The sequence below is a fragment of the Scaptodrosophila lebanonensis genome, unplaced genomic scaffold (assembly GCF_003285725.1).
Source record: "Scaptodrosophila lebanonensis strain 11010-0011.00,11010-0021.00 unplaced genomic scaffold, SlebRS2 tig00001412-arrow-pilon, whole genome shotgun sequence".
Classification (NCBI taxonomy): Eukaryota; Metazoa; Arthropoda; class Insecta; order Diptera; family Drosophilidae; genus Scaptodrosophila; species Scaptodrosophila lebanonensis.
In genome coordinates, this window is record NW_022060739.1 from 11,342,612 (window position 1) to 11,414,700 (window position 72,089).

A 72,089-nucleotide genomic window follows, 5' to 3' on the forward strand; every position below is an offset into this window, starting at 1 on the left:
GGGGTCGCGGTCGCGTTGCAGTCGCCGTGTGTTGCATTTTTAAAAACGACTCCAAAGGAGGTAAGCAGTTCTTCGGGTACAGTTTAAAGCCAATGCTTGTCAAACTGTGTGCGGTAAAGAATGAAGGACGACGCAGGCGTTCTCTAATAATGAATTGTAGCAACGACAACTCAAATGAATTTCAGTTCCACGAGCAATTTGTTGTGGCAAGTAAGAAAAGAAGAAACGATGCACTTTTTAACGCCATATCGGAAAACTTCCCTCAAGTTTTTCTTTAAATTTGTAGCTAATTTCCATTGTGGGGGCATAGGTGGAAGACTACCAATATTTGTGTCACTCAGGGTTATTTTCAATATTTTCATTTGCAGCCAACAAATTTCTCCTTTATTGAGTTTATTCGGTTTTTTAGGTCTGTCAGCTAAAGCGATGCTGTAGTTTAGTTCCCTCTTGGTACTAAAAATCTATTTCATGTTCATCGTAGCTTAAGGGTATAATATAAAGCATATCCGAGACATGAAAGGCTGCCTAAATGTCACTTCAAATTGCCACAAAAGTACAATAATTGAAAGGTAATTGGCCGGTTTCTAAAATATACATACTATAATCGTACATATGAGAATATCTTGCAACATAGTGACCAGAGGGAGATATATCAGCATTAGTGGAACGTGATTGCAAAACTTAAAAGCTAAAGAAAAAGCTGATATCGGATATTAATTAATGCGCTTTTTCTCCTAAGCCTTAGCAACGCTTTTCAATATGATTAATGTTTTTTATAATAATTTACCATTTAAAAAGGTTTTTTATTTAACAAGGTCAATGGGGAAATATAAATGTATTGCAAATATTTGAAATTGAACTCTCTAGATATTTGTAGAGCTGGAAACATACAAGTCCACTGTATAAAGCAAAAGTAAATATTTTTTATTGCCGCAGCAACCGAAATAAAACTGCATACAAACGAAGGAGCAGCTAATTGACTTTTAAATTTTATAAAAACACTTCTAAGGTCCTTGATGAGCTTAAGACTTCTAAATTTATAAACATACTTATCTAAAATGGGTCAGCTCATTAATAATGCAGATGGAATATCTATTTGTGGTTTAGAGAAACTGTTGACGCTGTTAGAGAGCTTTTGTTCAACATTTAAAATATCAAAAGCCGATCCGTGATTTTAGAAAAATGATTGAGAGACTTCGGCTTTTTCCAATAAACGGCTCCCATATGAGCCCAGCTCCCACACTAAGATAGGCAATATAATAATCTTATGGCTAATTCTAGATCAAATACCGCTGCACCAAATGGCCAACAGCATTTGTCGAAAAAGAGAACAGACTGTCTGTTTGGTTATCCTTGTCAGAGCCCTGGTGGTCTCTGCGGCGCTGCGGATGTTAATTAATCAAGCAAATAATAATAATGCCGAGCTCCAAAGTATACGGCACAGATACGTAAGTATTTGCCGGCAATAAAAGACGCATCGTGCATCGGCCAGTCGGTCAGTCGGCGGGGATGAAAGGAAACTCGCAGGAGCCGTGGCTGTTTGCCTGTTTGTTAGCAGCTTGTTAGCAGCCTGGGCGGTAGCGCCTTACCAAAATTATGCTTTATGGCTTTTGGCCATTTCCTGAAACCATAAAAGCAAAATATCGTCGAAAATTTGAGCGTTGCGTGACGCAACAGAGCCAACAAAGCCACGCCCACAAGCAGCCAAGCCTGCAGACCGACGGATCCTTTAAAGTTATGCATAAGGCATAATGCAAATGTTTGTAAATCGGAAAAGATGCCAAGCTGGCGTCCATTTCCAGCTCTCGGCTAGACATTAAAATGTGCAGAAATGTAACTGCGCAATTCCAGGGCCAGCGCGTCATTATCCTGCGCGCCCGCAGGCCTCAACAGGCCGACGCCGAGGCCGAGACAGACACGTCAGTCAGCCTCCTCCTGCTGCCAACTCCTTCCAACTCGACCGCACCTAATGGCCACCAACAGCAGCTGAAGGCGCAGCCGTCTCCCAAACAGCTTCATCAAACATAAACAAACACACTGACATGGCCACATGGGACCGATGGACTTTAGGACGGACCCAACAACTGGCCGCCCGCACGTCCGCACCTCTGTACATGTGTGTTGGTGTGTGTGGGTCACCAAAAGAAGGAAAAAACCCACAACGATGACGATGATGCCGATGCCGATGCTGATGACGACGACGACGACGCAGTTGCTTTGCTTTACGATCGCGTATCTCAAGTTTATCGCTTCATTTTCCATGTTTTATGCGCAATTTATGCCGCGCATATGTCCAAATGCCGAGCCACCAGCCAACCAGTCGGACGCTGCAAGGCACAGTGGGCCTCTGAAGTCTGCGAATAAAAATAACAATGCTCGTTGACATTGTCAAATGCGAAATATGATAATAATAGATCAATAACCGAAAATAGCGCTAAGGAGAAACAATTACAACTACTAGTCTATGGCAAAATAGTTCATAAAATGTTAGTAGTAAAGTAAAGAGAGTTTCAAACGTCTCTTGATTTAGAAAAGTTCTGCTTGACTACCAAATACTCTGCAACCATGCTCAGCATTCGCCAAAATCAACCAACCAACTGGAACATGTTAAAAAGGACGCTTCAACTTTATCTTTCCAATTTTACAAAGCGTAAAAGCTGCATTCGATATTCTAATTTATACAATTTATTTGTTTACAAGTACATATAAGGAAACTGTAATAAAGCGATTAAGCTAAGAGTTGCTGAGCTTATGTTTATAGAATGAGAGAACTTTTATAAGTATTAATACTTATCTGCAACCCTAGCTGTTAAACAGTTCCATATCGACTTAATAACAAAATATATATTGGTACATATGTATATGGCCTTTACGGCCTCTTGTTAGCGTTAATTAAGTAAATTAATAAAATAATATTGAATACTCGTGTATAAAAATTAAATAAATATTTCTTATATCTATGCATCCAAAAAAAAAAGTGTCTTTCTCTTACTCTTTCATCGTAAAGGCACGTACTTGTATATACTTGTAGGTTAAAATATACATATTGAACATCAAGGATATTGGTAGACCGTGATTGTGTTTTGTTCCACTGTGCGTCTGTCTGTTCGCGATCGGCGCTCAACTGACGCTCCTCTGGCTGGGACAGCACGCACCGCACTGTCTGCCGGCGTCTGGACTCGAGTGCTAGAAGAGATATTCGCATGCGATTCGAGCAACTTGCCTTGGGAAATAAACTGGGTAGCCGAACAGACGGACAGCGGGCGCGGGGGGGCAGTGGGACGGCCAGATAGTCGGCCAGCCGTTTGGCCAGCCAGCCTGTTGGCTCCGCTGCCGCACCGGCCCCCTTCATTGGGCATATGTAAGTCATTTCGTTGCGTCGATTTCTTGTTCGTTTCATTTTCGTGCATAATAAAGTCGAACTAACTGCGGTAACTACACACACACACACACACACACACACACACACACACACACACACACACACACACACACACAAATATACACACACACACACATACACACTCGGAGAGGCAGTTCGTACAAGTTGTGTGATTGCCCCCCTTGGACATGTGTGGCCATAAGTGGCGACCCACCAGTGCCTTTGCATATCACTTTGTCTACTTTGGTTGTCCAGTTGAGTTCTAAACGATTTATTCTGCTTTGTGGCCAACAACTAAATCAGTTAATACCTCTCCTGTATTTGTTTTATGTAAAAACTTCGATAGCTTTCGATTGCTTACGGAATTAATGAAAATCGAGTCGCTGCGTCATTTTGATTGCAGCTCTTTAATAATTCATAAAGTGGGGCATCTATTTATTTATATTGGGTTGACATTTTTGTGTTATTTACATTTAAAACTAATTCTCATTATACTTGTAGTGCTACAAGCAATACTTCCAGTGCATGGCGCACATATTAATAAAACACATTCGAAGGACTTGATAGCGAACAAAGAGTAATTATTATTATACTATAAATGTATTTCCGAAATTGTTTAGTTCTTAAGCAAATATTCTTGAAAAACATTTGGTGGACTTTGAAGAACTGGCCTATTAATAGATTTGCCTGACATTCAAAACTCTCAGTGCGGGGCTATTGTCAACTTTAGAGTCCCAAGAAGGACACAAGACATTCTAGACATTAATAAAGAAACTAATTTATTTACCAACTATACTCTGTCTAAGCAATTTTAGCAAAACTTTTGGAACACATCATTTTTAGCAACAATTAAATTAACAAACAAATGTAACAAATGGAGGTTGCACTTCATTTACCAAGAATTCGTTATGCAGTTAAGGTTTCGATCTAGTACTAAATATCTGATTTAATTACTTTCCTGTTATATATTATATGAATCCAGAAGCTCTCTTTGCTGCTTCTGCTCAGGCTTAACTTACATAACTATCTTGCTGCTTCTCTTAGCATTTCTGCCAGTATTTCGAACTAAAAACTGCATTTTTATGATTGTAATGACTGTAATTCCTCAATTCCTCAGCGCTTAGACAACTTAAACAAATGCAATGAATGTTGCCCTTCTCATATGTAATGTCAACAAAGTAGCTGTGGCAAGGTTCCAAACAACTAAGCTGAGTTCAGAAATGAAAAATAATTCATCTTCCCCACTTTCCCAACCTGTCTCACTGCAACTCCGAGTAAGAAGTTATACACATTTATATGGGCTTATTGAACGGACATACAAACATAAGTATACTCGTTGTTTGAGACCTTTCTCTATCGGCAATTAGCTCACCGCTTTGTAGGCAATTAACTCGCGATTAATGGGTAGGCACTCAGAGAGAGAGAGAGAGAGAGACGGCAACTCATAAGGAATCATCATCAAGAACCTGCGCTCGTAAACTTCTACTATACAACCAATTTGTTTGCCCTCCATTTCCACTTTCTTCCAATGCCAGTTTATTTGTGTGCGAGTATTTTGGTTAATTTTTTATTTTTATGTTTTGTCAGGGTTTATAATTAATCACCCAACTTCTATTTATGAGCAGCAACATGTGCTTAAGTCTGTGCGTGTGTGTGTGTGTGTGTGTGTAGCGCCATTAGCGCCGGCTTCTTTACCCAGCCTTGTCTTGTGATTCCCCTCATTTCCATTTCCATTTCGATTCCCATTCCTATTCTCCTTCTACTTCGCATTTGTATTCTCGTTCCCGCAACGCCTGCGCGCATGCGCGCTTTGATGTCTTTATTTACTAATTTCCCGCTTATCATTTTATTTCATTTTCTGTTTTTGTAAATTGAAACATTTTCACTAATTGCCTGAAAATTTGTTGCAACAGCTGGCCCTCGCCTCGGGCTCAAGTTCGGCTTCGGTTTCGGGCTCGGGGTCGGGGTCGGTGTCAGAGTCGGGGTCAGAGCCTCAGGTTTGAACGCACCTTGCGCCAGCAATCGCCGCACTTCGGTGCACTCTGACCCCCGCCAAGCGCAATTAGAATGCTCAGCAATCGTTAACATCCGGCTGCCTACCACAAAATATTTATGTTTTGTTTCTCTCCTCCGCTTCTTTCTAATTGAACATTGTGATCGGACACATACATACATACATACATATGTATGTATGTACATTCGTATGTGGGCGCTGTGACGTTTTTCCTGGAAAACCAACTACACTTGACCATCGCGGCGGAGTTGCAGTTGCGACTTTTCAACAGCCATTAACTGAACGTCGATTATCGTCTCCGTTCTCGCACTCTGGGCTAGGAAGTCAGCAATTGAAATATACTCGTGAATACTTGGTATTAATGTACTTTGATTTGGAAACTTTTGCATGGCATCCAATAATATTTGCATACGTTGTCTATAAAGTTGAGGACTGTAAGCAAGGAAAGCTCTTGAAAATCTGTGCAGAAGACTTGTCAGTAGATTAATGAAAATATTGCACAACATCAAAGAATGAATCAATTACGGCAAATACTTCTGAAAGAACAGAAATTGGAAAACTAATACATCAATCAACTAATACATTGGATAATTAATGATTTCTGAACTAAGAATATGATCATTTTCCGCTTATGATGCACCATTAATTGATATTTTCTGTATATTTAATGTTATTCATATATTTGATCATCTATTGGAATTATGAAGAGCAGCAACAGTAATTGGAAATAGTTAAAAAAAAACTTGGGGCTGCTTCAAGAAGGGAGTATTGGAGTACGATTACACTATGGATACTGCGTTAGTTATGTTTCTGTAGCTGTTTTGTTTCGATCATTATTTATATTCTGCTGACCAGTGTGCCTTTCGCCATGTTCGACCTTTGCGTAGCACCGTGTTGGCGCATCCTGCTGTTGCTTTGGTTTTGGTTTTTGCTTGTTTGCTATTCCTTTTGCTTTTTGTGGCCAAAACCATTTTACAATACTTGAAAAAGTTTGCAGTCGAGTTGTAAGTGCAGCTTACAAGCCCCAAGAATTTTAAGTGAGTTTAAAAACAAACACAAGCACACACACACCAGCATATGGGTGTGTGTGTGTGGAGACGAAGACATGGCGCAAGCGCCGCGTCTGCCAGTCTGCATCGTCGTCGTCGTCTTTGTTGCTGATTTTAGCCATGTGTTGTTGTTGCTGTTGAGTCGCTCAAATTGAAAATGCATTTTTCATGATGTTGCTGCTTCTGGTGGTTGCAGCCAAGTTGGCGTTGCTGCCGAAGGATGCTGAAAAAAATGAATAAAAAAATAATGATCCAAGTTAGACAAACGGACGCCGTGCCGCACGATTTGCTTGTAACAGCCAACCAGACTAACAGACATTCAGACAGACAGACATTCAGCCAGTCAGGGCAGACAAATGTGAAGCCAAACGAGCCAACGAATTAAATGTTGCAGTAAAGAAAATCCAAAACCAAACACAAATTAAAGATGTGCAATTAATTCAGGTGCAGGCTCTGAAGAATTTCCATTTGACCAGCAACAACAGCAGCTACTCTAGTAACAACAACAGCAACAACAACTGAATTCCTTTGTCTGCAGCACTCTCAACATCCGCTCAACAACAACGCTGACAAGCCATTTTGTACTTACAAGTCATTATCACCAAGCGCTGCGATCGCTGCTCACTGATAAGAAAGCAAACGCAATCACTGCCACACACACACACTCATACACACAGACAGGTAGACAGACAGACAGAGAGACAGGCCGCGACTATCAGCGAGATGCCATCAACAACATCAAAGGTAGCAGCATAAAAACGGCCACAAACGGCCCAAACGATAACGAGCAACAGAAACAGAAACTGAAACAGTAACAGCAGCAGCAGCAGCAGCAGTAACAGGAGCAGTAGCAGTAACAGCAGCAGGAGCAGGAGCAGTGGCTTTGTTGTTGCGAAGCTGTGGCGAACAAACAAAGAATGATAATGATGTCATTTGGCATTTATTTACGAGCGCATAGTCATTGCTAAACGAGCTCTAATTTACATTTATGAAGCTGTTCTACGCACGCACGCAGTCCCCCCTCCTGCCGTCTCTCAACCCGCTCGTGCCTGCAGCGTGTGTGTCCCTTTATCCTTTGGCTGACTGCTGACTGCTCGCTGCTCGCTGCTCTTGTTGCTGCCATTGATGGTTGTTTCTCCGCTTGTTGTGCTGTTGTGTTGTGTTGTGGTTGCTGATGATCGCTGTGCATTGTTGATAAGATCGATTTAATGTCTATGTATCTGTGTGTGTGCGTGTGTGCGACATTAACAACAACAAAGAGCGACTAAGTGATTCAAAGTACAAGTGCATAAATTACAGATAACGATACGTGTTTGTTTGGCATGCGAGCTGGAAAACAGTATTGAAGGGGATGGGAGAAGATGGACCTGAGAGAGAGGGAGAGAGAGAGAGACAGAAAGACATGGACAGCAAAAATATGAATTGAGCAGCTCTTGTCGGCCATAAAAAGGCTTTGGCTTTGGCCAATGCTGCTTTTTGTAATATGCAGAGCCTTTTCTATTTCCGAATACGATCAATCGATTTGCATGAACATTCAAGAAATATCTGCACCCTTAAAATCTCTTGATCCTTCATGCTTTGCAATCCAACTTCGAACGAATTTCAAAGAACCTTTGCGCTATTGTTGTGCGAGCGCATCAAATTCCAAGTATTGCGAAAGTTCCAGGTCTGCAGAGTAACAAAAAGCGATGTAGACGAAGACGCCGGCATCAAAGAAGTGGTCCTCACGCATGCGCCCTATTAAGAAGCGATCCTTCTCCCGACTGCCCCTTTTGTGTGCCTGTGTGTGTGTGTGTGTGTGTGTGTGTGTGTGTCTTTCCGGCCACCAGCGTCGGGTGGTCAGCAAATGAAGTCATAAAATTTTCAGCGTGCCAAAGCATTGCAATGAATGCTTTCGTACCACGGTAGGCCCAAACCTGCCATTGATGATGGAGATGATGATGGGCCCTCTGCTGCTCACTCCACAATCACACAAACAAAAACGTGGCCAATGGCTGAGGCTGCGACGGCGGCTCCTTGAGATACAATGATACAATATTATTATGCTGGCAAGCACTGTGGTCAGATTGAAATCAAACATGAGTGCGGGTTTGTGTGTGTGCGCCAACGAGAACAATCCAGCATTGTTTTGGCCAACCAAAGTCCGAGGTCCCAGTCGCTTGGGCCACCCAAAAAGTTATGATTAAGTTATGTGGCTGGGCCGCGGTCTGGGCTGAGCATGACTCAAAGCAGTTAGCGCAAATAGCCAAAACATGACTAAGCGCTAACCGAAAAAAAAAACAACAGCAATACCAAAACACCAAAGCCAACAACAAGAAGAACTGCAGCAACATCAGAAAGTACAGCTTATAAATTTTATATCAAGCCATGCCCAAACCAAACCTTGGACTCAAAACTTTCTCACGGCTTTGCCACCTGACGCCCGGTTCGGGACTGCTGGCTGGTTGGCTGTCTGGCTGGCTGGCCGTCCAACTGTCTCTCTCACCTCAGCTCAGTTCAGCTCGGACTGGCAGGCGCATAATTTTCAATGAAGACATCTGTCAGCAAAAATGTTCAGGCGTTTTGTTTATGGCATTTAAGCAAAGCTGATTTTTATTACCGCAAAAAACAGCAACACAGCCAACAAAAGCCACACGCGTCGGCTCCACATCCCAGGCTTCAGCCTCGAGTCCAAAGCCTGTGGCCTGAAAACGACGACAACAACGATGGCCACATCATTGACACATCGTACGCAAATTAAAAGCGTCGCACACCTGCACACACACACACACACACACACACACACAAACACACACTCACATTCACACTGAAAAGTACAGTGTTAAGCATTAAGAGAAACGCTATTAAATGAATTCTCAGTCAGTTCGAAAAGTATAACCTGGAAATTATCGGACTAGCCATCAAACTCTATTATGGGAGCTGCAATCTTGTTAGATGGCTGCTTTCCAATTCTACCGCTAATTGAAGAAGTCGATTCGGTCATACAACTTTAAACCGATCTAAGGCTTTGCAATTAAAAGTTATTCATTTGTTTTGAACAACTTATGAAAATGAATGGATACACATTAGCGGAATTCAAATAATTTCTATAAACTGTCCGTAATGGAATCAAAAGTAATTTTAAAATCATGGGGATACACTTGCTTAGTATTCGTTTTTATTCCTTATAGGTGTACACTATTATAAATAAATGTTGTGCTATTATTATTTTGACACTTGCTTTTTAATTAGTTTGTCAACAAGACCAAAAACTAACCCCAAAAGTATGCAATTATTTTTTCATTCGTATTCCAATCCCACTAAAGGAGTGTGTAATTTTTTCAAAATAAGCAGAATAATCGAAAATAGAAGTCTCATTTAGTGAAATGAAAAGCATAAAATTACAAAAAAGGAAACAAGATATTATTACAATCACCATGTTGGATGCGAAAGGCTTAGGCGATTCTCTTTGTGAATTATAAAATAGAAGCAAGAAATCAATAAATCAATCGACATCATTGTACAGAACTCGATGAAAAGTAGACAAAGCTATGATTTCCTTTGTATAGAATATAAGCTCTTAGTAGCTTCAAGTTTTCAAAGTTGATAAAGAAGTTTTGTACACATGTTTCCACTTCACTTACAAGTATAATACGGAATCCAGAATATTTCGGAATTATTGTACCTTTAACTAACAATTGATCGAATAAGAGTCCCTTAGCTAAGCTGCAAGCTTCCAGTTTATTATTTCACGATGGAAATGTCTGAGCATGATAAGAATTCCAAGCATCACAGCAAGAGGAATTTATCGCTCATCTGCTTTAGGGCGTGTCTACTGTATACATATGTATGCTCAAGTGTCATAAGAAACTGGACGAGTCGCCCGCCTGGCAGCCAACCAGCCAGCCAGACAGCCAGTGCCGAGGTCAAAAGGACGCGTCCCATTCGACACAATCTGTGGCATGAAAGCAGTTAAATAAAACACCGAAAGAGCCCCAAACCGGCGACCGCCTTGGTGGCTAAATGTGAGGCTATCTCTACATTAGTGTGTGTATGTGTGTGTGTGTTTATGTGCATGTGTATGTGTGTGGTTAATCAGGCTCATTAGGTGGCCGCAGCTCATTTATATACAAAATTACGAACATGGCTCGCAAATTTTTGTGGTCTAAAATGTGATTAAGTTATTTTGCGGCTTTCGGACACACACACACACACACACACATGCACACACATGCACATTCTTATAAACATATATAGACGCTGGGCAGCAGTTTCGCATCGAGTTCCGAACGCTCCATTAACCGTAATTAAGGTATTCTTTGCCTGCGCTTTCCTTTTTTAATTTTTTGTTGTTTTACTTTTTGTTCACTGCTCATCGCTGCCACCCGGCCGGCTCCCCCTCCCCTGCCATCATCCTTGGGAGCCCGGTCTGTGTGTGTTCGTGTGCGGGGCCTCACTTGGTGTGGCGTTGTTCCTTTATTGGCTTATAGCTTGTTGTTGAAAACCTGAGACACCAGCGGAACAGCAAGACACAACGGCACACACATCTTCATCTACGGCGCGCTCTGTGTGGCAGGGCTGGAGGATAGTGGATAGTGGTTTAAGGTACGAGCAGGTCGTCAGTTCTGCCTGTTGTTGCTGCAGCGGCTGCGACTGACTACAGTGGAAGAAATTTCAGAAACAGTTGGCCGAGCAGCAATCAGTTTTAATTGTTGGAGGAAGAAGCTTGAGCTGCTAAATAGAATAGTTAGAAATTAGCATTAAGTTGTTAATAACTGTGAAGTTATAGAGAATGCAGATACCTTGTTAATTTAATTTAAATTTAAATTGAATTAAAATTTAATTGTTATTATTGCCACTCTTTCCTCGATTTTTGTCTCACTTGAGAAGTGTTCAGAAAAAAGCCTACTAAGCTAAGCTACTCACAATTTGCTTTCAGTGCATTCTGACCAACATTTTGACCTCTTTGGTTATTATTTATGAAGCTATTAGTGAAGTGTGTGAACATATTTGCTTTTATAAAGCTACACATACTCGTATAGAGCTATGAATGTGTGTGAGTGCTGCAAAAGGACCGCACAACGCTACAAATTGCCTAAAGCCGTGTGGTAGGATTTCTCTTTTTCTGCCTTTTTGTCTCATGTTTTCTTTTTTGGTTTACCGAAACTGATTTAAGTTTTGCTTCGCTTTTCAATCCGTTGCTCAGTCCAGCTCAACGGCTGGCTTAGCCGCCCAGCCAGGCCGGGCCGGGCCGACTTGATGAGTTAATAGGAATCGAGTTACATTCCAAGAGGCCGAGATGGACGGGCGCCACAGGAAGCGGGGGGACGAGACAACGCCTGTTCCCTGTATTCCTTTGCCCTTTCAGGCCGCACATGGCGCGCTACATTTTTTATTGGCGCTGCCTGTTGCCTGCTGCTATTGACTGGGCGCAGTGGTGAGCATGAGGATGAGGATGAAGATGGGGACGACATCTTGGACATCGTGGAGATCGTTTGATGCATGTCTGTTGCATTTTCGGGCTCGGCTTCGCGTGCGTGATTGCCTGCTTTGGCTTGGCTGGTTTTGGTTGTTCTGGTTGTTGTGGCTGGTTTGGGAAGTATTGACAGATTTAATTAACTCATCCAAAGCTGTAAGCAGTAAGCGCGTATCCTTTTGGCCAGTTGTTGTGCTCCACTCCACTCGACTCGACTCGACTCGGCTCGGCTTGTTGTTGTTGTTGTATCAGACATCCGGTGTCGTATGTTATAGAAGAACATATCTTTTTCGTTTGATAATTTCCGTTTTTCAGCTTGAATGCGCCACGGCCTCTGTTAACATTTTGTTTGTTGTTTTTTCGATGATGTTAATGCCTTTTTTTAGCTGCCTGTTTGGAACTATCAGAACTCATCTAAAACAAAAATCAAATGAACTGTGCAAAATGCCGCCAAAAAGGAAAAAAGGCAAGCCTTTTGCCTTTGTCTCATTGCAAGCCAGAAGACAAAGACAAAAGACAGCGGCGCGTTTTGATCGAAAGTTGATTGAGCTCCAGGCCTCGCGTCTCGTCTTCAACTTCAGCTTCAGCTTCAGTTGCGACACACAGTCTGGGAGCGAAGCCGGCGAGGACAACACGGCTAATCTGCACTTGGCCTGCATGTCTTGTTAGCAACGCTCTCAGCTCGGAGCTTTCATCATCAGCTCGATCAGCTCGATCGGCTTTTGTCTTATACCCTTGAGCAGGATTCTGGATTCGGGGCCCCAGAAGAAGACAATTAGTGCGAAGCGTTTCCCTTTTCTTCGCTCCTCTCTGCGTAATTTGAATAAAGCGACATTTATTTGACAAGCCGTCAAGCGTCTGTCGGCAACAACAAATGAATTCGTCCGAATTCTTCATTCACTCATTATGTTTGAAGTGCAGTCATGTGGGAAGATATTTCGGGGCATATGAAAATGTTGTGCGCTGCTCATGGCTCATAGCTCATGGCTCATGGAATTTTCCAAGCCAAGCTCATGTGGCTGGCGTGGAAAATTGTTGCCAAAGAGACGGCAGCAATGCAGCCAAAGTCACTGCAAAGGCAATACTTGTATGTAAAATCTGAAATGTAAAATGTAAAAAGCAAAAACAAATTACATTGCGCAAGTAAACAAAATTAATTAAATGACATGAATTTGACGTGACAATGTTTTTTTATTGCTCAACTTTAAGCAGACAGCCAAAGCCGAGCTCTCGTCTCAGCCGCAGCCTCAGTCTCAGTCTCAGCATCAGCTTCAGCCTCAGCTCCAGCCGCTGCCTCTGTCTGTCTCTGTCGCATCGTTAGCAGAGCGTCGTGTGCTTGCGCCTAGACTTCGACGGCAGCTCCAGGCAGCCAGTAAGTACAGGCGTACCTCCCTAAAGCGAACCACTGCGCACTGGATTGGTAAGTGAAGTTTCAGTCAATTCCCTCAACATTCTGAGCAACTCAAATGGGAGACTTGTACATATCTGAGAAGAGATTATTTATAGTTTTAATAAATTTTTATATAATTTCCCAACTATTCATTTGTGAAAGTGAAAGTTTTACTCAGAAACTGAAGAATTTAGGAAGTTAGGGAAAGCTGCATTAGCTTGGAGAGCAGCTAGCAGTGGTTGAGCTCAGAATTATCAGAATTATTCAAGAGTAAACCAGAAAGGTAATTTTACATGCAAATAAAAAAAACGCACAAGAAATCTATATATTTGTAAATAATTCTAATATATAATACACAAACTTTTAGTTTCCGTATAAGACAACTTTAATATACAAATTAAATACCTTGAAGTAGAGCTCTTTAGATTCCAAGAGTTGGCAACAGAGTTGGCTTTCTGTTGTTTCGACTTTCGACTGTGGAGCTGCATGGCACTATTGGCACGATAGTGAGGCTGAGTTGGTTGCTTGCCCCAGACATGTTGCAGACAATTGCTTGTGCAACTGTGGTGTGTGTGTTTGTGTGTTGCTTTGTTTGTTTGTTGTTTCTTATTTGAATTTAAATTGTTGGAAATGTTGTACAAATTGTGGCAAGCGTTTTGTTTGCCTTGCTTTCGGCTGCAATTAAAATGCATGTTCAAGTTTTCGCTCTTCGTTCATTACTCCCCCAACCTGCCCGCCAGCCATCAGCCATCAGCCATCAGCCACCAGCCTACCAGCCTGCCTGCCCGCTACCCAAGACTGCCTGCCTGCCTGCGAGACTGTCTGTCTGTCCCTCTGCTGCTTGACTCGTCGTCTGTCGTCGTCGTGTGTCGCTGCAAGTGTCTGCAAATACTTGAAAGCCGTTTCGAGTTGCGTGTTTTTATTTCGCTAAATTAATATTTCTTGTTCATTAGTTTTATTTGCTTAAACTGTGCGCTAATATTTCCTGCTTAGTAATTAAGTTTTGTCGCCGCCGCTTCGCACTTGCAATTCCAATTGCGGTTTCAGTTGCCGTTGCGTGGCTTTGACAACGCTGCGTATGAGTAATGCGCACTGGGGGCTGCAGGGCTGGTCTGATCGAATCGAGTATTAGCAACGCAAATTTACTGCAGCCCTGCAGCTGTCTCTGATTGGCGCAATGTCAACACTTGTGCGCTGCAATTGAATGAGGAACGTCCCCACCAAATGCCTGCAAGCATACGAGCACGCAGAGCCAAACTGTCGCCAGTCTCTGAGCAGGAAAACAAAATACAGTTGTAGACTTTAAGCCGCTTTACTTGGAAATATCAAAAATGTTGTGGCAACTTATGAACATTTCCTAAATGTTTTCTATATGCAAAGGTCAACCACAATATATTTCTGAAATGGGATAAATTCCTTCTCTAACCCATACTTTGAAATATTTATCTGAAGAAAACGTTTTCAAATCAGTTCCGCAGCCGTTTCTTCTAGCCCTCCAAAATGAACATGGCATTGAAGTGAGATTACATTTTCATAAGTAATCGATGAATTTGCAAACTTTCTCTGCATTGCAATGATTCATTGCCATTGCATGGAGGCAACATGCAGTTCTACTCGTGTGCTGCCCAAGAAACAGAGAATGACGCACAACTAGCCTATAAATAAGCCTCAGACTTGGCAAATAAAGTGCAGCAAAAAGTGTTAACCGCAACCGCAATACGAAAATAGTCATTCGCTTTTCGTAATACAAGAAAATAGTAACAAATGCAACAACAACAACAAAAACATTCTGTGGCGACAAGCGAGGCGGTAGCTGCCGACTTATATCGGTGGTGGCCAACACTTACCAGATGAGGCTGCCTCTGATCATTGCCAGTAAACGCGTTTGTGGCTTTAATTTGCCATTAAGATATTATTTACTGTAGTCGACTGACTAACTGACTAACTGACTGACTAAGTGACAAACTAAGTGACTGACTGATACATGCATAAATATTGTTTTTGCGGGCGCGTTTGCATTTTTCTTTGTAAGCAACTCTGGGCACCATATTTTGTGCGTCTCTCTGTGTGTGTGTGCGTGTGTGTGTGTGTGTGTATTTTTAGCGCTTAAATATTGTTTATGACATTTCAGCCGTTATGTAGATGCCGGCGATTACGTTTTAATTACGTTGACAACATGATTTGCATGCGTAATTGCCAACAAATAGTGGAGCGAGCGACAGAGCGCGTGGGTGGCGAGTGTGAAGTTTGTCGCCTAAGTCTTTTGTTTTGTTGCCTCACGCGCCTGCTTGTCTGTCCGACTGTCCAACTGTCCAGCTATCCAACTGTCTGACCGTCCGACTGTCCGCCTGTCCGTTTGTTTTTTCTTGTCGCCAAGCTTGTTTTGCCCGCTAATCTCTTTAACCACAATATAGTCGATAACTGTCACGCTTAGTGACCCATTTATGGAACAAAAAGAACAAATTAAACGCGATTTTGCGCATTTTTGAATAAAAATTAAATAAATTCATTGAGAGTTATAGAAACAATAAGCAGTCCGTAATTTATCGCTAATTTCGGAACGCACACGTATGCTTTACGCTGTCAAAAACTTGACTTGAACTTGTTTTAATCGCTTATTAGCATTTCCAGCACACAAATCACAAATGCTCGAAATGCTTGGGTCAACACATTGTTCTATTAAAACAATATTTATGGCTAGGAAGCTAAAGAAGCAAAAAGGCTAGGCCTGCTTAAAAGTCGACAACCACTTAGATGTTGTTCCATAAAATCAAATTGATTTTCTTGTACGAGCACTCTGGGCTGCGTTTGCGGCAACCAGATACTATATGGAAGTTATTCCTTAACAGAAGGAAACAAAAATAATAAGCTGACCTTCATTTCCAATTGCATCGAAATGGAAAGTAGCTCTGTATCTTCAGATTTCTGTTGAAAATATTTGTATAAGCAATACTATAAAGCAAACTTTTCACTTCAGTTGCAGGAATACAAACACAAATCTTTTTTCTCATCACAACACCTCCTCTTCTGATGGCACATACTGGAGCGAGTACTTCTTATACTTCTTATAACTCGCAATAAAAGAATAGGTAGTTAAGAGGTGCACAGTCTCTAGTCCCATAAAATTGTTAAAATACCAATTTCATTATTTTTTGATTTAATTGTGAGTTTTGTAATTCGTTTTCTGTATTTGCTGAAAGAAGTTCATTAAGAAATGTGTGGTAATTGGGTTTAAAAATGCTCACCAATTCATTTAAATCCCCAACCACACTCGTCTTCAGATGACTGCAAAGTCAATAAACATTTTTTTGCTACACAAGTCAACATTTGTGAATAAGCTATCGAGATTAGAGAAGATGCAGCTCCAATTAAAACAATTCAACTACACACGTTTGCACCTAAATACAGTCAATGGAATTGACTATTCAGAGCATTTTCAGCAAACAGAAGTGAGAGTACTCTCGACTTATGCCAACTGGCTCTCACAGTGAAGACTGCCCCCATTCTGTAGATTAGAGTACGGCTGTTGCTAGCATACTTGTAAATATATTCAAATATTATGTACCGAAAACCCATAAAGATCAGCATATTGAGACGGCTTTCGCATATAAATATGTATTAGCAGTCACACGATGTGCGTGAAGCAGCAACAGCAACAACAACAACAACAACGATGATAACCAATGACAACAACAACAACAACAACAACAGCAAATCAGCTTAAACAAACAACCAACCAGACAATTTGGCTCCACAAGTTTTGCGCGTCGCAGCGACTCGCGCGCTTGCCAGCCTTAATGTTATTATTAACATTATTGTTGTTGTTGTTGTTGTTGTTGTTGTCATTTGTTGTTGTTGCTGATGCTGGTAGTGGTGCTGTGGTTGCTCGTCCAGAGCTCGCACCACATCATTTGTCACACCCTGAGCAGCGCCCAAAATGAATACAAACAACAATAAACCAAAGCTGGCGAAATTTTTAAGCGATGACAGCAGCAGCGACATCAGTGCCTTCCCCTCTCCCCTCTCCCCCCACGCCACTCCCCACTCTCCACTCCCCAACTCAGAGAGCTCCAGTAGCTCACGCGCACGCTTAAGCCGCTTAAACGCTGCTGAAACTCAGTCTCGGACTCAGACTCAGACTCAAAGTCAAAGCCTTGGCAGAGGCAGTTGCAGAGCCAGAGGTGGCGGCGCACACGCCTTTTGTTTATTTATTTAAAAATTTAAAAATAAGAAAAAATGTGGCGTTGTCATAAAACAGCATTTATATGTATATATACATAGTATATAAATAAAAAATATAAGAATAAACACTGAGCGGCAGCAACAATTTCAACACTAAGCCTTATTTATGAACAATCAAAATAAATATTAAACAGCTCCCAGACGCAGTCTGTTTATCGTAAGATTTTATTTGATAATTTATGCACTCATTTTTTATTATTTGTATGTTTTTTATTGCTTTCGCCGAACTCGACGATTCCGTCTCATTTTCAAAGCGCTTGCTGTTTTGACATTTGGCTTCAGACAATCAATTTCATCTTAGGCTAGACCCTGCAATTGTAATCGACACCAGTCGCCACATAGCCATACATACTCGTGCATTGTATATAAATAAACAAAGCGAGCTGCGTTTATTTTTGGCGACAATTAGTCTGCAATTACTGAACTTGAACCCTCCCTCGGTGTGGCAGTGGCAATGGAACCCGCACCCGCTCCCGCACCCTTAGCCGCTCTTTTACGCAACACGGCGGCGTTTCATCAAAGCCCGCCGGCCCTGAGAATATCACTGAGGCTAGGCCTTATGCCTCATGCCGCTGGCACTGTAAACAGTGACTGCCAATGTCCGTTTTTTGTTCCAAGCCGACTCTAATCTAAACATACTCGCCCGAGTACAATAGTTGCGTATGCACGCAATATGATTTTTTTTATTTTTATTTGTTTTTGCAGCCCCTCCAGATAGGTCTAAGCAGATAGTGGAGTGGGGGGCGCAGTGATTTATAGACTTTGTGCAAATTTGTTGTATCTATATTTAGATTTGTGGGTCAAATAGTTCGCTTCAACTTGATTAGAAAGCTTTTGAAACATCTGTGTAAAAGAACTTCATGATCTCGTAGCTTCTATTTCCGACTTTATAGTCAAGCTAGTAATGTGGATTGCTTCTCAATCTATCTATATAGTTTGCGCTGAATAGCATTCCTTTCTTTCACATTTGTAAGCGACATTTATTCATTTCTTGGAACAGGATCAAAAATGAATTGGGACTCTTGTTAGTTTTGTTTCTGATAATTATGGCCAGGAATGCTGTGTAATTGTAGGCCCGTTTTTGCCATTAGAATTGATGGGCATCGGGTTTTTATCAAAACGCTGCAACAGGCACCCTATTCAGCATTTGTGATCACCACTTAATCGCTTATGGCAGGAAGTGCTCTTTAAATCAAATGCCCGTTCATAAAAACGAATCGAAAAACAATTTCATTCATGCAGGCGAGACTATTAGAAAACTATTTGAAATATTTCCACGACAACGAGTCGACTAGAGTCGAGTCGAAACGAAAACAAAAACAAAAAGTCGTGAGCTACAAATTTGGAGAGCCGATCTACGACCACCAACCACGTGAGTGGCAACAACAATTACACACTTGCCACAATGCCACTTCTGGTGGCAGACTCGCGGCAGAATACTCGCAACTTGTTAGATTTATTGTTGTGGCTCGATTCTCGGCCAACATAATTGCCGTTTAGTTTCGTTGTTGTTGCAATTGTAAATTGTCAAATGGCAATAAACAAAAACAACAAAGACGAAAAATCACGCGAAAAAATGTTGTCGGCAAATGCCAGAAATATTTTTGTATGCAATTTTATTAAAATGCTGAGCGCATCGCGTTGCCTGCTGCCATTTAGAGCCTGCCTTCTAATTGCTTTGTAATTTGTTGGCCATTTAATTTGCGGCTGCATTGCTGTCACTGTTGCTGTTGTTGTTGCTGCTACCGCTGTTGTTGTTGTTGTTGCTGTCGACTTATTGCCAATGCAGCAGCTTGCGCCTTCTGATTTGATGTGACATATTACTAAAACGTGCGAGCAATAAAACGAGGGCCAGCACAAATCGAATAGTCGCAGTCCCAATAAGCAAACATCTGTATAAGCCATAATCTACATGCGAGGGTAGTGCGAAATGTTCGCGGGCCGATCAAACAAATGACGTTACAAACTTTCTTTCTTTACAAGTATAGTCTCAGAGCAGTCAGTAAGTAACGGGCGAGCGTTTTTATTCTATCTATTTTTTGCAAAGTCAGTAGCAGCGTTGTGGGGTTTGTTCTAACGTTTCATTAATGTTTAATAAATAAATTAAATACATTTTCCTTCATATAGATCAAATACTAGATTGTTATTAATTCGTCCTTTTTACAGCAAAAGTTTTAGCCCATCAATGGTATTGCAAATATCTGTGGCTTTGCAGCTGTGATCAGTTTTATAAATGCGATCCTAGTCTGCAAAATAGAAGTTTATTTCAGTCAACATTAATGTTGCCTGGCCTTATGATGATTATAAATTAATATTCTCAGGTGGGAGCTCAATTCATTCGTCTTCTGTCCTTCCCCTTATCTATTTCGCTACTATAACTCCATAAAACGGTGGCAGTAAGTGGCAAATGGAATTTGTATTAATTCAAATTCAAATATGATATTTTCTTGTAGGTTTTTTTTAGAATTTATAACTTTGTTTGTCAGGCTATCAGTATCAGTAATTTAGTAAGTTAAATAAAAAACTAGCTACGTTTTAAATTAGATTTTAGTTTAGTTTCTCTTAAGCACATATTTTTCATTGTTTGGACTACTTTCTTGTCTAGAGCGTTGAAGCGTCGAAAAAACTAAATAGAATTCTGTTTAAATATTTCGAAAAACTGTCCTCAGCTTCCACAGAAGCAATGCGGCTGCAGAGTCCTGTTAAGGTGGCTGAAGCAGCAATTTCAATTCATTCTTCATTGTCCTTATAGCACAGGCATTATGGCTCTTTGACCGACCCTCGGCTTAGCATATTTTTCTACAATATATTCTACGTATTTACTTCACAATCGCTCCAACACATTGATTTAGTACAACTTTTGTGGGTGTGCGATGTGAGAGCACTTGGCCATAAATTTTTATGCGTTTTTTATGCAAAACTCATTGCTGCTGCTGCTGTTTCTGCTGTTGTTGTTGTTGATGTTGTTGTTATTGTTGGTAGAGTTGTAAGTGGCATTGCTTAGGGCGTCCAAAACGACAAAAACGACGGCCGGGTTGGCAAGTCGAGACAAATTCTGACGCGTTTAGTTTCTTGTCAATCATTCACTGTAAGTTGGTGGACTGTGGGCGTTTGGTGCATTTCCTTATGCGCATTTTATGTGGCTAATTGATTTGTTTTATAACGCATACGCCCCGTGGTGACGCATACAGACAGGCATCCAGCGGCATACAGGGGCATGCTCGTCGACCGCATTTCATCAGCAACGGGTCTGCGCTAATTTCTTAATAAGCTGGCAATAAGCAAACGAGCTACAGACGCTTTAGAACAATCAAGGCACATAAAAATCATTGCGGCAACAAAATTAAATCATGGCATAAAAATAAAATGCCTTATCGCACAAATCAGATCTACAATAATTTGGTTTGTTTTTTTGCTGCTCAGCTAAGTCCGATCTGGTTGCCATTGTCTGTGTCGCTGTGTCGCTGTGTCGTTGTCATCATCATCGTCGTTTTTTATAATCAGATAAAGCAAAGTCAATAACAGAACTTTAACAACTTCTTCAAAAGCAAGTGTAGAGTGTTGAGAACAAGAACAAGAATGAGAATAAGAACGAGCCACAGTCACAGTCACAGTCGCAGACACAGAGACAGAGACAGACACGGACACAAAAGCGAAGCTCATAAAGTTTAACTTGATTGACTTTTGGAGCATGTTTGCCTTGTGCGGCGCGGTGCGCTGATCTGAGATCCAAAATCCGAGATTTGAAAACCAAAAGTCTAGAGCCGTTCTGCTTGTTCTGCTCGTTCCGCCGCTGCCGTTGCCATTGCCGCTGCACAAATACAATGGAAACCTATGCCGAAAGCGAGCTTATCGAATTTTTACTATCAGCGATTATCGGGTTCTGTGTGTGAGAATGTGTGTGAAGGAAAAGTGCGTCATTTGTTGGTTGGTGGCTGGCTGGCTAGGCTGGCTAGGCGAGCACGCTTTCTTTCTGCCCGGCTACGACTAATTAATTAATATTTTATGATGCCGATTGCGATGCCACAGTAGAAGGCGAAGAAGAAGAAGAATGAACAAAAAAGCAAATAGTAAGCAGCAAAGCTGCGGGGTGTGCTGAAGAATTTTTAATTTATTTAGATGTAGGATTTATTTGCGAGCGAGGAATTTCGGGTGATGATATCATATGAAAATAACGCAACCACAACAACAACAATAACAACAACAGCAACAAGAACAACAATGGCAGCAAGCATAAAAGCAGCGCTGAGAGATAATGTTGATGGGGTCGCTTGTCGGGGTCGGAGCTCGGGGTCGGTTCGAAGTTGGGCGCGCGTCACAGCAGGTGTTTTGCCTTTGCTCTCTCCCTCCCTCTCCCTCTCTCTCTCCCTCTCTCTCTTACACACAAATGGTTGTGTGTGAGTTTGTGTGTGACTTTTGTGTAGCAAACGGCACAGCAAGCCATAAAATGCCTTTTGCTTAATAAATAAAAAAATAATTTTTATGAAACGTGTTTAAAAACAACAAAGATTGATTGGCACGATAAGATACCTATACTCGTACACTCACACTCACTCACACACACACACACACAAACACTCGCAGCTTATCAAAGAAATGCGTCAGTATGTGCGTGCCATTTTAAGTTTGTTGCTTCAGTCTTCTGTTTTGCTGCGCTACAACTAACATGCCTGCCTGCCTGCCTGCCTGCCTGGCTGTCTAGCCGCACTGTTAAGGCGCTGTTAGGCGACTGTTGTTAACAGCGCAGTCGCAGTGGCACTCGACTGGCGCATGGCTGTCTAGGCGGCCCGCACGTATTTGCGCAGCGCCAACAGAAAATAAAAAACAAAAAAACTATGGAAAAAACTAAGCAATAAATAAAAAATAAATATAAACAAATGCTGATTAAATAAACATTTTTAAATTGCATTGTGGAGATTGTAAACAACCGCAGCGAAGCAATTTGTTTACTACTGTTGTTCTTCTTCCTCTTCTTGTTTTCGTTATTGTTGTTGCTAACGTCAACAATGTAAATGGCTGCACTGACAAAAATGAAAATATTTAAATTGATTTATTTTTAGAAATCAAACAGCGATAAGGCTTATAATTCTAATTCTAATTCTATTGATATACAAAAATAAAGTGTTGAATGAAATGGGAGAAATATGAATATATTTAAATTGATTTATATTAGTAATCGTATAACGATTAGGTTTGTCATTGAATTCTATTGATAAACAAAGATAAAACTAAAGCTTTAAATTAGAACTGAAAATTATTGATAAAAATGATTGAACTATTGGGCTTTTAAAGTAGGTAGTAGAACAGCAATGGAAGACTAAATCCAATTAAATACTCAAAAGCAATAGCTTAATAGTTATACGAAACTAAAAGCATATATCAATTCCGATTTAACAATATTTGATAAATTCGGGAGATGGGAATATGAATATGGAATAGTATATTATAGTATAGTATATTTATTAAAAGCCATACCTAAATAATAATTTTCTAATTGCAATCTGGACTCCTATAGGAGGCGATGCATTTAATCAACGTAATACAAAAGTAGGCTGCTCTTACGAACATTATTGCTCCTTTTGATATTATAGCACTACAACAAATTGTGCTTTTCTCAATCAATAATCTATTAATGGTCTTTAGTTTTTTCGGTGTATTGCGCTTCGATTGGCAAAGTGCGCTCGCCGCTTGCACTGCGCATCATTTGCATTATCGACTGCATACCACCCACTGATTGCCACTGTCCACTGGATGACGTACATGCGCACACACACACTCACACACACACACTTGGATAATGATCAATTACACCATAATTGCTGTCACACCCGTTGGGTGTTGCTCGCCACTTGCTTGTCAATGGCAACGATTTCTTGTGTGCTACCCTTTGTGGCGACTATTTATTTATACAGCTAATGGATTTATTTGGTAAACAGCTGTCGTATGTTAGATATTTGTCAAAATCATACAGGTTCCGAATATTGTTGTTGTTGTTGTTGCTTTTTTATGTTTGTTTTTGGACAGCAGAAATCCGTGAGCGGCTCCAAAAGCAGTTGCGGCCACACGTCTTGCCATTTCGGTATATTTATGTATTTCTATACAATAGTTTCGCCGCCAGACACATTGTCACCAACATTGCCGAATTGTGTGTGGCCCTCTATTGCTTTCGTAGTTTGTGGTTTTCTGAAGCTGAAGCCTATAGTTTTTTACAGACAATCGAAATTTGTAAGTATGTCAGGAATTTAATGAAAAGAAAAATGTAGTTTAGTTTTTAAACCTTAACTAGAAATTTCTGCTCTATGAATACAAATAAACTTTTTGAAACACAACTTGCTTTAAAAATAAAGAACCCTTTCTTTATATAACTCTCCATTTTTTTATTCTCTTGAATCAGAACGGTTCACAGTGCGTATGCGCAATGCATTAAGGAATACTTAAGGCAGTTCGTAGGACACCGCTTTTGCGGCTTAATTAAAAACTTAACGCATGTGCGCGGGTGCCAGTTTGAGTTTTAAAAAAATTAAGTGCAAATTGGCAATAAGGAATGTAATTTATGTAAACAAAATGTAACTCAGCTTATGGCAATACCGGTTAATAAGCTGATCGGACCATAAATGCACACGCATATGGATCTATATATTTCTTTTTATCCAGAATGAAGGGGCTAATCATGGCCGGGCTTTAATTTTGTATTAACTCATAAATTTGAAGTTCGTTAAAAATGTCGAAATGCAGTAATAAATGCGGCTGCCACATTAAGCCGCAGCAAGCTCGGCGATCCATCCACAACGACAACGACAACGACTTCGACATCAACAGCAACAACGACAACGACAAAACAATGAACAATCGATTAAACACAACAAAAAGCAACAAAGACAAAGACAAAAATGCCGACAAAATGCCTGCAAAATGCAATGGCAATTCCAATGCCAATGGCAGACAGCAGTGAGATACAAAGATAATGCACACACACACACACACACACACACACACACACTGCCATCAGCCATCAGACATCGCGACGATGCGCAGAGACGAAGCTATAGCTATAGCCATATCCCGGCCATATCCGAAACCCTTCTGAGTGGAAGAACAAAGCAGCAGTGCTTGGGCGAAAATGAAAATTTATTAAAAATATTTCGTCGCATCCCGCCCGACCTGGGCGACTTGGTGAGCAATGATATGCAAATAAAGTGACACAAGTGTGGAGTGGCAGGCAGAGAGCCAGAGTGAGAGGGCGTGAGAGGAAGGGAGGGAGGGAGGAGGGAAAGGCGTGCTGCAATTTGTATCAGCGAGTCCATTAACATAAATTAAGGAGTTGTCGTTGCAAGCTGCGCGCTCTCTGTACGACGTCCTGGTCAGCCTCACCAACATGGATACGGGTGTGCTGGCATTGGAGTGGGGCGTGGGAATTGGGGAGACGTGAGACGCGTGAGGGGAAGGGCACACAGCTAGTGGCAGAGGGGAAACAATTTTGTGCGGAATTTATTAAGAGTGCTAACAAAACAATTTATGCCTTTTTAATGGCTTATTAGCCATTATTAGTCGTGCTTATCGCGCGAACAGACCCAACACTAGCTCCAGCACACACAAACAAACACACACACACAGCAACACACACACACAAACACACCCTTTGTACGTGTCGCACTCAAATTTCAGCAGCAGCCGCAGCCGCAGCCGCAGCCACAGCCGTGTGTTAAGTCCACGGTGGTCGTTGTGTTGTTGTTACTGCCGTTCTGCTTACTCGTTCTTGTTCTTCTTGTTGTTGTTGCAGCAGTTGACAAAAATGAAAAATTATCGTAATAAATTAAATTTGCTATCGCAAGACATTAATTCTCAGCGAGAATGAAGAAAAATAACAAACAAACAACAAGCAAAAAACCAAAAACAAACGAAAGGAATTTTGTGCAGCTTTTTATTGTTGTTGTTGTTTTTATTGTTGCTGCTGCCGCTGCGCTGAGAGCTCTTCTTAGGCATTATTATTATTCCTATACTGAGTGTAGGGTTCCATTTCAGATAAAGTTGAAAGTGAAGTTAAGCTGAGACTTAGTGGCTGCGGCTGCTGCTGTCGTTGTTGTTCTTTTTGTTGTTGTGGTTGGCAGGTGCTTCTGGCATACAAAAGACTTGAGCAACAAACTTGCCGTTTGCGACAATTTCGTTTTAAATGTCATTTCTTGACAGGGAATAGCGATTGAGGTCGATGATTTAATTGTTGTTAAATATATATTGAATATATTTATATATTATTTGCTTTGCATTCCCTTTTTAATATTATCTAGAAATTGAAGTGGAAACATTCATATTATTAATTTTTTAAGAGTATATATAGTACCTTTTAAAGAAATCAATTTCATTTTTATGGGGAAGTACTTAGCATTATTTAATGCAATTCGTAGTCTGATGCGAAAAGCAAGGCTTGTCTGTTTATCACATTAATACGTGTAAATGTTTATTTTCAAACGTGTATTTTATTTGAAAACTGTCCTTCTATGGATAATTATGAAACCTTAGCATAAATTTACATGAATCAATCACTTTTATATCTCAACTAAGGATGAATGACGACAGATAGCCACTTAGTGCCACACACAACAGTTAAATCAGTTATTAATTAACATTTTTATATTGCGATCTTTATGAGCACTGCATTTAAAATGAATAAAACATAGCTGATGTTTTTCTGTAGTTATAATTTTGAATAATGTTTCACGTATTCCCAATCTTTTCAAAGACCAACAGCTTTTATACACAATTGTCTTTCAATATCTAGAGATTGAATTCAAATACATTGTACTAATAAGTAATTGCTACTTAAATGTGTATTATACGCGGTAAATTAATTTCCTTTAATACAAGTATTTATATATGTGTTTAATATGATAGTAATGTGACATTAATCCACAACTTAATATGCCATTCAAAGGTATTTAAGTCTCTTTATGGATATAAAAGTTAAATTAGTTTTTAGGACTAGCACAGCCCAACATTGAGTTGCACAAGAGATTCATTTATGTAATACGGTTAAGGCTAAAAAAAAAGTCTCTTTGCAAGAAGTCTGAAGTCCCCCCTTCTCAACAACACAGATATTTCATGGTTTAGTCAGAGAACCCAAAACTAAGTATTTCATGGCCTGCTGAGGAGACTCACGCGTCTATTTCTAGCACGGAATTTATGCGCCTCCCAAAGAATCGTTACATTTGTAAAACAATCTTCGACTTCAGCGTCAGCTACTCGCATAATTATATTCAAATTAGGAGTATCTAAGCGACCTACCGCCGTAGTCCGAGTCTGTGTCCAAGTCTGAGCCTGTTCCACCCTCTTGCGGATGGAGCTGGCTAATTAGTGAATGATTTACTATGCAGGCATTTGCTTCAAACACACACACACACACACACACACACACACACATACACAGATACGCACAGACTGAGTTACAGTAAGCAACAAAAAAAGAGAGGAGAAAAGAATAAAGCCAGCGAAATTCCACTTCACTCCAAACAAACCACGGGAGACATACTGGCCACCATGCAAACATTAAACAAGAAACAAAAAGCCAAAGCCCAACCAAAGGCAACAACAATAGCAACAACAACAGCATGCCCACAACAATTTTCAAGCATAAAACATTTTTGTTCTTCTGTTTTTTACTTTTTAATTTCATTTTCTGTGTGATAAGGAAGACTCGGACTCGTTCAGGGTCTCGGACCCATTCTCGGTCAGTCGACTGCCAGAGTCGGCTCTGGCTCTGGCTCTGACTCTGGCTGTGGCCAACGGCAGCAACTTCGTCATCATCATCATCATCATCAGCGACTGCTGCGTGTGTGGTGTGTGCTGTGTGCTGTGTGTGATGTGCTCCTGCGGCCTCAGAAACCGTTTGGCCTTTCTAGCCACACACTCGTCTGTGTGTCCGTGTGGCTCTGTGCCCGCCTTTTTGGTCAGAAACAAACAGAAATAACAAAACGAACACACAAATTATTAATTATAGTCACGAAAGGAAATAAAGATTTCATTTCAACAGAAAGCAAAACGCACACACGCAATCCGGAATGGGGCATCGAGCATCGAGCATCGGCGCATCGGCTGGCACTCGTTTATTTCTCACAGTGTACACACAGTGCGCCGCTTAAAAGGATTATAAAAAAGTTGTCGAAACAAGCCATTGCCACAAAGGCAACAACACGACACAACATTATTAAGAAATTAAGTAATTTCTTTTTTATTTATGCTCCACGAGTTTTACTTTAGATTATCTTAAGGCTGGTCTGCGGCCAGCAGCCAGCAGCCATCGGCCAGCGGCCAGCGGTTCGACCCAGACCCGGTCTTCCGAGTCCCCCCGAGTCCCCCCGAGTCCCCCCGGCCGGCCAGTGGACGCATAAAAGGGTAACTGCAGCTGTGTCCGTCCCTCTCTGCGTGTGTGCGTGTGTGTCTGTGAAATTTATTAACGATTTTTATATGATTTTTTATACGAGAATTGCTCGACCATTGCTCGACCGCTGCTGATTGACAGAGCGAGACAGCCTGATAGTGTGGAGTGGGGAGAGAGGGAGGGAGGGAGGGAGATGGAGATGCAGATGGTTGAGGTGTGCGCATAGACACTTAGGGTGTTGTCAGCTTTGTTTTCGTACGCAAAACAGCGTTTCGCTTTTATAAAGCCACTCCCCCCCCGCCTCCGCCTCCGCCACCGCCATCGCCACCGCTTAACCCCTCTCTGTAGGCAATGCCATACAATATTTGATGAAATAATTTCCAGAGTCTTGAAAGACTTGCCGCCTAAGTGGAGCTAATTTGTTTGCTGCTAAAATATTTGAGACGCTAATAAGCCGCATAAATTTGGTGGCGTGTAGCGTTTGGCTGATTAGCAATTTGCGGTCAGGATGCGCACGGACCACACACACACACACACCACAAACACACTCATTAATTCGCTCGCCCATGCTTTCGGGGGTGTCGAAAAGTCCGAAAAGGGAAGTCGTTAATTTGTTTGCGTAAATCATTTGACCGCAGAACGAAAGACTTAGGCAGCAAACTCGCTCAGTAGCTATTTTTAGTCACTCTTGTTGTTGTTTTTGGTGCTGTTCGCGTTTTGCAATCAAAATCTGGCATTCTAGTTAACTGGCATTGCATTTGCAGCGCAGCGTACTCGTATTCGAGCCAAGTCAGTGAGTTGGCGGCGACAATTCGCAGTTGGCAACAGCGCCAATTGATTTAGAACTCGTTTCTTGTTTCTGCCAACTGGGCTTTTGGCCACTGTGCCAAACTTGACGCTCGTTTGTCACCTGTGCACTCAACTATGCCAATTTGCAAGTCTGCTCTGGTCACCAACCAGTCGATTCTAAAAGATAGGCGCCCTGCAGAATTTGAGGCAAAACTTGTCGTTTAATGTGAACTGAGTGGAGGGGGAATTATTTGTAAAATGCTGAAATATTTGTTCAGTCATATGATTATGCTCTAAGATGTCTTAAGAACTTATTTGCAGATCCATTACGATCATTATTAGACTATCTAAGGGATTACAATTTGTTGCTATTTTGAGAACAGCTTCATAATTCAGCTCCCACTCAAGGTCTGATTGTTCCTGTTTATTATTATTATTATCCTAGCCCACTGAATGAATTTCTTGTCATCCTGAAAATTGTGCCTGCATTAAAACCTACCAACCAAGCTCCCTGAATTTCCAGCGAGTCATTATGGATTTGAATATTTGTGATCTTAGTGCTTGTAGTTGGATGTAGTTGAATTCCTTCCAGTACCAGCAAACGCACATCAAATGCACCTTCCTGTTAGTTCTTTCTTAAACATCGCTTGAGCTATTTACTCGACCTCTGAGCTGCATCTTTTCCGCACAACATTTGTCGCCTTTGACCCACTTTTCATCACCCATCCACATCCGCTTAAGAAATGGATCTTTTTCATTCAAGCTCTACGGCTTTTCACACGCCAAATGAGAAACTATTATATTTTAGTTGGAACATTATTTTCTTATAGGCCAACGACCTCGTGACCTTCAATTGCAAGTACCAACAGCAACTGGTGGGCCTCGGTCTGCTTTAAATGTTAATTCGCTCGCTGGCCAGTCAAATATAGATACAGATGGGCGATGTGTGCGTCGACTTCTGTCCAAAGTTGAAAACCACACTGCCTCACACAAACGACACACACATAGAAAATAAGAGAAAAAAGTAACCTCCAAAACTGACAAGCATTAAAAATCACTAAAATAATAAATGTGTATAAATTTTTGTATAACAAATTTATGGCATTTTTGCTTGTCATAAAGCCAACAAACAGAATTTTGTATTTGTTATGCACGCGAAACGCATTGAAATTGAATATGATAAATGATCTGCGGTTGTACACACACACACACACACATACACACAGGCACACACATACATGCCTATGTGTATTTGTACGGGTATGTGGCGGCTTGACTTGAGGCTGACTCGGCAGCATCCTGCGCGGCATCTGTTGTTAGCTTTTCTAATTTGTAACTCAAGATCATCGCACAGGCACGCTTGAATAGTTTTTGGCACACACCGGACCAACTGAACCACCACCGCGGCGAGCCACCGGACACCAAAAGCCGATGCCGATGCCGATGCCGCTACTGCCAGCGAGGTCGACATGAATAGCCCACATTGTTCGGATGCGCAAAATATTGTTTCAAAGATCAAATGCAGAATCACGATACTTCATCATGAGCTTTACACACAGCCCGAGACCTCAAGTTCAATGCGATCTATGTAGTGTCGGGTAAAGTAAAAATCGCAGAAAGTGAACGGCCATTGAATTCCATTCCACTATAACTGGGGAAGCTCGGTAATGAAGGGCCACCATGCATCCAAAAATATTACAGGAGCAGAGCTAGGGAGTGGGGCTAACAAGTCGTCCCTTTCCTTTTCAATTATTTTATAGCAAATTCTATAAGATACATATACTTAATGTTATTCCACGGAACATGTTTAACAGAAAACCCATTCAATAAATTTGTTCGAATAAAAGAAACCATGAATTCCCAGAAAATAACAATTGGGTTTGTCAATTGGAATATGCACTGTAGCTTTGAATATGGCTATGTGAACACATCAGTCAAACATCATTTAACTGGAGGCTAATCCGCAATCAAGCCGGCGATTTCTAATTTGCACGCCAAAAAGGTGTGCCACACACCAATACTCGGCGAGACACAGACACACTTACCATACAACTAATAAATTTTTAATTAAATTATTTATGCTTGTAAACTGACAATCAACTCGCCAACAGACAACAGACAACAGACATCAGACAATATCCAATAGCCAGTACCAGTACCAGTACCAGTACCAGTACCGAGCACAGAGCCCCGAACACCGAACTCAGATCAGCTCAGACAGCATGTCGCTCCCATGAAACCCTTAAGCCATTGCCTCGGGGCGCAGCACCCACGAAGCTGTTTTTGTTGTTGTTGTTGTTGCTATTGCTGTTGTTATTATTATTATTAATATTATTGTTTGTTGTTGCTGCTGGAGCTTAGCCAACTTGACATGTCATCGTCATCAGCCACATCAGCAGCAGCAGCAGCAGCAGCAGCCGCTCACAAAGGCGAACAGCTTTAAAATAATTAATAACAATAATTTGCCGCACGATAAGAATTCCATTAAAGACGCAAAATGTACTCGTATTGAACAATCGTTTTGAACAATCGCAGTTCAATCAAGCTGCTCGATCCGCACAAACAAACAGTGGTTAGAATTTGTCGAAGCCCTGCCCGAATACCAATGTGTGCCTGAATGGATATATCGAAGCTATACTATATTGTATGCTAGGTATACAATTTTCAAAAGCTGCTTTATTTTTGAGCTAATAAGAAAGCTACGCAGTTTGTTGTTGTTACTAGCAGCTATTTATTTATTTATTTGCTTGTCGACCAACGAAGCTGTTGATGTCACAAAAACAAAGCACAGTAAGCGACTAAAAAGAGCAAACAGCAAACCTATATTATTTTAGCTAATATATCTATTTCAAATAGCTTTAAATATCTACGACTGCAACGGGATAGGTGTCAGAAGGAAAACGGCTTTGGCTTTCTTCACGAAATTTATGATTTAATCGAATCGATTGATTGAACAGAATCTTGGTGGCGTTTTGAAAAATAGAACGCAAAAGCTTTGCATTTGTGGAAATGAAATCTAATCAAATACTATTCACTAGCTAAATTATTTTACTAATAGTAGATATTATTATTCCGTTACTTTTTCTATGCCTAGCTGCAATTTGGTGACAATTATTGTCTTCGAAATGCTGGCAATCAATTCTTTTTGTCAATGGTCTAAAATGAATGCCTCTTTCATGTGACACATTAGAAAACTGTGCTTAAATATAAGTGCATATAAAATTTGATTGTAAAAAACTGAAAGTAAAGTTCGACTGAAAGCTGCCACTTCATATTGTAGGGCACGTATACTCGTATGTACATACATATAATAAATACTTAGTTGCCTTATTACAAGAGCTTAAAAGAAACTAATAGTTAATTAATAAAATTATAAGACAAATAAATAGTTGCAATGAAAATATGTTGAGCTATTTGAAACACATTTAAATAAACTAAACTTTAAATAATAATTGTAAATTTTTGTAAAAATTGAAATAAAAGTTATTAATACTTCATAATTATTCAGCAGTAGTTAATGAAAGTAGCGAAGAAATACATATTCGAATGTTTGAAGCTACGATTCTTCGAATATCAATAATTAAAGACAATTAGTAGTCTTCAGGGTTTCCCCTTGGTTAAGTCTTTGTGGACCACTGTGCGCTGTGGACAGAGGGAGGGGGAAGGGGCGGCAAAGCACGAACTCTTAACAAATTTGATCTTAAGCTGGAGGTTTTTGTTGCTATTGTCGTTGGCGTTGCCGTTGAGTTTGCTCATTTTTGAAGTACTTTTCGTTGATTTCATTACAGTTGTTTTGAAGATTTAGATTTTTTTTTTTGTTTTGCTTGAGCTGCCCCTGGTGTCTACTTATCTAGATTAAGCCCTTGGGGGCACGGGCAGGACAGTCCCCATCTGGGGCCGCAAAACTGTTCATTATTGCGATCAGTGGCTTTTGTGTTGTTTCAGCTCTTTTTGTTATTATTATTATGATTATGTGTTTGAATTTATTCGGTTGCCCGTGTGGGGTTCGCAGCTAGACATTTTGGCATTTCATGACAGTCGTCATCGGCAGCAAACGCCATCGTTTCGGCTGCTCGTTGCTTGCCTTTTCCCGTCTCTCCTCCTCAGGCCTCCTCTGGCCTGATCTTGTCTTGTCTTGTGTTGTATTGTCTTGGCAGACATGTTGGCAACGCAAACGCTTTTTCTTTGCCTCGAGCAGAGCATAAATAGCGTGTAGCAACACACAGTTGTTGTTATTGATGTTGTTGTTGTTGTTGGTCTTCTTCTTCTTCTTGTAGCTTCTTTCAGAGCTTCACCCGCGCCCCGTCAGCCCAGCAGCATCCACAGCCACAACCACAACCACATCGTCAGGCATCAGGGTGGTCCATGGCCATGGTGGTGCCGCAATTGTAGCTGGACTTGAACGATTGGCCCAACGAACGCTCACGAATTGCATTAAAATTGCAATTTTAAGCGCAGAGCGCCCAAAAGTTCATGTCGGACATTATGTGCTTGTTTAGCATTGTAGGAGGTACACGTCGGGGCCGCGCTGGCTGGTCGACCAACACGCCATTTTAGCGCTCTTTCTCTGTTCGCATTCGCATCTGTATGCGCATCTGTGTGCATGTGTGTGTGTGTGTGTGTGTGTGGTAGACAAAAACCACGACGATTTCAACGCGTAGTCGTGGTCCTTTTCGTTTTGAAGAGCTGAGATGTGTGCAGAACAAAAAATATCTCACGAAACTCACGGAATTTCAGCTCAAGTTATTAGAAGTTTGCTATTAAGTCTCTAAAGGGTATAAATTCGTTATATTTGCACAAGTAAACGATTGAATCTTAATCCGAAAAGCGCTTTTTTAAGTAAACTACTCTGCTGTGGCATAAACTCTTCATTTTTGCTTTCGATTGCAGTAACTCCCAAAAATTCTTAGATTAAATTGTTATTATTAAAATAAAAATTATGCTTACATTTTAAGCAGAGCTCTGTTGTCCATTAGTAGCCCCAAATAATCGTTGGTGGCTCAAACGCAGAAGCATTATGGCTGGAACCGACTGCAAGATATGGACAATGAGTATCTATGTAGAACTCTTCCATCAATTGACATTACTCTCTGGACGGATTCTCAATATCAAGATAACATTCTAAGACAATAAACACATTTGTATCCATTCAATCAAATCGCTAATCTTAACAGGTTACATTTTAATTAAATCCTCGGCAGAAATTAGAATCGAATAATACTTGTAATATGTTTCAGGAACTGGGATTAAATGTGTTCAAACAAACTCTCTGCCACAAAAAACTAAAGTCGAACTATCCATATATTTGTTTACACACCTTGCATCTATCGAAAACCGATTATTCTTCATTTCTAATTTAGCTTTCTTTTAATTTCGCAAGAAGTTGAGGGGCCTTTCTGAGAGATTTCACGCTCATCTCTAGATGAGAGTGGTGTCTGTCTTTTGGTTGGACTGTGCGGTTATTGTTGTTGTGGTTGTTGTTGCTGTTGTTGTTGCTGTTGTTGTTGCTGTTGCTGCTGCATGTTGTTTGGTTTGTGCGGTGCCTCACACTCACGCCGCCAAGTACAAGAGTTCTTGAGCTTGAGCTTGAGCTTGGAGTTGGAGTTGAAAACCCGAAAGTAATTTATTTCTTTATTGTTTTACGAATTTACAATGCAACAGTGGAAAGAACACGGCAACTGGAAACGTAGCCATAACAATCACGCCGCGCCAGTTGTTGTTGCTGTTGCTGTTGTGGTTGTTGTTGCAGTTGCGTGTTGCATTTAGGGTGACCACCTTGGTATAAAGTCACAATCGCAGGCCAGATGCAAGTGGCGTGGCAGAAAGAGGAGCGCAAAGTCAGAGGAACAACGACGAGGAGCAACACAACAGCAGCGAGGAGGACTGGTTCGGATCATCAGTGTCAATGCAGCAGCAGCAGCAGCAACAACAATAACAACAACAATAACAGCAAAAGCAACAGCAATCGGCAACTGCTCCTTTACTCCTTGGTGTGTGGTACGCATGCGCCTGCGCGCCCCAAGGAATGCGTTGCACGAAATGCAAAATGTCAGCAGCGGCGGCCCAATCGACTCAACTCACTTTAAAATTCCGCAGCTCGTGGAATTTCCTTTGTTTTCTGTGAGAAATTTCAAGCCAACACATAAATTGTAGGAGGCTCTCCATTCCCCAGCCCAATCGAACAGTGAGTGCTGACTGCCGAGTGCCGAGTGCCGAATGGTGAGCGGTGAAGTGGTCCAGCAATTGACTGGCATTGTTGTAGCTGCTGTTGTTGTTGTTGTTGGCGGCATGATGATCATCAGCATTGGCATTTAGACAATTAAAATACTTCAAGTGCTTGTCTTTCGCTCAACGTCACATTTTCTTTATTTATGTGCATTAATTCGCCAGCCAGCCAGCCAGCTTATAAATTTCCCCCCCAACCCAACAAACAAACAATGAACATCAAACACTCCTGGGCTGTAGGAGAGAAGTCTTTCGATTTCGCATTGCCATTGCCATTGGCATTGCTTAATTTGCAAATTTGAAATAGTTGCATGCTATTTATAGTTTGTCTTACACAATCCATTTACATATTAAACGCTCAATACGCTTATTCAACTCTCAATCAAAATTCCTAGGAAAAATACTTGTACCTCAGCATTACGGTCAGTAGGTACGAGTACATGCGAGTATCATTTACAATTCGCCTGAATACCTAACTACCTGACTGCCTGCCTGCCTGACTGACTGACTGCCTGACTGACTGACTGCCCCATCATTCAACAAATTGGCATTGTCACCCACGGCCCTCGACGTCGAGCGCGCCCCGATCGCCGTCACTCTGCTGACAACACTTTAACTAACTGCTTGACAAATACAAATAGTATAATTTTTCAATTAGCAAATGATAAATCAAACTAACACCCAGCCAGCGGCCACATCCAGTCCGACAACCCACCATATAGTAGTCGGGTTAGTTCGGTTAATCGGCCGCCCAGCTTTCCGGGTAGTGGCAGGCTGGGCGGCAATCTGGAAATTTAAATGCTGTCTTTAGTTATTAATTGATCAATTGATGGGAAAGCTCAGCTCAGCTCAACAAGCCATAAGACGTCAGTCGTTCATAACTACGCATATGAAAAGGCATTCTGTTTTTGTTTTTTTAATGCAGCTGTGCACCCAAGAGGTGCACGTGGATCTGCAACGGGCAAGTCCCAGTTGCCACCAATAAATGCGAATACTTTCACAATCACTCTCACTTCAGCTTCTAAAAGTTGACTTAAATATACTTGTAAAATGAATAAATCGAAACAACAAAGCTTGCTCTTCGCTCAACTCTAGTCGACCAGTTAGAATGACACCCTTTTAACCCATTTAATGAGTACAGAGTAGTATAGAAATGTGAATAATGAAATCAAATGAAATGCAATGAACCGAACTGCGCTTTTTGCGACATACCAGTGGCTGGCAACGACAACTGCCAACTAAGTTTATGGCTCGGACCTGCGCTGATTAATTGTCTTGTTTGTTATTGTTACTGCTGCTGCTGCTGCTGCTGCTGGTGGTGGGCTGTGGCTACGCAAATGCCTTAATTTACATTGCTGTCAATTGAACGGCACATTTTTTTTGCGTTTTTTTTAGTAGCGCTCACTTCCGTTTGCAAACGAAAGACTTAGACAACGAACTTGCCACAGTCGGTTCGCATGCTTCATTAGCTGCCACCTAAGCGGCTTGCCAGCCAGTTGTTGGCATCGCTTATATGCTAATACCAACTGGCCAACTGGCCAACAGGCAGCCAGGCAACCAGGCTGTTAGGCGGCTATGCGGCCATGTGGGGTCTCGAGCCGCCTGTCAGGCCTGCCACTAAACTGGCATTTATGCGCAGCACCTGTTGGGCTGTTAGACATTAATCCGTGGCATTTAGTTACGCTTTAATAAGATTCTTTTCAGCTGGAGATGCGGTAGCAGTGCCCCTTCTGGCATAATTTCGCTGCATGCGAGCAAAAAATCCAAAGCATAAAAAGCAAAAAAAAAAAAAGAAAAAAAGATCAACAACAAGCTGAGCTTTGCATGCCAGGCAGGCCACGAAGCGCGTTGCAGACAAACCGACGGCGCAGCGCTCGCCATGGCCGACCGACTGTCTGTGTGGCATGTGAATTCAAGTGCGAGTGTGGCGCCCCATTTTAACGCCCATGCATCTTACACTTGGAAAACTACAAACTGCATCTTCAAATAGCCAATCCAATGTTAAGAATTGTCAATAAAATAAAAAGTCATTCAATCTGCAGATAAGTAATGCTGCTAATTGTTAGAGAAGCGTAATGACATATCGGAAGAAATATACATTTTATATATACAATAACATATAATAATCTACATATAATAACAAATAATAACCTACAGAGCTAGCTGGATAGCAAATAAACTTCCTACCATGGCGTTAAGCTTTTTAAGAATTTCTTTCTATTCTGTCACTTTTTCATATAGGTTCCTAGGCTTCATGTTCCATCGATTCAATAATAATAAATATTGGTCCTTTAATACATATCAGCATACTTCTGGAATTCCTAAGCCTCTTAAGAACTCCAAAATACGTTGAAAACACATATAACGTGGTAGTAAGTATGAGACAGACTAATTCTATGCGATTCCAGTGAGCACATAAATATATAAGTATTTATAAAGCGTCCGATCAAAAGCTTACATTTAAGCAACTCAATAGTAAGTCTGCCTTTTTTGAAAACGGCTCATATCTCTTCAGGCTGAAAACATTCTGTTTAGAACTTAAATATTTGTTCATATACAACTGTAGAACTAAATTATCGCTTTCTAGTTATATTTAACAGATTATTTAAGCAAGACTTTTCTTTTAGTGTGGAAGCTTTGTGCGCATCGTTAGGCGTTCGGTTATTAAAAACGCTATGATTTCTTGTGGAATTTCAGAAATGAGGAAAAAGTTGTTTTATGCATGCCACCGTCCCAGCAATCTCGGTCTCGCAACAACAACAACAACAACTGCAACAGCGATGGGTATTAAGTTCTTCAGCTGCAAGATGCCAGTTGCCAGTTGGCAGTTTGCAGAAGAAGCTGGCATGCAAATCCCAAATTCCTGTGGTTTTTGGAATGCTTAGAGGAAAGACAGAAAGGCAGACAGACAGAGAGACAGATCATGATATTAAACGCTGAACTAATTAATACGCACATGGTGGGGCATGCCTAGGGTTTCCAGCAATCGTTTTTTGCTGGATGGGCATTTGTGGCTTCGTTTATCGCGCACTAAAATCTAAAAATTTGCCGCTCATCGCGCCATTAACAAATTACGCAGCAGCGGCCGCAGTCGAACCAAAAGGTGAGGCGGAGTTGGAGGAAAGCAGCTCAATTGATTTTTGTAAAACGGCTTGAACAAAGCAACTTACAAAACTGCAACTGTTCTCCTGCCTTGGCCGCAAAATAAAATGAGGAAAAATAAAAGAAAGAAAAGGGCTGATACTTGAGCTGAACACTCATCACCATAAGCACCGAATGATCCACTTCCATATCCACATCCACAGCCACAGCCACAGCCATATCCCCATCAGCACCAGCACCAGCACAAAGCCGTGCTGGGCAGTTCATTCATATTTTTATTTACTTAACTCGCCGGTGTATGACTTGCAAAGTCGAATCGAATGGCAGGCAGTCTCATATTTTATGGGAAGCCCGTTCGCTGTTCGCTGTGCGCCGTTCGTTGTCCGGTTGCCGGTTGCCGTGTAAATGGAGTTTCGACAGCCTAATTGGAGATCAACGCAGTATAATTGTCTGGCTGCTGCCCGGACGTCATCTCCATCTCCACCTCCACCTCCATCTCGAACGCTTCATCTCCAGCAGCTCCTCAACAGCAGCAGGCCGAGAACAGGTGAATGAATTTGTGACAGCAAGACAAAGGCAAATGATGTATTGATAGCATCTGTTTGGGAGCAGCCGAAGAGAAGCTGCACCAGCAGGACGTCTTCAAATTTGATTGACTCTGAACGCTAAAGGTTTCCTTTTGTTCGTCTCCTCCACTGCTCCACTCCAACAGCCATTCAGCCATTCAGCCATTCAACCAGTCAGTCTGCCAGTCAGTTCTTCAACAAATCAATACAAATGCATTCAATGTAATGGCTTGTCGGGTGATACGTCATTATTTACATTAACCACTGAGCTGATTTAGAATTATTGGAGTGTCCTACACGCATATTTAAATTCATTCACTTTTGTTGCTCTACTACTATTAACTCCTGTTTTATATATATGTTATATATTATGTGACTTCATTGCAATAATTCAAAACTTTTCTAAACGCATAGAACAATCTCTAAGGCTGTAGTTATTTCTTGTGCTTTTATAGAAACTATATACTCTATGGTTTCTTTCATCTATAGATTAAAAAGTTAGAAGCTAGACATATGGAATCATGAAAAATGTTAGAGGCCGACTAATCAAATACCTAGCAAAGATATCAAAACCCTGCACTCAGTCTCAGTCTCCAAAACACTATTAATAACTCTTACCTTTGTGTGGTCTTTAAATGTATTTTGAATTACTGCTTTTGTGTTTCTATAAATAATAGATGCTCCCACAGTTCGAAAATTGTCTGAATTGATTCGAATCTAGTTTTGTAAATCACATCTTATTTAAATTATAAGCTCGTTTATGTTTTTATAAAACAAACAATAAATACAAAATAAATAGTTTCAACATTTCTGTGGATTAATTTATAATTTGAATTAAAAACATTCATATTTCCCTTTTCGAAAACAGTCTTTACAAATGTGTTGCGTTTTGTCATCAATAACAACAATACTTTAAAGAATAGGATTTTCAAATAATAATTTAAAATCAGAAATCGTACCTAAAAGTTAAAACAATATCAATCAATGCATGCATAGCAATATAATCATAATAATAATCTGATTTGTGAAGCCTACACAATTATTATATTATTATTTTTAATTAAAGATGATTATGCTTTAAAAAATCGAAAACAATAAATTATAAATTAATAAAAAGTAGAGCTTCCTTCGAGCCGGATTTGAACCAGCGACCTATGGATGTCTACGCTCTCGTTTTGCCTTTCTACAGTCCACCGCTCTACCAACTGAGCTATCGAAGGTCTATAAATGGCTTCGCTGGCAATGCGTTTTCGAACTGCAAGTTAAGCTCAGCCAAGCTTTAAGAGCAGGGCAATGCTTTCGTGCTCTCACTCACGCACTCTCACTCTTACCGTTACTCTTTGCGTTGTCGACAAATTTGGCTCTCTGGTGGCGGCGGTGGGAGGCGGTCAGATCAAACGGTGGCGCTAGTGTAAACAATCGGATGCGCATTGGCGCCCTATCAGTGCGGGCAGTTAAGAGGCCATCTAGCGGCCGCAGCGCCAGGATGACTCATGAGTCCAGCAGCAGCTGCAACAGCACAGCAGCCGATGAGTGAATCATGCCACAACTTTCTTGGCTTATCTGCGAACGGCCGGTTCGATTTTTTTTATTTTTTATTTACAACTAGAAGCCTCTTTAGACAAACTTCCAGAACGCTGCTGGCGGGCAACAACAACAGCAACAGCAGCAGCAGCAACAACAACAAGCAGCAGCAGCCGCACAAAGTGTTGCTGATAAGCGCCACACACCACACACACACGCACACGCACACACACAGTGCTGGCGAGAAAAGGGCAATTTTTGACGGTTAGTTGAAGAAGAAGAGGAGGCAGACGCAGCAGCAGCAGCAGCAGCAGCGCAGCAAGAAGATGAGAGAATACTTAACAAACCAATTAGGATGCCAAAAGACGCAGCAAGCCATAAAAAACACCAACAGAGAGAAGGTAGAAAATGAAGAGCGCGGCACAATATCAGTTAATCTATATACGAGTATGTGTGTATGTATGTACACTTTATATGGTCAAAGGTTAGGGGCGGTCAGTCGGACAGGGGTCGGGTGACGACTGCGAGTTCGGAAACGTTCGGCTCGCTGGCTGGCATGTGAAGTGAAGCGCCGGAGGAAGCGGAGCGAAAAAACTGACAGCTTACGGATAATTACCGACAAAATACACACACACACACACAGACACGAACAATACCCACGCCTGCATATACACTCGGAGAAAAAATAGACGCAAATAATATAACAATCAAGAATAAACTAAATTTTGAAAAATGTTGCATTCATACGTACAGTTGAACCCCAATTATCTGATTGATTTTATACCTTATTTACAGAAATATATCTAATATATTTATATATTTAGCTTGGTTGATATTCGGAGTTAATCAGAAATGTGACTGAGATTTCTGCTTGTTCAGCACACTTACCACCATCTTCTTTAATCGATTTTTTAAAAGTATTTGGAATCTTTCCAACTTCACGAAACTAAACACACTGGACTATTTTGCGAAGTGTGCCGATTGTGTGAGCGGCTAGGGCCTAAAACAATAATGTCGTGGCAGCTGATCCCAAAAGCCAGAGCCAATGCCGAGTCAGAGTCGGAGTCTGAGTCTGAGTCTGGGTCCGAGCCAGAGTCAGAGTCTGCGACTGAATCTGAAACTGAAGCATCTTGCGCGGCAATTTGTGTGATCCATTGAGTATGGTTAGATGGATGGATTGGTCGCCGGGCCGGTTGGCCGACCCGTGAGTGGATCGATTGCCCAAAATGTCTTGTTAGATAAGAAAATGATTGCCCTTTGGAAGCGCCCCGTAGTGCTGCGGGTTGCAGATACCGGCTTTGGGTTGCTGTTGTTGTTGCTGCCTTAGAGTGTGTTGGTGTTTGTAATTTGCTCAGGTATGTTACAACAAATGTTCATAATTTTTAAGAATGACTCAAATAGTTTCTCGCTGGCCGGCCTATCAAGGCCGCCAGATCTCGAAAGCGGGCTGGACCGAGCAATGCGTTTGATGTCGGCTCTAGACTCCGGCCAGAGCCTAGCCCTTGGTATCGATTTCGTGGTGGTCAGCCAATGATTTAGCAGGGAAGTGAATGGACTGGACTGGACTGGACTGGAGTGGACTGGAGTGAAGTGAAGTGGGCCCAGTAGGTGGGTTGCACTCCTTATCGCAGTTGGCGCATCTACACAATTGCATCTGGCACCTTGCCAAGTTCCAGAGAATTCCAAAAGCCGACAATTTGACAATTTCAGTTTAGTTTCAGTTTTCGGCAAATTGTCGTGTGTGTATGTGTGTGTGCCAGCAGCATCTTCTCTCTCTCTCTCTCTCTCTCTCTCTCTCTCTCTCTCTCTCTCTCTCTCTCTCTCTGGCTGATGAGTCATTTAATTGAACCTCGTGTTGCGTCAATTAATTTAGTTTTCGATAAAAAAAAAATAAAAGAAAAGTAAACTACTTTGCATGACTCACGCGCTTTGGGTGTCCGAATTTTTGTATCTGATTTCCCGTTCCCATTACAAGCACTTGTCGGGGACCCAGCTGGAAGGTAGCTCCGCCTCTCGACCTATGACACATAGCGGGCCCAGCAGCAGTGTGTGAAGATCGCTATCTGAACACTCACGGGCATACTGTACGAGTATATTCGCACTTACTTGCGGCCAATTAGCATTTTGTTTTGAATGCCGTTTTAATTGCCGCACAACAATTAGCCGCGAATGTTTATTAACAATTAGCACGCGCTCTTCACAGCTGAATTATTAATACTGTGAATGTGAATGATTTCTGCGCCTCCAGCGCTCAAGTTACTCGTCAGCTCTCCTGGTCTCTTCGCAAGTACTTGACTTCGTTTTCTTGCCATTTCTGTCCGCTCTTATCAGCGAATCCGCTTCTCACGTAGCGGCAAGCGTGCAGCGCTTGAAATGCGAGTCCAAATTATGCTGAGATAAGCATTTGCGACACTTTTCGTCGTTGCTGTTGTTGTTGTTGGTGGTGGCATTATGAGTGGCTGGTGATAAGCTTTTGGCTTTATTGCCAATCGGCACCTGCTCTGATAGCACCTTCGATAGCTCAGTTGGTAGAGCGGTGGACTGTAGTGGTAGAACATGGTGTTTGGAATTCGGATCGCAGGCATCCATAGGTCGCTGGTTCAAATCCGGCTCGAAGGATGTTACACCTTTTTTGGATTCACTTTCAATTTAAGTTAAATAAGTGTGTGATTTCTGTTTTGATGGACAGAGAAATGGCACATATTTTATAAATTATAGAGACTGCAGGGAGGTTTTGTAACGCGTGCTAGACCATCCAGTCGGATTAAGGTGGTGCCCTATTTAATCGAACAGTTAACCATTTGACTTGGCTGTCCAAGCTCGTCTTCCCTCCATAGCAGACCATTCTCTTCTTAATTAGAATAATAAGATGGTTAGAATATTAAAGAAACCAATTATAAGTAGTAAAAATTTCTAGTCACTACATAGCTACTCTATCTTGATACTAAATCAGTTACAATACTAGCCAGTTACATATTTATTTTCGATTGCAAACCCACCTTATTACGGACCAGACTATTTGCTGTAAATCGTGAGAGAATTGTTTAATATGCATCTGACTTTGTAAGCTTTATAGACAGCTTGTTAAAGAATGATAAATGCACCAAATTAGTCGCGATTAATAAAGACAATTCCAGGCATCATTTATGCTGATTGGATAAACGATTTAGTTGTATTTAACGCCAACTGCTCCCCTCTATGGATTGTTTATAGTTGCATAAATAATTCCATGAACGGCTTTATTGAAACATTCCACTGAAACCGAGAGATGTCTGTACTTACCTCTTGAAATAACTACATAAATAATTAATTAAATGAATGCAATTTTTCACACAAGCATTGGAGCCCGTTCTGCCCCAATCGGAGGTTGAATTTCTTGTTGCTCAGCCACACTGTGCAAGGAACCTTGTTTCCGAAATTCAGCTTCCTAGCTGGAAAATATATATTTTATCCCAAATGCAACAGTTGGTCTCTTTATTGAACAAGCACTGCTTTTGAATGGGATGCGCAGAGTAGAGTGATGTCCTTCTGCTGGTTAGTCCTTTTTCCTCTTTCGAAATAAATGAGAAAACAGAGACGTGTTTTTTTTTGTAATAAATTTTTCTTGTTTATATTTTTCTTTCGCTTCGTTGCTTTTCGCCACTCGGCATTCATCATCATCAAAAAATATGTTTAAATAAATAAAATAATAAGGTTTATGAAAATTACATACAAGTCGTGCTACAACTTATGCACGGATTCGTTTCTTTTTGTTTTGTTTTGTTTTTAGTTTGATTTTTTGTTGTTTTTTTCTTTTTAATTTTGCTTTCCTCTGCACTCTAGTTTGCTGCTGTTGGGGCTGACTTATGAGTATCGTCTAATCGCTAGATTAATTTAGTTATACATATATATGTGTGTATATGTAGAGTTAACATACGAATATTATCGATATCTGCTTCATATTTTACATTTAGTTACAATTAGTGCGGAACGAAGGAGAATACTTGTACATACCTCCGCTTCGATACATATATGTTACATAGTAGGAGCAGGGTTTATAGTAGTTTGGGGTCTCGAGTGTACAGTTAACAGTTTATAGTTGGTTTAGTGAATATATAGTACATAGAAGAGTTGCTCGTGCATCGAAGATATACTTAGTATAGTATCTACATATGTTTATGCGATTTCTCTACGTTTATAATAATTTCAAGTCAATAAAACATACAACAGCGCAAAACTGGTTGCCCTCTTTTAATTGGTTTTTGTTTTGTTTCTTGTTTTATTTTTTGATTTTTTGATTTCAGGGCTAATTTTTTATATAATCTTTAGTTTAAATTAATTGTTTACCTAAAAATTTACAATAGAAATTACAAAGATATTAACAAAAAAAACATTTGCGTTCTCCATTCGATTCATTAATGCAAGTTCTTTAAATAATTTCTAGACGTTACGAACCTCCTAAGTTTCTTTTATTATTTTACAATTTGTTCATTAGTTAGCAGACGCATTCAGAGTCGGATAGTGTGCTTGGTCTTGGTGTTGGTGTAGTTGTTGTTGTTGTTGCTGATTAGAGTTTCGGGAGCTGACTGTCTATGGCTGGGATCTATGGCAGGGCTATGGCGGGACTATGGCGCTTGTTTTCCTATTATGGCTACGCTTGCGTACGCTCTGGGCGATGGTGGGCGGTTGCGGGTGGTTGCAGGTGGTTGTAGGTGGTTGCGGGTGGTTGCAGGTGGTTGTGGGCGATGTTGGCGGCGGCTTACTTTTTAGCTATTTACAGTTGATGGCGCGCTTTCTTCACAACTGTCCATCATTTCGACAGCCTGGCTGTTGAAAGTGACAGTCTCCTCATTCCGCTCTCTCCCTCTCTCTCTCTCTCTCTCTCTCTGTCTCTCCGTCTGTCTGTCTCACTCTCGCTAGATCTCTCGTTCTCTCTACTGTGTTGGGTGCTGGCTGCTGCGTTTTGCTCTAAATACAATTAAAGTCTAGGATTTACACTTAAAATTCAAATATTCAGTCCATTTTGTTTGCGTTGCGTTTAATAAAATTTAAACTTGTTTAAAGCATTTACGGCTTGGAACCAAACAGCATTTGATGCTCTCTCGCGCTCTCTCGCTCTTGCTCTCTCTCTCTCTCTCTCTCTCTCTCTATTGCTCACTCTCATACTCTTTCGCTGCGCACGCACGCCATCTCTGTCTACCGACAGCCGCAGCCCACAACGGTCATGTCCTGATAGTTCTTGAGCACAACTGTACTTTGGTCATTGAGATAGAGCATCGAGATGCCCTCCAACTGTGTGGGCACACAGCACGCCTTTGGTACCTTTCCTGGGTTAATGTTATTGACTAAGGTTTGCACGACCGCATGATTCGTTGAGTTGAGATGATCGGCGAGCGGAAACGGACACTTTCCGTGGCAGTAGAAAGCGTCGTAGCCCGGCGGGGCGACAATCCAATCGCTCCAGCCGACATCCGCAAAGTCCACATACAACGAATGCCGACGGCAGGTCTCCTCATGGTTCTTGCGCCGTGCCGGCCGCCGCTGATGCCGCCGATTCCGCCCACTAACGTCCCGTATCGAGCGCGACTTGTGCCGCCCATCGTCCGTATAGGTGAAGAGCAGGGGCTGCTTGTGCTGCCACTTCTCGTGCGCTTCGTCCGCGCTGCGGCGCAAGCGCACATGATGATGGGGCGCCGGCTTCAGGGAGCGCATCGTGCGCACCTCCACCAGCAGGCCGTAGTTCTTCTCCGGTGTAGCCAGCCACCGATCCACAGCGGGCTGCACGTCCAGACTCACCGTCTCGGTGCTGTTCAGACGTACCGTCTTCGTGTCGAGCAGCAAATAGCTCGGCTCCCGCTTCCCGCGCACACCCACCCGTGTGATGTCGTAGACAAGCACCTGGTACCGGGTGCGGTTCGCCTGGCGCGGCTGCAACGCCGCCTGACTGAGCGCCTCGCGCGTCAACTGCAGCTCCGCCGCCTTCAGCTTCTCCTCGGCCGGTATGCTCTTCACGTCGAAATGCAAGCGAAACCGATGATGATGTGGGAATCTATCGTCGATTTTACTATCTGGAATGATCAGAGCAGAGACAAAACAATGCCACACATGAGTTAGGTTCGCTTTAGAACGCCGGTAAATATTCTGATAATTATAATGGGCTTTAACTATTTATGGGCCTATTAAGAACGGCAAACAAAGGGCTGCCTTGTATTAGGGAGAATATACTGAAATACAACACACATTTGAATCAAAATTAGGAATAAGGTGGGGGGCTATTTAAGTCTAATAAATCTCTAAAAATGTCGTATCACCATAGGTAACAAGATTTTAATACTATGTTCATTTTTACACATATATAAGATATATATAAAACCCAGAAATACCGAATTATTTTACAGTATTGCAAGTTTTTGCCAATACAAGTGAATTCTGCACCGACCGTTCCTATGACAGCTTTATAAAATAAAGATGTCTTGGTATACGTTTTTAAACTTCATCCACAAATGGGTTAGATATATCTATTGGCCAAATTCCGTTCACCTAGCTGTTATAGATCAAAGGCTATCGACGATCATACAGACGGACGGATGAACAAATTTACAAACGGAACGATGGACATGGCTCTATTGACTTGCAAGCAAATAGTTAATGGCTTAGCTAGCCGAAGGGCAAATAATATTCCCCCATCGGGTCGGAGGCGTTACTTAGATATTATTATAATTTTACTAGATTTATCCTTCTAAGGCTTAAAATATGCTTTTTATAGTTTTTATATATATTCCTCCTCTGTCGACAGTCAATGTTTGTTGACATAAATAAATAAATAAAAATCGAATTATCTTGAGTTCCATTAGTGCATTAGCTTTTCAATCGGTTAGAGTGTTCTTAAAAGATGATCTGAGGTCGATGCTGAAATGGAAACATTGCTAATGGAAGCCGAATAGGTAACGGATCTATTATTGATTGATTCATCCTTTCTACCTTTTTCACAAAAGCGACTTATTATCGAATATAAAATAATGCGTTTAGGCTCTACGAAATTCCTGCACTATGGCTAGAAAGATTGCAATTCCATTGTTTGAATGCATGTCAAAAATAAAATAAGAAAAAATTCCAAATAAATAGAATTAGAATTCTGTAATAAATTTGTGGTTTCAGGAAATTTTCTGGACTTATTAAAAAGCAGCGTTTTCTGTATAAATTATTTGCAGCCTAGGTTGAATACAGCTGGCAGATGGGATCGGTCTCAGTTGCTTTGTAAATGAAAGTATTGCGATATAAAAACTGAGCGGGAAACTCTGTTGCCAGCACGGCACGGTTTTTATGGCCGAGATTGAGAAATAAATACAGAAGGCTCGAAAATCACACTTCGCCGCTCTAAGCTTCCGCCGAAATGCCACCTCTTTGTCAACACGTACGCCCTGGAATCGACGAGCAGATTACGAGGACACTGGCTGTCCTGGCTAGGTGGTGGTGGTGACGGTGGCGACGCCGGCGGCGGCTGCCTCACAATAAAGCCGTTAAACTTGCTTTTGTGCCGCTTTTACAACTGGCGCCTCTGCTAAGGACCTTACCCACCCAGTGTCTCTAAATTCGTCATAACAAAGGGCGGCGTCGTCTGTGACGGCAGCGGCTCTTCACTTGTCCTGCCTGAAACGAAACCGTTGCAAGGTGCAAGGTGGAAGGTGCAAGGTGGAAGGTACAAGCTGCACGCTCTGCGAAATCTAAATTTGAATCGGCAAGCGGCAAGCGGCGAGCGGCGCACCTTACCCCGAACAAAAGGTCATCGTAAATTCTCTGATTTGCGTAGCCGGGAAGAGCAACAAGAGCTGGGACCGCAGGACCGAATCGGACCACTCATGGCAGAGCAAAGACAAGAGGACAACAGGACGAACAGGACGAACACAACGAACAGCACAAACAGGAGGGTCGATCATACAGCTTAGCCGTAGTTGGCTTTAGACACGTTTGCGCCTACCTTTTGTACCTGCCACACTGGCTCTCACACACCATTATAGCATGCTGCCATTGTAGCCGTTTGCCATTCTATCCATGCCACCATCCCATGCCACCATGCCACCATCCCACTCTTTATTGTTGCCATCCCTCTAATCCTGTGGAAAATAATGCGAAATACGCTTTAATAATAATTGTTATTTTTACAAATACAATATAAAAGCCATTTAGCGCATGCGCTAAACATTCCTGGTGTAATTCTGCCGAACAACAAAATTTCAAGGTCACTCATGGGTTAACATGTGCGCCCAGGTAAAAGGACCAGCGACACTGCAGGCACACACAAGTGCACCGCGACTCATCTCTGTATCCTTTAGCCTGTACGAGTAGGTACCGGCAGGTCCTTCAGTTGCCTTTCATGCGACATTGCGGAATTTCCACGTGATTTTTCATACATACGATCCGAACCTATCCGATCCGAAGCGAACCAAATGCAAATGCAAATGATAGTCGTATGTGATAAGTGGACTGGAAAATCCTTAACCCACTTCATTCGTTTATTTCGACGGGGAAATACGCGCACATGTGTGAAGTATTTAAGCAGCGTTTGAGTTCAACAGATGGATGGATGGATGGATGGATGGATGGATCGAAGAGACTGAGTTGAGTTGAAAGAAAACTCGAGCAGAGATATTCCCTTTAACACAATTTAATAGCAATAGCTTCTATATCAAGTATTCCGCAGAGTCTAACCAAATAATAATTAGGCCTACATCCATTTCCGCATTTGTTTCAATTACGGGTAAAGAAAATGTTCTGAATACAAATACAGAGCTATGCGATTTGGCCTTCCATAGATATATAATTCATTTTCCTTCTATGCAGCATAAACATATAATCATAATGGAAATGTTTAACATTCGCAATCCCGAATATAATTAATGAATTATTGGCTTTTCAGAGATATTCCTTTTAACACACATAGCATTGGCATAACTTAATCTCTATATAGTATATATTTCCACTGCCCATCAATCCGCTTCTATATCAAGTATTCTGCACCGCTTCCATTTCTATTTTCGCACTTGTTTCAATTATGTGGCACGGAAATGTTTCGCAATAACATTTCTGAGTTATTCGATAGTTATTCTGCACATATTTCAATATCGTCTAAACCAACCAGAGATGATCTTACTCTGATGAAAGTTTGCTCTCCCATTCTCAGAAATACAAGTAGCTTTACATATTTTCCCCGATATTTATTTATGTTTCAAGCTCAACTATTGCCTCTAAAAACAAACAATATTTGCATAATTGTGTCTAAATACATGGTTTTCCTCAGATTTATTTATTAATTTAAGAAAGGCAGGTTTGGGTTAAATTTTGGGTTGAATTTGTGTTCTATTTGGGTTAAATTTATGGGAAACGAAATTGCTGCCTGGTACCTAAGCCCCGACCAAGTGCGTGCCATAAAAATTGCCCCTTTCTCAAGAAGAAACATTCTAGAACTATTGGGCTACTTTAGAACTTCATGGATATATCTTGGAACACCTAACCAAACCTCTTTTAAAGGGTTTGAAAAAGGGACATAACAATAACAACAATGTAATTGTGCCCATTTATTGAACACCTTTAAAGGGGTTTCGCAATTTCTTCATTGCCCTTTTAAGAACTATATTATTTCAGCTATTTTTCCATTTGTATGAATAATAAAATTTTTGAGAGAAAAAAGTGAAAATATATAAAGAAATTATTATAAATTGTTCTCATTTTATTTTCTCATCAAAACAAATATTGTAGTAAAGTGGTTTTAAACCTTTAAAAAGAAATGGCTGCCATTAATTATCATCTCGTGAAGAATATGTTACAGAAATATTTAAAAACTACGCAGGGCTTTAAGAAGGTATTCGAATTTCGAGTTTTTGAAATAAATTCCCTTCGAAAGCAATCTAAAAAATACAACCAGTCGTTCTTCTATAGAGAATGAGCTATTCGAATTGTTTTTCTGAGTGTATAAGTTCTAAAGGTCTAAATATATCTAATACTTTAAGCTCTATTGAAGATCGATAAAAGAAGAAGTCCATTTGATTGCATTTTTCTTTCAAAAGATGACAGCCATACCAAAACTCTCTCTAGATCGATATAAGAAAAGATCCATCAAGAAAAGTGAGTAAGCTTCAAGCTCTCTATAATATTTTCAGGGAAAAGCCAGACCCAGACTATTCTTATACAAGTTTAGACAAGTTAATATTATATTGGGGAGATATATGTATATATACATATATCGGTATTATATGCGACTTGGGAACTCACCTTTATGTGTAAAACTTCTCACTGTGTTCGCTGATTTGGTTAGCAGGCCTGGTTTTGGTATATTGACCGAATCGATTTCGTGTCCCATTATTTGTGCGTAGAGCTTTTTCATCGCCTCCGGTATTATGATTTTGGATCTATCGATTTTCGGCGGCCTCTTCATGTTGAACAGCGAGAGGAGGCTGTTCTCGATTTCGACTAGAGTTGATGGATCTGGTTTAACTTTGTCCTTAATTACTTCATTATTACTATATGTTTGGGGGCCCTCCTCCTCGATGACTGCGTCCGCATTGGCGGGCACCTCGACGGCGGCCACAACCACCACCGACGGGGAGGCCGGCGACCCGCTGTCGCCGCCATTTTGTGGATGCAACGCCGCCTCCGTCTCCACATAATAGGATGTGGTTCTGTGATTCTGAGATTCTGTTGCATCCTCGTTCTGGTGCTGGTGCTGGTGATGGTGGTGGTGTTTCTGTTGTTGTTGTAGTTGTTGTTGCTTTTGGACAGCCATTTTGTTTGTTTGTTGTTTTTTGTTATTGTTATGATGTTTGTTATTATTCACTAATTTATTATTGTTATTATGCTTATTTTTGGAATTTTCTAATTGGTCTGTATTTGTTTTATGCACTTGTAACTCTTCAATGTTTTTGATTTCGATAATATCGTCACTTCTTCTATTAATATTACTATTATTAATATTATTGTTGTTATTGTTGTTGTTGTTGTTGTTATCACTATCACTGCTTTTGTAGAGTAACTTTTTTGAAGATGGTAGCAAATCGTTAAATGGCAGAACTGCTGTTGCTAGTGCCGTTGTTGTTTTTGTTGTTTTTGCAATTGCCGTGTTAGGCGCTTTAATTTTTGTTTTTGTTGTTGTTGTTGTTGTTGCTGTTGCTAAATCCTCAATTGGCGTTATCGCTGTGATAAATCTCACAGATATATCCTCGGTGCTAGCAACTTGAACGATCGTTTGAAAAGTCGCCAGCACTGCGAGGAGTAGAAGCCATGCGCGCATGGTCGCTTGCAACTCTGAAACGATACAAAAACATAGGAAATTGTTAAGCATTAGTCAAAGGGTTAAGCGCAACGGCAGCAACAGAAAAACGACGACGACGACGACGACGACACCGACGACGAAGACAGCAGCAGCAGCGCAGCGACGAAGACAGTGACAGCGACAGCGCAGCGACTGCGACAGCATCAGCGCTCTCTCAAACAAACGACAACAACAACAAACATAGTGCTCAGTGCGCAACTCACTCAATCAATTTGGTTGCGTGCGCATGGGTGAGCGAGCGAGACAACCATATGGCACACGAGCACAGCGCTCGACTGCGCCGCACGCAGCAGCCAAAGGGAAAATCCAGTGCCGTTTTCAATCAAGAGAGTGAGTCTGCAGCTAAGCGCCTATGTGTGTACGTGTGTGTGTGTGTGTGTGTGTGTGTGGGTGCAGGTAGTGGGATATATGTATGTGTGTGTGTGTATGTGTGGGTGCGCAGGATGCGGCTCAAGCAGCTAAGCTGCAGCTTCCTTGTGCGCGGGCCCATTTTTATTTGGCCATAAAACTGGCGAAAGGTGTGCGGCAGTTGCAGTTTTTCCACGTCCAACAAAAAATTAATAGCAATTGAAATAAAATGAAAATGAAAAAAGAAATGGCCAGCAACGCATTGCTGCCGCGGACATTGCACCTTTCTTGACACACGATCTGCATACGAAAGCTGGCTGCCTGTCTGCGTTTAGAAATTCAAAACGCCCCAAAGTGGGCTCAATACTTAATACACACGAGTATGTATTAGTGTGTATGTGTGTGTGTGTGTGTATGTGTGTGTTTGTGTGTTATTAGAGACTTGGCTGTCATAACTTTGTATATAACGCCTGCCTCTATATATTCTAGTCAGCTTATCGCTGGCTCTGATTTATACAAGGCGGCCATTTGAAAGCCAAAACCCCCAACTGCCCCTTTATCTAAGAAATTTATGAAAATTATTACAAGTATTCTATATATTTTGGTTATAGGCAATAAATTTCGGCCGCAGATGCTATCTCTCAAGATGAGCGCGCCGCAGAGGTAAAAGAAAAGAACGAACACACACTCCACACACACAAACACACTCACACACACACGCACACACACACACTCACACTCACAACACACTCAACAAATTACACGTTGTTTTTCACATAAAGATTATGATCTTATCTTGTACTAAAAAGTATAAAAAATTTGTTATACGACGGCCGCAAAGCGCAAAGAAATTGTTGAATTTTTCCAAATTCCAAATTCGATTCCATTCGATCCCCACAGCCCTTTCTTCTTCTTGTTGGTTCTTGGCACACGCTGGGGGGTGCCGGCGTCTATAAGTTGTTGGCCGAGGCGTTGATTTTTTGGCTCAGATAAGCGCCACAAACGGCGCACAAGGGTGAATGAATTTGTTTTGTTTTGTTTTGTTCTGTTCTGTTTGTCGGCCCATGGAGTTTTATGTTATGATTTTTCATAATTTCCTCCCTCTCCCTACGTTTCTCTTCCTCTTCCTCTCTATCTAGCTATCTGTGTTTTTAATATGTTCTGGGAAATGAACGAACGGGCGATCGAGCGAGCGTGTGACGTGCGAGTGTGTGGGTGTGTGTGTGTGGCGGTTTCACGCATCACTTTTCCTAACTGTTAACTACCTGCGGGGGTTTCCCCTGCCAGTTTCGACAGCACAGAATGAACAGGAATTTCCAACACTCGGACCCATTCAGCCACAATTCGAATTCACACTCGAAATTGTGAAATTCCGCAAGCTGTTGCCAAAGTTCAAATATCAGAGTCTTTTGTCGACGCAAATGTTTCGCAAATTGACACATTTTGCGGCTTTTAATTCCGGTTGCTCAATTGATAAAGAAGAGCGAGCAGAACGCTTAAGTGGCGCTAAAAACGACTCTTTAATGCGCTCTAATTGCGTCTCTCTTCGCCAAAATTGATTTACTAATATCAGTTCGGTTCTATTCTTAATTTGTTTGCTTCTATCTAGCTTGTTATGGCTACAAATATTGATCCTTTCTCTCCTAGCTATATAATATAGTCCACCGATTTCGATGCTTTAGATTAGATTAGATCGATGAATCAGATTAAAGCAAAAAAATTCTAAAAAAAAAATGTATTTCCAAAATAACAAAGAACTATAAAACACTTTTAAATTAACACTTCTGAGAATACATCTCCATAGACACGCAAGTTATTCTACAAAGTGTGTTATTTCTACCGATCTTTACTAGTTCAGCTATATGTTAAACTTTCATGTAGAAATAAAGTTTTGTTACCATGAAATATGATTTTTGAATCGATCGCTCCTGTGATTAATATCTTTTGTAGTAAGCTCGCTCTAAGCTAGATCAGTCAACACTGCCAATACATTAGGCTTAGTGCGCCTAACTCTAATGGTTGAAATGTTCCCGATGTCCATACTCTACTCGTTTGATCATGGTACACCAGCAGTTTTATTACAACTAGTAATGTTATTATTAGATTTTATATTAACCGCAAATATGCGGGACATTTGCTCTAAAAATTACTAGGAACTACAGAGTTTTCTCATCTGGATAAGTTGTTCTGTTGCTTTAATTCAATCACATGTACAGCAGTTGCAGAGAAGCAAATTAAATAAAATAGTGGATAAAATAAAATCCAATTAGTGCCTAACCTAGTCTGAAACGTCTCTCCTAGCAATACATGAGTCTTTAGGTCTATTTGGCTGTGCGTTGCATGCCACAAAAGGCCGGCACAGACAATAGAATAGCCGCCGCCGCAAAAAAAAAAAATACATCTACTTTTTTGTTTTTGTTTGTAATTTATGTGCCAGGACATTGACATTTTCATGGCTTTGTGTGTGTGTGTGAAGAGGCCGCCAGGAGCCTGGAGCTGGACTAGAAGTGGAGACAATAGCTGTGTTCCTGGAAGGCAGCTTTCATACAATTATGACATATGTGTGGAGATATCGTGATGAATTGCCTGTGGGAACGAATTACCAGCGATCGCTAGCAGAGAGTTCGACTTGCAGGCCGATCGATAATTTACATAACAAATCCCCACTTAGTGGCACTCACCTCAGTCTTATAAAGTTTCCAACGTTTCAGCGTTGTCTGTAGGTAGATAGTAAGTATATTTATGTAGAATGTATTTATGTGTGTCTCGAGTCGATTCGTCGATAGGTGTGTATTTTGATGGATCGTTTGAGTTTTTGACACTTTCACGTCTAGATTTATGAGCGCGACTGTGTTATCTTTAAGTTTGCTTTCGTTTTAGTTTCTGTTCTTTCAGTTTGCTGCTTCGATATTTGCACGCTTATTTACAATAACAGCTGTTTTGTGGCTTGACTTCCGTAAATAAATCACGCTTGCGTAAATAAATGATAATCGCCGATTGACTGACTGACTAACTGGCTGCCTGACTGACTGACTGACTGCCTGATTGAGTGAGTGAGTGAGTGAGTAAGCTGAGTGACTGTTTGATTGACGGACGCGTGTCTTGCGCTGCTGTTTTTCAAATTTCTATTGCCGCTTTGCAGGCGCCGGCGCAGCGTCTAGCCGTACGCTGTTATTACAGCTGCAATTACAGTCACTGTTAGTGTTGATGTTAACTTGAATGTTGCTCTCACTGTTAAGTGTGTCGTCTGCTGCCGCTGTTGTTGCTGTTGCTGTTACTGTTGCTGCTGCTGCTGCTGCTGCTAGCTGCCAACGCTGTTGTTGTTGTGTCGCATCCAGCAGCAGTTGTTGCGTTGCCTTCCACGTTGCACGCTCAACGCGGCTCATGGCACGCGGCAATTCAATTTGGAAATGTTAACTCGAATGTCTGTCTGTTCACACAATTTCGCTTATGTTTATTTAACAGTTTATGTTTCTTTGCATGTTTCGTGTTTTCTTCTTTTTATTTGTAATTCAACAACTTTGAATTTGTTCACGCGCTCTCGCCTGACGTCGAGCATTTGTTGTTGTTGTTGTTGCTGTTGTTGTTGCTGTTGCCGTTGAACTTTTTGCTGACACAGTAATCCACATAATAATTTCCAAGTAACCATATGCCAAAAAATTTATACACAAAATACTATGTGTTTAATTGTCTTGTTTGTAGGTTTGTTGTTGTTGTTGTTGTTGTTGCTGTTGTTATGCAGATCGGCCGCACTTCACAAACACAAACACACACACACACACACACACACATACGACGGTGTAGAAACAGAAACGCAGACTTTTTTGTGTATGCGCAGAGTTTGATTTTGTTTGAATTAATTGTTGTTGTTTTTTCTGACTTCTTTTTGTTGTAGTTGCTGTTCGAATTTCAGGGTTTCCCTTTACAACTTGTCAGTTGACATTCCATTCGACACACACTCACACACACACCGAAACCAACAAACACACACACGTTCGAACAAATGCATTAAAAAATGTACGAAGAAATCAAAATCACAGCTACAAAAAAATGATATTGCATTGAATTTCGTTGTTGGTGTTGTTATTGTTGTTGTTATAATGATTTGTTGCTGCTGTTAACACACGCGACTTTTTGCATAATTTAATGTGCAATCCAATACTTCTTGATAGCAGTTGTAATTACTGTATTTGTTGTTATTTAATTCCTTCACTTCACTCTGTCGTCGGCGCGGCAAGTTTTTTGAAATTTTCGAATTTTTTATTACTTCAATTTGATTCACATTTGGCCTTTTGCCGCTGCGCCGCTTCGCACGCTCTTTCAGCAAATAGATTTAAACTCGAACAGCGCTGTAGAACGACTAACGCCTTCATGTCTACGTCTACCTGATTCGTTCGTTGTCGCTGCGGTCGTCGTTGTCGTCTCCGCCGCTGGCAGTCGTTGTCGAGAGCAACACTAGAGAGTTGCTAGCACTGGTCTCTCGCTCTCTCTCCCGGGCAGCGCCAGCGCCAGCATCATCGACGCACACGCAGGTTCTTTAAAGCAAATCCCTGGAAACTTTAACAGACCGCCAGTCGTCGACGCCGACCGAGCTTGTGCTCTTTTGCTCAAATTTGAGTGCTGCGCTCTACTGCTCTGTTTGCGCCGGCGTCAACGGCTCGCACACACACAGACAGTTAATTGGTTGATTGCGCGCAGCTGCTGCGACGTCAGCTGCGCAGTCGCCTTTGAGTGAATCCAAACAGCAATATTGAGTTCGCATTGCAAACGTTCGTTCGCTTGCAACGACTCGGAATTTATGGCCGCAAATTGTGGCTTGACATTGGGCCAAGTTCTTGAGGGTGGCTTATAAGAATATCAACTGGTTGTTAACTTTATGTAAAGAGACCTGAGATTCAACTCAAACTCAGAAGAATCTGAGGAGGTACCAAAAAAAACAATTTCCCGCATTTTTATGAACTTGCCAATATACTTGTAAAAATTAAATTCCCACATTCCAAGCTTGCTTTTGTGTTAAACAAATGCGAAATAATATGCTCCAAAACGGAAAAACTACCAAAGAGAAATGAACATAGTTTATAATTTTGCTTTCTTTTATAAATATTGGAAGTTGTACTTCATTCAACGTTTTTCCCATAAAAGCTTTCTTTCAGTTTATAATGAATTCGCATTTTGTTAGCTATAAGGCTAGAAGTGTTCACAGTATTAGACACACACGTAGTTGGTTTTAAGCAGTTTTAAGAAATACCTTTTGCAGTAATATAGCTTGAAAAGCCTTTCCGAAAAACCTATTTATGGACATTTCATCTGCCCAAACGTGAATAACTTGTACATATGTATATGATTTAAAGATCAGCAGAATATAAATAAGATAATTATAAACTCAATTTATTGACAATTAATTCAAAATTATTTCAGATTAAGTTTCCTTTAACTAGTTAACTTGTTTGTAAGGTCAACTTCAGTGTCGTATTAAGGCCTATTTCTCTTATAAACTTTTATTACAAAGGGTTTGTTTTGTCAGCTTGGTGGGCAGCCTGTAATTCCCAACTTATAAAAAACTTCATAGATAATTAATTAATTTACTCATCAGTCCAATTATTCTAAAATTTGCAAATATTACAGATTTTCAAATAAATCAATCAGCTATCATTCAAGTTTCTTTGCTATGAATTCTGCCATTCATTATTTCTCTGAATTACTTACTTTGCTGGCCTTTACTGACAATATCCAAAAAATCGCGCGGTTTTTCGTTTTCAGAGCTCAGACGTAATAGAGAAAAATGAAAACTCTAGTCAGTCTCACGCGCAATGAGCCAAGTCTAAAACCAAACTGTCTCGTCGCGTATTCCAGGGCTCTGGGTCTGGGTCGGGGCCAGTGGGAACTGCCAGCCAACTAGTCAGCCAGCTTGAGCCCAAAGCGAAGGAGTGAGCGAGAGCCCAAAACTCTGTTTTTTATGTGTGTGCGTGTGTATGTGTGTGTGTGTTTAGGTAATCCTTAGGTTGGCAAAGGTATGCCAACAACAACAACAACATGCATGAGTAGAGAGCATTGCACAAAACAGAAAATGAAATCAAAAAGTCAAGAATTAGTATAATTTTATTGGTTGGGTTGGCATAAAGAATGAACAGCAACAACAACAGCAACAGTAACAACAACGGCAGCGGCAGAAGCAGAGGCAGAGGTGGTGGTGGCGACTGCGACCAAGTCTGAAGAGTTGTTGGCGCAACCAAAAGAATGACACTTGCGTGCTCTTTCTTTCACACACACACACACACACACACACATATAAATATTTAGCTACCTATACAAACAACAGCAATGCGCTCAACTGCCTTTGGGCTGCACTCTGCACTCTTTGTTTGTATTTGTATTTGTGTTTGTGTAGATGACTTGACACACCCGCGCAGCCCAAAAGGCAGCCAACGTGACTAGCAACGGACCTCAAAGGTCTTCTGCTGGTGGCGCTGTCTTTGTTGTTGTTCTTGTTGTTTCTGTTATTGCTGTTGTTGTATTGAAGCGCACCTGCCATTAACGAGACATCGAGGCAGAGAGCCAGCCAGCCACACAAGCGCCTGCGCCAGCGTCAGCGCCAACGCCAGCGCCGTCGAAGACTTTGTGACGACGACTACGACGGCTACGACGACGATGAAGACGAACACGAACACGTAGAAGAAGAAGACGAAGACGATGAAGACTGAAGGCAACTGGTGAGCTTGGGAAGGTGGAGCTGCCATTGCCTCGAACTGCACGGCCCAGCAGAGAGACGAAGCCAAAGTTTATGGCAGAACTAAACAAGCACACCTTAAGCTTACACTCAGGGGCATAAGTAACTTGACAAACTAACTGCAAGTGAATTTATTTCAAAGAGTTAAGTATCTGCGGAAAATTGCTGAAAGAAGTTGCTTAAGAGAAATAAATAACTTTAAAAAAATAAATAAATAAAGCTTCTCATTTCAAAAGAAACATAAGCCCATGAAAAATCTGATGCGACAGCCCTACCTAAATATTGATATATAGAAAACCTAGCAGACGAACTTATAGGGCCACCCATTATCTCCAAATCAATCTTTTTGCTATGTCAAGTGAAATAAAACTGAGCCTGAGTCGTGCTTGGTATTCCAAACCTCGACCTGTATCTTCTTCTGCTCCTCTTCAACCTCTTTCGTCATATCTGCAGCTCCAGTGAGCCCACTCCATGTAATTAATGAAAATTCCAAATTCGCTGCATCCAAAGAATGTGACGAATACTTATTCGCATACTTATGTGGATCAGTGTGTGGATCGTGTACTTGTGGACTTGTACACAATTTTTATTATTGTTATTATTGCTTTTGGCTCGTTGCGTGGCTCGTGTATCGAGACCGAGCGCCGCGCCGACGACGACGATGACGATGAAGATGGTGGCGATGGCGACGCTGGTTCTGTGGCCCTGCTTCGTTTTGCTGGCGTCTTCAATGGTCAATGGTCTCGACGTCTGACCACCAAAGCGTTGCCAGACATTGTGGCTTGCGCCTGCTTGGTCCTGCATACCGATACAAACAAACAAATAAACAGACATATGGTGGCTGGTGTCATGTGGACTGGCGCCAGAGCCGCTTAAGTAGCATCGTCTGCTTTGTTATCCTGTCAGCGAGCAGCGAGCAGCGAGCACTTGACGAAGACAAGCGCCTCCCGGTCAGTGTCTTAGTGTCTCAGCCGAAGTCTCATATTTCGCACTGATTTGTCAAATGTTTCACGACCATAATAAATGACTGATTATTCCGATGAATTAGCCCAGCCCAGCCCAGCTTATAGCTAAGGCTCAGCCAGAGACTGTGGATGAGCCGGAAGCGCTTGCTTTGTTGCTCCGAAAGAACGCTAATTTCGACTCTTGTATACCCTGTACACGCCTCGCTAAACTCCTATGCTACAGTCCTGCAATTTTACGAAGCTATGCTGCATCGATTGTTTCTATTGGAATTATATGTTAAAGCAAAACTGATCGTTATTGTAAAATGTACTTATATTTATAAACCGCAATGGTATTCCACCGATCCCACCAAGATTGCGTTTGGATAAAACAGTTGTAAAGCTTTGAAAGAAGATCTCAGCAAACAAACGGACGGACTTGTTTATAGCGACTTGCCATATTGGTTGTATTCTTTAAAGGGGGTATGCCACGCCTCCTAATGCCTGATCCATTCATTTGGCATTCAGGCTTTCAGTGTACTCTTAAACCCTCCGGACATACGATATAAATAAACAACAAAATCTCAGTGACTCACTCACAGCCGACTCTGGGAGCGACGCACGCAAACGAAGACGCAGTCGCAGTCGCGACGCAATCGCGACGCAATCGCAGAAAGCGCAATAACACCAACAAAAACAAAAATAATAACAAAACCAAAAACAACACAAACGTTGACTGTGTCGTCTGAGTGGCTGCTGCAGCGCGACGTCGTTGTCTGCTTCTGCGTTCTTTTGCGGCGTCCATGATTCATGCCCATTGGCTGTTGTGACGGGGTGGGGGACGCGTTGGACGGCGGACAGGCAGAAGCTGCAGAAGGCGGCTCCAAAAACTTGAGATCCTTTTGTATGTTAATCGGCATGGCTGGCCAGTCAGCCAACCTCGAACTGTGGCGCTGTATGTGTATGGGTGTGTGTGTGTGTGTGTGTGTGTGTGTGTGTGTGTGTGTGTCTGTGCGTGTCTGTTTATTTGTGTGCTGCTGCTCCTCCTCGTTTCGTTCTCTCTCTGCCGCTTGCTTATTCTTTTGCACTTGTTGTATTTGTGCGCCTGCTTTGCTGCTCTCTGCCGACGTCTGCACTGCACTGCACTGCCCCGTCCTCTGCCCAGCCCGGCCCGGCCCGGCCCGCTCTCTCAACTCAACTCAACACATCGCAACTCAACTCGATTCAACTCCCAACTGCATTCAGATAAACACTGAAGACGATGTAGAGGAACAAGAAGCAGAAGCGCATGAAGAAGAGGAAGAACTTGCATGATGGCGCAAAATGAGGAATGAGGCATGCAACATGCGGCATGAGGCATGAGGCGCGTCTCAACTTTAATGGCATTTAATTACCTTTGGGACGGCAGCGGCGACGGCGCTTATCTCTCGGCCGCATGTGCCAATGGACCACCAAAAAAGCAAAAATCAGAAAGCCTGTAGCGCCTATCTGTAGCGCCCATCAGATTTTGCCAACCCTGGGCCACACATAGGCACCGCAAGGATCGCCATCCACTCTCCGGCGCTACTTTCACTGCCAAAAATCCATTATCAGTCTCCGGCCTCGGCTCGACCTCACTCCACCGTTCGCATTCATTTATCAAGTCCCGGCAATCGCCGCTCATTTATAAAAATTCCTCTGCCTTCAATGTCTTGCGAAAAGTGCGCCCGCCTTGACATAGTTTTCAGGCTCTCTGATCTCTAACCTAGTGACCACATGCCAGGCCTTTCACAGCAGGATGATGATCCTTTTCCTGCGTTGTGTTTTCCTCGGCACACGACGGGGGCGTCGATAATTATCGGTACAGCTGAGAAAGTACTGCACTATAGATCGGGAGAGGAAGAGGGAGAGAGAGAATGCTTGCCGGCAGGATATAGGGGCAAGTGCAGCCTCCTAATGGAGAATCCATTTATTGGCTTGCCTAGCTTTTCAAAGCAATGGCTTTAAATTAAATTTATTCCACAACGATCTTCAACCATTTTCTTTCTATCAGAATATAATACTAGGTGCGCATGACTAACAAATTCTATAACAAGTGGCTAAATAATGCTGGACACTTTTATATGGTCCTTTAATCAGAATGCTATAAATGAACCTTTAAAATATAGAACGAACTTCATGGAGATAGGAATTCAATAGTGACCCTATAAATACTTTCTTTTAATCAGAACACTATTTATTGATAATTATTGCTTTTAAATACTAACTCAAAATCATTATGAGAATAATATAACTAAAATAATTGAGACAGACACCAAAATTCCAGAAAAAGCACAAAACAAATATGGATCTTATACTGGGGTTCATATTTTGAAATAAATAAAGATATGTACTAAAGCCGGCACTTGCCGAGATAAAGGTAAAAAGGAGCACACAATTTGCAAATTATCGTTGCGTTCCTTTTAAAGTCCAGGTCTTAAAACTCACCATATATCTGTGTTTCTTTTCGATAATCCTGGTTATTACACATATTAGAAGTAAAGTAAAGGCGTAATCGACTGCCACAAATTGAAAAGGGAAGTTTCTGTTATTATCCTTTCATATAGCTTTGGAACAAAGGCAATAGTGAGGAATGTTATTTTCTAAGTCTAGTAAAACAAATGTAAAATATAAGAAATCAGATATACATTATTTCATTAAGTTTATTGTCAGAAAATATCCAACTGTGTTTGAAATATTACTTGGGTGATCGTTTTTTTGAAAAGTTTTAAGAAGCTTAGAAACTAACTATGACTAATAAGACTTTTGACTGAGACTATAAGATAAGAAAAGCAATATTCCCCTGTACATATTCACCGATAATGTCGGATAGGAAGCGTCGCAAATACATAACTTATTAGGCAGATCCTTCACAAAGAACTATGAAATGTTAAGGATCAGATTTAACCCCTTCTCGCCCTCTCTCCCTCTTCATATCTCTTTCTCCTTCTGCTGCTCTACTTTCAGACGAGCCCACAGCAGTCGTTTTCCTAATCAATTACCTCGGACAAAAGCTGGCGAACAATGCGCGTGGCACGTGGTGCGTACCTTTTGAGGCCTCTCCCGCTGACGCTCCTGACTGCCTCGAGAGTTGATGGAAAGGTGACAGTCACCTCAAAAAAAAAAAAATGAAACATAAGCAGGCACAAAAGAACGGGCTGCCGCAGAATTGAAGTCGGGGCAGTCAGGAAGACACAGAGACAATCGGAGGGAGGGACAGACAGACAGACAGACAGACAGCCAATTGTCAATGTGCATCGAACGAGCGGAGAGGCAATTGTTGCTAGACTGGCCTGCTGGTGGCTGTTGTTGTCTTTTGTTCAATTAAAACGTTATTATTGTGTTGCCAGCGGCCAACAATTGACGGACTGACAGCCAACAACCAAACAACCAAACAACCAAACAACTGAACAACTAAACGACCGTAAGACCGAAAGACCGAAAGACGCTCACCAACTGGGGACTCGGAGTCTAAGTTGCATTTTGTGAAAGCTGATCCTGCCTGTTGCTGTTATGGTTGTTGTTGTTGTTTTCGTAGTTGTTGTTGTTGTTGTTGCTGGCCGTTCAGAGTGGGAACGTTTTGTAAGCACAGCACCCCGGCTTTTAGCTGGGCCTGCCGGTAATTTGATGCCACTGCCTAGTATCATCGTCTCTGAGCCGCATTCTACAACCGAGCCGTTGTTGCTGTTGTTGTTGTTGTGATCTTCATCGATGACGGCGGCATATAAAGCGAATCGTTTTGTTTTCCTTCTGGTATAGTGGTAACAACGAAGCCCCCCTCTCTCTGCTTTTTGTGTGTTTAAGGACTTTGGCTCCTGCTGCTCGCTGTCCCCGCATAGAAATTGTTACAAAAGGCAATTGATTTATGCGCCTCGTGTAACCCGATAACTACAGTTAGGCAACAAATCATCAGCCAATTGAAACAGAATATGCTCACAAAATGTATTCCTTTAATATCATTTATGCACTCAAAAATTTAATTCATCTGACACTCTGCACCTTTCAACCCGAAAATGGAAAAGGAATGCAACGATCTTAAGCAAAGTCTGTAACTTAAGGTAAGGAAACTCACAGCTGTGAAAGCTAGAGTTAGAAATGTTTCTGATTTGGGACTAAGAAATACTCTATAGCTTCCAATAAGTATGAGTGAAAGGAAACTTTAAAAGCTATAACTGTAAGATAGAGGATGAAATTTGTGATAACTCCAGGAAAAAACGTTGTCTAAAGGATTATTAATTATTTAACAAAAATTCAAAGCAATTCGGGCAGGGACTTAAATTGTAATTTTTCTATAGGGATTAGATAGTATTTCTAAAACATTCTTATATCACTGTCCTCACGAGCTCTTCACTATCTGAAGGTGGAATATTATCCTTATTTTTTCTGAGCCCGGTGTTCATAGATTTTTCAAATATTTTTAAATAATAAATAGTTTCTTTTTTAGCAGAAGGAGTTCTGCTTACATTGATATTCTACTTTCTTTGCAATACTATATATTTCCTCTTCAAGTGCTAACGCTTTCAAGAGCGCCTAAAGGCCCCCAATATTTCATTATTTATTTCAAAGAATGCCATTATTAAGAAGGTAGAGTTTTAAATTGTATTCAGAATTTCGTCAGTCCTTTCCTATCCAAAAGAAAACTCATATCAAAGTTATCAATTGAATTTACAGGCTTGTTAGTTCTCTTACAATCCAGTAGAATACTAACAATCCTCGATATGATGAGCACGAATTTTTTAATTTAATTTCCATATACTCCAGTTTCCTTCCCCCGTCTCTCTCTCTCTCTCTCTCTCTCTCTCTCTCTCTCTCTCTCTCTCTCTCTCTCTCTCTCAATTTGGCCGAAACACCAGCGCCTAAATCCCTTTTGCCACAGCATGAGGGATCATGAATGTTCTTTTTATAATTATTACACTACCTAACTAGTTTCTGGGAATATGCTCGAGTATATAAATATAATACCCATCTACGAGTATACTATATATAAATATACCTTTGGAAAATTGTCGTTTTATTAGCGCCATTGTTAATTGTTGTGGTTGCATTGAACGGCATCTGCGGGATACTGAGGAGCCACATGGCCGGCGGGGCGGGCACTTATGAAACAGTTTGAATTCAAATTAACACAGCGGGCAGCAGACGCATTATGGAGCATTAAAAGTCAATTGCAATTAACTTTAGTGGCAATAGACTGGGCAACCAGCTCGGCCCGTCTCCGGCCGGACCGCACGTGTGAAAATATCAAAGGCTGACTCGAGTCGAGTCGACTGCAATGCCTCAAGTGTGGTGCAAACACAAATCAAACTGCTGGGACTGGCGAGAGGGGCGGAAAGGGCCATGGGGCGGATCTGTAGTGGAATCAATAAAATTTAATGGCCAACTGATAGCTGTTGGTTGTTGGTTGTTGGGCCAAATGTTAGTGTTATGGCAACGAGTTGGACCAAGAAATTGCAGCGTGCATTAAAATTTATTACTAATTGGGTGTGAATTGCAACGAAAAAGGGGCACCAGCTCGCAACTCAAGTGCAGCATAATCTCGGAGGTGTTAATTGATAAGCCTTTGATCTTCGGCAGGTCTTGCCATGCCATACACACACCAATTCCAGGGCGTATTTATTTACAGCAATTGGGAAAACAAATCGTCTGTGGCAGGGAAATTTGTAAAACAAACAATCGGAGGCGCCTCCACACACCAAACACCACGCACCACTCCGCTTAATCGTTTAGCCCAAGGAGCTGCAGCCAATCAGTTCGCTGCACATCAAAATCATCATTAACACGACCACAACCTCTTGACTCTCCGAGACGCGGAACGACTCGACTCGACAACTCGACAGTGTTAAGCCTAAATGGCGCATTAGTGTCAAATCGTGATGGTTTCTGCTCCCATTCCCATAAAGGAAACATCAAATTTTATGATTTCATAAATATTTGGCAGTTGGCTATCAAGTCGCAGTCAGATTCAGAGTCAGAGTCGCTTCTACTTTGGTTTGTTTAAACTTTTATGTTGTGTGTCTATAGACAAGGCAGAGGCACATTAATTCACTTCTCTGTGTAAATTGTTGTAAACACCTCGATTCGTTCTCTTTGGTAGCCCCCTAGGAATTACTACATAAGCTGCTGGTGGTGCCGCAATAATTGGCCTAACGAGCCACTCAGCCTTTATGTTGCACAATATTTATTGGCCATTCGAATAAATATGGTATATATAGTGCTTACATCGATTATGGGTTTTATAGGGAACTAAGCGAGAAATAGAAGTTGCTCCCAGAAGCATTTTTTGCTAACCATCGAGCTGTTTTGTTTCCTGTTTCATCGGGTTTCAACTTTTCTTGTTTAGATATAAAGATATAGATATATGAAGGATTCCTAAATCAACTAAGAGAAGAGATTCTCTCTAGGAATGCTATTAGTGGCAAAGAATGCTTTCCATGAAATTAGAACTCCAGATAGACTGTTAAATATCACAGATTGCTGATCGTTCAGTTCTGCAAGTAATTAGCTCTGGCAGAGAGCTCTTTAGTTTACATTCGACCGACTAGCTGGCTGTAAAAATATCTTTCTAATTGTCAGATCATCCTGCACCTCATTTCGGATCCGCAAGCCGGCCGTTAAAAGCGAAAACAGTTCCCTGATGCCGCACAATATGTTCGACTACTTTGTTATGCAGATGATAAAATCATCTGAGAATCTGTCACCTTGTCTCAATAAATTGCGGGCGAGTGAGGAGGCAAGCGGCAAGCGGCGAACGGCGAACGGCAAACGGCTGATGAGGAATCGCACGGAGAAAATAGTTTACACACGCGTAGTCGTAAATTGTAAACAAAATTATTGCAACGATTGCCAAATTAAGTGCAACCGCAACTGAAATTCAATTTGCGAGCTGTAATTCGTTGCCCGTTTGTTTGTTTGTTTGTTTGTCTTTTTCAGCTGCTGTGGCTGCTGCCGCGGCTGTTGTTGCTAATGTTATTGTTGAGCCAAAGCAATGGATACAGATACGAGTATTCGTGTACAGCTGCAGATACAGATACAGATACAGATAGAGATACAAATGCGTGGAGCGAACTGGCCGGTGGCTATTTATAGTTTGTTTGGCTCTTGTTGGCGCGCAAAGTGTAAGTTGTTTATTTATAAGCGCATGTTTGACATTGAAAATAATTTATAAACTATGCTGCAAAATTTATAAACTGACCAAAAGACAGGCACGCCATGAAGCCCAGCACTTTACGAACTGGCAGCTCAATGGGAATGGGAATGGGAATCGGAATGGGGACGAGGAAGATGTGCATGGGGATGGGGATGGGGATGGAGAGGGCGATGCCTTCATTCATACGGAACCTGCAACCTGCCTCATTATGAATGCAATTGCAGCGCAGCACAGATGTTGGCCAGCATTTAACTAGACACCAAAAATGGTTAAAGTCATTCATGTCAAGCAGCCAAGAGGCAGCAACAGCAACAGCAGCAGCAGCAGCAGCGGCCAAAGATGCCGCTCTGATTGATCAGTATGCAACATGGCGCAGCAACATGTTGAGCAGCCGCAATGTTGCAATGTTGCAACATCGCAACAACTATGCGCCTGCGCGCTTGCGCGACTCAAACACTCGGAAAAATTGATTTTCTAGATCAATAGCTTGAAACAATCTTCAAAATATTTTCCTACATTTTATTTATTTATTTGTTTCATCGACAAACAATGCGGTCGATGTAAAAGAAAAAAGAAAAAAAAATCTATATATATACATAAAAAATCAATACAATACTTGTGAGAACTTAAACTAAATAAAACTCAAGAAATAAAAAAGCCTATAAAAATGACAAAAATATCTAACAACGAATCAGACATAGTGGGGGGAATTTTATTTGCCAAGCGGCCAGCTATTAACAGAAGACAGCCTGAACTTTGATTATACAAGTATGTTTATTTCTTCAACTTAGAAGCGCTGCTAAAATCATAAACTATTGCTCCAATGTCAGGGGATTGGCGAGCATGGAAATGCAATTTCCACAAATGTTTTCATTTCGCCGCATGCTGACACTTTGTTCAACAATCTTTTTGGAACTAATATGGATTAAGAAATGCGTTTTGGAAAGAAAGCGTAATCGTATTTCCATTTATCAAGGAATATTAAATCCAAACTGGTTCTGGTTATTTATTTCTCCACATACATACAATACCAACTTCAAGAACTATTAAAAACTCTGAAAGCTTATTAAATGTTCGATATTCAGAATTGTTTTACATTCTCGGCCTGGATGTTCAAGTTTTGGAAAAATATACTCGTTCTTTTTTACAATTTGGACTTATATTAAACATAAGGCTGATCATGTGTAAAATTTAAGAATTCAATTGTAGTGAGAAGAGGAAGCTTACGAGTCAGTTATAAAAAGGTCACCTGTTTTAAGAAAGAAACTTCCTCAAAAGTAGGGCTAGCTCTGTTTAAAGTGCAGAACAATGTCGGCCATTAATTTCTCTGAGTGTACAGGTTCTTCAGCTGTTCTAGCAATTGGCGAGCGTACTTGCGCATACGAAATGTTGGCAGCAGCAGCCGCAGCAGCAGAGTTGGAGCTCGCATCTGGCATCTTGTAATGCAACGCATGACAATGAACGACGCGCCTCACCCGTTTTGGGCAGAACAAGATGCGCATATCTGTAAGCTGTTGGCCGCTGCTAGTGAATGGCCACGGTGCGTATGAATGAAGACGGACAGCCAGAGAGACAGACAGACAGATAGGCAGGCAGGCAGGCACTCGTCATCATCAATCCGCACTCCTCGGTCCGCCAAACCAAACCACATCACTTCACTTCTAATTTCGCATGCAGTGCAAGCGTCAACAATCGACAGAAGACAGGAGTCAGAAGACAGGAGAGGAAAGGAAAGGAGAGTCCAGTCGAGTAGAGGTAGAGTTGGGTTGGGCTGAGTTGAGAGTCGACCGAATTGCCCGATCGCGTGCATTGCTCATATATGGCGATCGGACGCGCATGGCGCACGTTTTAATTAGGATAATGAGTTGTTTCCGGGCCGACCCGGGCCAAGCCAAGCCAAGCCGTACATGGCTAAGGCGCTCGCAGCAGCCTTACGCATTGGAATCACAAATCGATGTACGTTTAATTAAAAAATAATAAATTTATGAGTTGCCAGCGCATTAGTTATGCCAATTGAGTGGCCAACAACTGCACTTCCCCCTTGATTTATGGCTGTCAAGTTCTTCGCAGAACAAACAATTGCACAAAAGCGAGAGAGAGAGAAAGAGAGAGAGGGAGTTAAGGAGTGAGAGAGACTAGATCCTGGCTGTGAACGAGGGACGAGTCCCAACTTCAAGGCACACCGCATTCCAGTGTTGACTGATGTGCCCTTTGGCCACTTCACTTGACTAATTACAGGCGCACCATGGGACGAAAAACCAAAACACAAATAATAAAATTATACGAACATAATACGACTGGTCGAAATGCACTGAAAACTGTAGATAGACTCGTAAAAGGGGAGTACAAAGTACGATTAGAAAGATAACTCAACAAACAAACATATGCCAACATTTTAATTGCCGATCAAGTAAAATGTGAATATACATAAAAGGCCTATTTATTCTCTATTCTAAGGAGACTTTTAATCGTTCACAATTTACAATTTAAATCATAAATCATTCAAGAATGCCTTCAGTAGAGCTTTTCGATTACCCGTCCGTGATTAAAGAAAATTATTAAGTCACAACAAGCCTCTTTATTCTGTCCTGGCTGAGCAGTAATCCTTCATTCTGTAGATAATATCAACCAAATTTTTGCGATAGCTGATCAGTGTACAGATATCCCAGAAAATCCATCATCTTTATAAGCCCATTAGTTCGATCATGGGGTCCTACGCCAGAGTATTTTGATAGCTGGTCATAATTTCTTGGCGTTGCTGACATTTGAATATTCAAATTGAAGCAATATATTATATTTATATATTTACATTTGTGTTCGATTTAATCTGTAAGGCGATCCACAGTGCTGGCGACGACGCCGGTGGGCCTCTGCAGGTCTAAGTATCAATAGTTTCGGGCTAGCCGCACAAACAAAGACCAAATATTAGCGCATAGCATTTCAGCGCGTATTTTCCGAGCATGTCTCTGCCCCCTCCCCCTGCCCCTGCCCCTTCCCCCCTTCCCAGCTACTGCCACTTGGTGGCAAAGGCGGGTGATTTTGTTTAATTGCCACATCGACAGACGCACGCACGTCACTCAAGTCGTTGTCTTGGCCTTTTAGTACAAATCAAAGCGAAAATCACAAGCGACTTGGCTTAACAATCCGCTAGATACACTACATATATACACATGTGTGTGTGTGTGTGTGGAAATTTAGATACTGTTGCCAAGTACGTATCTGGAGGCGCTGTTTGCGCGTTAATTTTTTGTTTATTAGGCGGTAAATATCAAAGTTAAACATAAATCAAATGCTGGTGCTGTCTGTTTTCAGAACTTTATATACGAGTATTCGTGTATTTCGGTTGCGTTAATTTTTACGTTCTACAAAATGCAACTTGTACTACTTGTAGTATCTTTGTATCTCACGCTCTGTTTGTTTGTTGCTGCTGCTACTGGAAATGTTTGTTTGTGTATCGTACGCTCACCTGCCGCTCTCTATACGCGTATGTGTCTGTTTAGTTTCAATAACCATTTTCCAATTAACACAAAACGCGTGTTTTCCACCTTAATTAATACCAAACTTTTTATCAATATTTGCAATAAAAATCAATCAACAGCCTTCGCAATTAATCAACTTCAAAAGCGGCCAGCACGCGTACCTAATAGCCCAAACACTTTACTATAGTTAGTATCTGTGTCTGCCACAAACCACTAGCACGATATACTTGTAAGTATCTGCAGAAACCGACAGCTGCGAGATTTACACAATTTTTGCCATTTCTGCGAAATATCGATTGACCTTTGGCTGCTCTTCCCAGTATTCGCCGTCTATGTGTGTAGTTTATTCTATAAGTCTTATGTAAGCACATTTTCCAATAATTTCAGTTGCTTGGCATTCGATTCGCCGGAACGCGTAGAAATGAGAGTTCTGACAGCTTCCCACTGAGTGGAAGAACCATGCGAATATTTCCACAAAATTCGGCAACAAAGCGCTCTCCACAACCAATTCTTCTACACCCTTCGGGTTATCATATTCCGAAACCTACATTCACGGCTCTATTCGGGTTGCCTAGAAAATACGAATTTCTCTGCCATCTTCCTAATTTCAAGCAATGAGAAAGTACGAGTTTTGAAACCATTTGTTTGAATTGAATATTCAAATATTTGAGGCATTTGCAAGAAGTCTCCCACAATCCTTACTTTCTTAACACATTTCTTTCAATCTAAGTATTATAAGCCATTTCTAAGAAAGTTAACTGAGAAAGGTTGGCCTTAAAAAATGTAATTCTTGTTTATCAAAATAAACACATGGAAAAGCTTCAGAACATTTCAAAGCTTAGCTCTTAAATTATCTTCAGACATCGCCTGACTTAATCTGTTTTATTTGCTCTTAAATGCAATGACTGTTTTGGTCCAACAAAGTGCCTATTGGGCTCTTTAAAATAAATGAGAAATATTGTTTGCATTGTTCAATTATTTGCCCAATCGAAGCACCTTCATCGTCCATCCGGCCTCACTGCAACTATGTGGGAACAATGACCGGTGTGGGTTGGATGTGGGTGTGGATGTGGGTGGCAATGGAATAATTGACGCACATACGAGCACAACTCAAGGTTGTTGCAACGCTCAGGTTATGAGCCACTTTTATGTGAGACACCTCCAAATAATCGCACTTGTACCTGTACGCGTAGTATGTATGTGAAGTGCAACATCTGGCCGCACATCAAAATCGATTTGCAGAAATCAAAAGTCGGAAAAGTGTGGAGAGTGTCCGGGCAGCCAAGCGGGGCGGTGTTAAAAATCAAACCGAGTGCATTAATTTATTACACAACAAACAGATTGCTTCGCAACCAATCAACCGAATTTACGGCATGCTGCCATCACCACCACCTCGCACTCTGCCAAAACTATACTATAGACCCGATCAATAGAGTACACAATTATGAGCGTTACGCTTGGGCGGCAGTTGGCCGACAGCGTTCATTTGGCCACGCTCAGCCGGCCGTTGCTTTAACAGCCAAAATGCGCTCGTGCGCGCCCAAAAACGTCAGCTGGCTGGAAGGCCACCCAACATGGCAGCCGCCCACCCAAACCAAGATGGGAGCAATTCCAGCTCCATCGCCATCGCCATCGCCATCGCCATCTTCATTCCCAGCTCCCAGCTCCCAGCACCCAGCTCCCACTCCCGGTCCGCTCCAGTCGCGGCCAGTCGCAGCATAAACTGCTGGATTTAATTGCGTGTCTAGTGCGAGTACTTCTGGGAACTCTGCTGTGGTGTTCAGCGCACTTAATATTTATTGTTTATTTACACAAGCGTATTAATCGTAAAACGCAAACGCGCCAAAAGCTAACAGTCTCCCCTCTCCCCCCCCCTCCAGCAATGCCTTGACATGTCTATAGGGATGTCTGTGTGGGTGTGCATCGAACATTTTCCGCAATACAAAATAGTATAACACTTATGGGAACGCCTGTCGTTCTGAGAAGCACGATGCGCAACTTTTTTCACAGA

At 41.5% G+C, this 72,089-nt stretch overlaps 1 protein-coding gene and 2 non-coding genes across 3 annotated transcripts; 1 reads left to right on the forward strand and 2 right to left on the reverse strand.

Moving 5' to 3' along the window:
- Positions 1–39,710: 39,710 nt before the first annotated feature.
- On the reverse strand, positions 39,711–39,806 carry Trnay-gua. The gene is made up of 2 exons: positions 39,770–39,806; positions 39,711–39,746 (listed from the first exon to the last, which is right to left on the reverse strand). It is a non-coding gene; the product is annotated as a tRNA-Tyr (tRNA).
- Positions 39,807–42,620: 2,814 nt separating this feature from the next.
- Positions 42,621–42,729, forward strand: Trnay-gua. Its single transcript has 2 exons — positions 42,621–42,657; positions 42,694–42,729. It is a non-coding gene; the product is annotated as a tRNA-Tyr (tRNA).
- A 1,032-nt stretch (positions 42,730–43,761) lies between these two features.
- LOC115631371 (protein decapentaplegic) lies at positions 43,762–55,654 on the reverse strand. The gene is made up of 3 exons (XM_030528092.1): positions 54,445–55,654; positions 50,359–51,387; positions 43,762–46,157 (listed from the first exon to the last, which is right to left on the reverse strand). Exons 2-3 carry the CDS (start codon positions 51,371–51,373, stop codon positions 45,286–45,288), a joined length of 1,887 nt encoding a protein of 628 aa, XP_030383952.1. The 5' UTR covers positions 51,374–51,387; positions 54,445–55,654; the 3' UTR covers positions 43,762–45,285.
- Positions 55,655–72,089: the final 16,435 nt, after the last annotated feature.

Bases quoted from the DNA above. Each gene is read 5' to 3' on its own strand.
- LOC115631371 (XM_030528092.1), bottom strand. From the start codon at position 51,373: ATGCGCGCATGGCTTCTACTCCTCGCAGTGCTGGCGACTTTTCAAACG. The intron at 46,158-50,358 runs GTGAGTTCCCAA...TGATCATTCCAG, and splicing joins GAGAAGTTTTACACATAAAG to ATAGTAAAATCGACGATAGA.